Raw genomic sequence first — 72,089 nt, 5'->3', positions numbered from 1 at the left:
TGCGCCTGTCTGCGCCTGGACCGCGCCCAGCGCCAGACCCCCTGGCCCCCGCGCCCGCCAGCCCCCCCGCAGGACCTACGACTTCGCTATGCTCATCGCACTCAAAACCGCCCGAGCCCCCGGATGCTACCGAGCGTCCCCGCGACGCACCCATGGACCCTTCGCCTGCCGATCCTGCAACTTCTCCTGCCTCCAAACAGGCACCACGCCCACCAAGACGGACAACAGCAACCACCTCAAGTGCATCCTGATCAACACCCGCTCCGTCCACAGACACGCCGTGGAACTCTGGAACCTCCTCGACACCGCATCTCCAGACGTCGCCTTCCTCACGGAAACCTGGATGAACGACTCCTCAGCCCCCGACATCGCCATAGCCATCCCGGACGGCTACAAGATCATCAGGAGGGATCGCAACAACCAGACCGGAGGGGGCATCGCCATCGCTCACAAAAGCACCATTCGCATCTCGACTGACTCCACCGACGCATTCAACACCGCCGAATACCTGCACTTCCAGATCCACACCGACCCCAAGACTACTCTCAGAGGTACCCTCATCTACAGACCCCCGGGACCACGCGCACAGTTCTGCTAAGACATCACGGACTTCATCAGCCCTCACGCCCTCCCCTCTGCCGACTACATCCTCCTCGGGGACCTCAACTTCCACCTGGAGAACAACAACGACCACAACACGACCACCCTGCTGGACAACCTCGCCAACCTCGGACTCCAGCAACTGGTCAACACCCCCACCCACTACGCCGGCCACACGCTCGACCCCCTCTTCTCATCCAGCAAGCACGTCACCTTCAGCCACTGCACCGGACTCCACTGGCCTGACCACAGCTGCGTCCACTTCAGCTTCAAGAAGAACACGGTCCACCACCACCCGAAGCAGGTTCCCCACAGAAACTGGAGCAAGATCACCGTCGACCAGCTCACCACCTCCCTCAGCCAGAACCCACCGGTCAGGACAACGGACCCTAACACAGCAGCCTCGACCTCACGCAATGGCTGACCTCCTGTGCCAACGACCTCGCCCCACTGAAGAACCCACTCACCAGACCCAGAAGCAAGAAGGCCCCCTGGTTCACCGACGAACTCAAGGACTCCAAGAAGACCTGCCGCACCCTCAAGAAGGCCTGGCTCCTCGACAAGACCACCGACAACATGACCGCCCTCAAACTCGCCACCCGCAGACATCACCAGCTCATCCGCACCACCAAGAAGGAATCTTTGAAGGAACGACTGGACAAGAACACCCATGACAGCAAGGAGCTCTTCAACATCGTCAAGGAGTTCTCCAACCCCAGCACCGGCAACAATGACATTACTCCCTCGCAGGACCTCTGCGACTCCCTCGCCTCGTACTTCCACCGCAAGATCGCCGACATCCACAACAGTTTCGGCGCTCCACCCCCGCACCCATCGACCGAACCTACGCACCCCGCCGCTATCCTCCAGACATGGACCAAAGTGACGCCCGAAGACACGTCATGCATGATGAACACCATCCACTCCAGATCTCCGACCGACCCATGCCCCCACCATGTCTTCAACAAGGCCGCCTCTACCATCGCACCCCACCTCCGAGACATCATCAACGCCTCCTTCGACACAGCCACCTTCCCGGAGAGCTGGAAGCACGCCGAGCTCAGCGCAATAATGAAGAAACCAACAGCGGACCCGACCGACCTCAAGAACTTCCGCCCCATCTCGCTCCTTCCCTTCCCTGCCAAAGTCATCGAGAAGGTCGTCAACAAGCAGCTGGCTGCATTCCTCGAGACGAACGGATCCCTCGACCCATCGCAATCCGGATTCAGAGCCAACCACAGCACCGAGACCGCCCTCATCGCAGCCACCAACGACATCCGAGCCCTGCTCGACAAAGGTGAAACAGCGGCACTCATCCTCCTTGACCTCTCCGCAGCATTTGACACTGTCTGCCACCGCACCCTAGTCCAACGCCTCAACGACACCGGCATCCAGGGGAATGCTCTGGAATGGATCATCTCATACCTCTCCGGCAGAACACAGAGAGTACACCTCCCTCCGTTCTGCTCTGAGGCCACCGAAGTCATCTGCGGCGTCCCGCAAGGATCGTCGCTCAGCCCTACTCTCTTCAACATCTACATGAAACCCCTCGCTGCCGTCGCACGCCAACACAACCTCAACATCATTTCCTACGCCGATGACACCCAGCTGATTCTCTCCCTCACCAGAGACCCCGACACCGCCAAAGCCGACCTACACGAAGGGATGAAAGATGTCGCCGAATGGATGAACATCAGCCGCCTGAAGTTGAACACGGACAAGACAGAAGTCCTCATCCTGGGACCGTCGCCCTCCGCATGGGACGACTCCTGGTGGCCCCCGGCCCTGGGCACCGCACCCAAGCCAACGGACCACGCACGCAACTTGGGCGTCATCCTGGACTCCTCCCTATCGATGACCAGACAAGTCAACGCCGTCTCCTCATCTTGCTTCCACAACCTCCGCATGCTCCGCAAGATCTTCCGATGGATCCCGACCGAGACAGACCAGGAAGACTGTCACCCAGGCCCTCGTCACCAGCAGACTAGACTACGGAAACACCCTCTACGCCGGTACAACAGCCAAGCTTCAGAAAAGACTTCAGCGCATCCATAACGCCTCCGCCCGTCTCATCCTGGACGCCCCTCGACGCAGCCACATCTCGAGCCACCTGAGAGACCTGCACTGGCTCCCTGTCAACAAGAAGATCACGTTCAGACTCCTCACCCACGCACACAAATCCCTCCACGACCTGGGCCCAAGGTACCTCAACGACCGCCTGACCTTCTACATGCCCACCCGACAGCTACGATCCGCGAACCTCGCCCTCGCCATCGTCCCTCGCATACAGAGAGCCACCGCCGGAGGAAGATCCTTCTCCTACCTGGCGGCTAAGACATGGAACTCCCTGCCCGTCCACCTGCGGCTGACCCAGGACCACCTCGCCTTCAGGAAACAGCTCAAGACCTGGCTGTTCGAGCAGTAGCAGACCCCTTCCCCCAAGCGCCTTGAGACCCTTCCGGGTGAGTAGTGCGCAATATAAATTCCATGATTGATTGATTGATAAGAGGGCAATTGAAAATCTTGAACTAGCTAAAGAAAAATATAAAAGTTATGCAGACAGAAAGAGACGAGTAGGCCCCTCATTGGAAATAGGAAACAGAGTTTGGTTAAGTACTAAGAATTTGAGATTGAAAGGTAATCGGAAGTTTCAACCGAGATTTATTGGTCCATATCTGGTAGAGGAGAAAATAAATCCGGTGACTTACCGAGTTCAATTGCCACCCAGGTTGAAAATACATCCAGTTTTCCACATATCCCTGTTGAAGAAGGCTCCAGAAAATCTACGAAAAAACCTGCCTCCAAGGCCTCTTCAGCTAGAGACTGGTACTGAATTTGAAGTCAAGGAAATTCTAGACTCCAAAATGCAAAAAGGGAAGTTATACTATTTGGTGGACTGGAAGGGTTATGGGCCCGAGGAAAGATCTTGGGAACGAGAGGAAGATGTCCATGCTCCAAGATTAGTTAAGGCCTTTCACCTACGATCACCAACTAAACCCCAGAGGAGAGAACCTACCTTGTTGGAGGGTACTGTCAGGACCCCAAGATTACAGATAGGTTTAATTGCGCATCAAAGACTCAAAGTTTGTACACCCCGAGCAATGGAAGGTACATGGGTGGAGCTGACTCAGAAATGGCGCCAGAAAAGGCCACCAGAACCGAGTAGCTGTTAGCGTTCTAGTGTTTGGCAGAGAATGCGCTGGAATCCTGGGTGAGGCTCGCGCTGCTTAGGAACTGCGCACTTCACCAAGAATTCTAGAGAGTGAGGTGCGCACCTCAGAGCGCGCTGACAAAAAGTGTTTCAGTTTTGTTTGAAGGATTTTCAGAATTATTTCTGAAGGGCTTTGGAAGTCCTTAGATACAATTAGAAATCCGAGTTCAATGAAGTAGCGTGACGTGTGGGGAGAACAGCAAGTCTCAGTTTGTGAAGATTTCGCACCGAGTCATCAGGGAGAGAAAGCAGCGTCTACAGGAGCATCTGAAGAAAAAGAAAAAACGAAGCTAAGTTAACGAGTGTATATTTGTCACGTCAGAGAACTGAAGTAAATTACTGATATCAATAGAGTTATAGAACTTACTGTGAGGACAGTGGCTTTACTGTAATTCTCCACAGAGGTAAAGAGTTGTAACGGCAAGTCCTGAAAAAATGAAGAGAGAATTACAATACATGTTAGAACGCTTGAGCAACTACAAATAATTAGAATAAGATAAAACAATACTTACCACAGAAATAAGTCGTCAGACAGTAGATAAGAACAGAGAGTAAAATACCACCACGAAAAGAATAAGAAGAGAAAACATAAAATACACAGATGAATAATTACAAATAGGAAAAGACCTCAAACCCAGTAAGTAGAATAACAAATTAAAATAGATAGTACCAAGTTAAAAAAGAGCAGAAGTTCTTAACAGATAAATGTAAATATATTGCAGGTGTGCAAAAAAAAGAAAAGAAAACTGTGAACTAAAGCAGATACCAAGGAAGATAAAACATAGGAGAGTGAAAAGAAAAATAGTAAAGTAAGTAAGAAGCACAGGGAGAAAGATTCACATGAGGCAGATAAACTTTGGGTACTAGCTATTTCCTTTTTAATTGCAGACGAAGAATATAGTTAAGGAATAAAAGGCACACACAGAAAAGAAATAAAAGAAATAGAAGAGAAGCAGAGTTCTGGAATTGGCATGGTAAGGAAACAAGGCAATAGGGGTTAAGAGATAAGAGAGGTTAAGGACTAAAGGTTTATGATAACAATAACTCTTGTCTACAGGTTACCACTTTAGCAATCGAAGTCTGCTGGACGGACTCCGGAAGGAAGCCACAGAACAGTCTCTTCTCTCTTTTGTTATTTTATCCAATTTCCCCCTTCCCCCAAGATAGCCACTCTAGAGACTTGTCACACTAAGCTCTGGATTGCTGTCGGGGTGGATTTGGGAACTAGCATCTCTGTTCCTGTGTAGTTGAGTACCGTAACTAGAGTCTGACACCCCCCCAGTGTGTCTCGTGTGCACTCACTAGATTTGTCTATCGTCAGATTAAGGGGTTCACGATTTTATGCAAGAACTTGCAAGAACTAAATGTAGCAGATAATAGATTGGGGGGGAGTAATCTCGAGATATTTTATGTTTTAGAGAGGATTCTCTCATCAATTTTATCCTTGTTGGAGAAAACCACTTTGAACTCTGATCATATACTGGATGTCCTCTCATCAATTTTAAAAGGGGTTCAGAAGCTCAATCTTGTTAATCCCAGTATAAGTAAGCTTGAAAAGGGCATAGAAGTAAAATCTCAGGCATGCCAGACGCATGTAGGGGTGTCTAGTTTGGGAATTCAGGCTGAGGTTTAGGAAGATAGGGGGGTCCCCTCTGTTCCCCGACTTATATGTAGTCCCTCGGTAAGCTCTGCCCCTGACAAAAATGCATAGGGGATACTTTGTGCACCAGTCCTTGGGGTAACATAAATGTAATCGCACCTATGAACCCATTACAGGTGTACCCTATTTTTTTAAAAAAAGGAAAATGAACATATCTTGTACCACTGAATCATTATGCAACCCTCTCCACATTAATCAGCCCACTGACAGTTCCGATGCTGTTCTCCCTGGAGAGGTTGCCCCTCCAAAAGAAAGTAATGGACTAAAAGGTCAGAAGGGGAAGAAGAACAGGATTCACCGTATTCCAAAATGGAAGCTCATAAATTGCGGTTTCCTATGGCACTTCTATTAGCCAAACATCCCTAACCCGCCTCAAAGTATGAAAGACTCTAGGTTCCTAGTCTTTGATGACAGTCAAACTCCCCCATAGCAGTTGACCCCTCTTTGAAGGAATTAGGAGTACGGGAAGGGCAGGAATAGAGAGGGGTCCCAAAATCTATTGTGGGGGGAGCAGAAAACATATGGGAGAATTTTAAAATATATATCGACACAGATGTAGTGCACTGAGGAATCAGGAAAGATCATAACCCAGGGAACTTAATAGCACAAACCTATGCCGTTGTGTCCAAGGATAATGCCCCTTCCATCCTTCCGGGCAGGGGTACTCTCCCAGTACGGTTTAATCCCGGCCAAGGGAGGTTTCTGGAGGGCAGTTCCAACCATGCTCATTGTATTGGGCTGGTGTCCGCATTAAGTGATAAGTCATACGTTAGACACAGTTCTGGGCAAACAGCCACAATTTTGATTTTCGCTTCCCTGTTTGATACCGAGTCAGTTCTATTTAACAGAAGTTCTCTGCTGCAGTTGTTAGCATAAATAGATGATTTAAGATTAGTCATGAGCAAAGACATCAAGCTGATCTATCTAGGTTTTAGTAGCGGTACCCCAAATACCAGAGTCACATTCAGTTCAGGGATTATTGCAGTGCTAGTGTTGGCTAATGTTGATCATTTTAGAAAAAGACGGATAAATGTGTTTCCATTTGTGGAGCCCTTGGTGCCCCCGCTTGGACCCAATAGGATTGATTGTCAAGAGCTAGGAAGCAGGTTTCCCAACACAATGGGTGCCATAATCCAAAAGACATCACAATTTTGGTGAACAGCTCTTTAGGAAAAAAAGAGGTTAACATTATAGGACCCGAGGTTAAAAGTTCCATCAAATCCATAGGGGATGAAGATATGGCACAGTGGAGTTGGGTAGCCAGCTTGCTGAACGGCTCAAAAGATAATTCAAAACTGCTGATATTGTGGAGGTAACCACTGGGAAAAATCTTGTCTTGGAACCTAGCAGGTGTTGGAAATTCTAATCTCAAGTTAAACTCCTTATTAGAACACCATATCAAAATAATTTGCCTCCAGGAAACATGGTGCTGCGTGGATTTAAATTTTGGGATCTTTTTTTGTGTACTGTGGTGCAGCAAACCCTTCAACTAAAGGTCACACTTGTGGTGGCATAGCCATCTTACTCAGCTGCACTATAAATTGGAATCCTGTTGTTTTTCTCCATCCTTCCAAGCTCTGCATGGGTATGAAACTTAGGTTAAGTAAAGGTACACAAGTATCTCCGAAGAGTGCGCCTCAATATTGATATTGGGTGATTTTAATGCTAAAATCTCAAACTTTTCCTCTATGGATTTTTCCAACCCTGAGTTGGAGGATGCATGGTCCATCTCTGAATCCTTATTGCCTAGAGATATTAGATCAGATAGGCGGGGTTTGTCTTTCTTGCATAATCTGAGAATGTGTGATTTTGTGCTGCTGAATGGCAGATTCGCAGATGACTCTCCTGCCTCTTTCATCTTTCAGGGCCTACGCGGACACTCACTCATCGATTACATGGCGGTCTCCTATCAATTCATTGGGGCATGCATGCAATTTAAGATACTGCCTACAGACTTGAGCGATCATGGAGTTCTATTAGTAGATGTTAACATGGAATTCGAGTTGCTGGACCCCTGGAATCGAAAGAATGAAAGCATTCTATACAACTGAACTAACAGGCGTACTTTTTCGCCTAGTAAAAACCTCCCATTTTTTAGGAGAATTTTTTAAAGTGTGTATCCTATCCCTGGTTAGGAAGGTCCCATTTCCAGATTTGAGAGGATATTGGTCCCAATTAGATTGTGTGCAAACAAAAGCAATCCAGCAGCACTAATCCTTTAGTGGCTAAACAATGGGAGATAAAAAAAACTGAATCCTGAGACTAACGCCCTGATAAGGGAGCAATTTAAGCAGTCGTCTATGTCTACACAAAGGAAAACTAATAGATTAAAACAGTCAAGAAAAAGAAAATTGATATCCAGACATAGAGGGGTAGAAGATGCAAATTGGATAAAATTAATAGAGGTTGCACAGTCCGGTGATACTTGTAAATATTGGGCTTTAATAGCCAAATTTTGTAATGGCAGAGCTCATGCAAAACCCGTTTTGATTTTTGATGAAGAACGGACCATGTATATCTCCCAGTTATACGCTAAAAATCCCTCATCTGAGTGGAGTTTAAACTTAGTCATTGACTCCTCGGTGGGGAGCGAATATGGCACCCCCACATGCAATGAATTAGAGGGTTACATTAATGGGGCATGGTATTCAGGAACGATGGGCCCTGACGATGTACCAATAGCTATAGTCAAACAGGACAGCGAAGCATGGGCACAACTTTTGGGTCCTTTTTTTTCTTAATGCTAAACAAATGGGACCATCCTGTCATCCTAGAAGGGTAGTACTATGGTCCCATTCTATAAAAAGGGACCGAAAAATTCCCCCGCAAGTTTTAAACAGATCACACTACTGGATACGACTGGAACACTGTTCGCCGAGAGCATACTTACCCAACTTCAAGACTGAGCTTTTGGAAACAGCTTTGTCTCCGTAGAGCAAGCCGGGATCTGTAAACATAGCTGTACCCTCAATAGCATTACTGCCCTGCAAACTTTAATTGAAAAATACCTAATGAGCGGGGGTATGCCTTTATATGGGTCCTTCATAGATTTCTCCACGGACTTTGACCGGGTTGACAGGGGGACACTGTGAAGGAAATTGACCGCTATGGGAATACCCATGAATCTCCTTAGATAAATCATTGCATTGCATTCCTCCACTTGGACTCAAGTCCTACTGGGTGGAACCCAGGGACTGTCAAGAAAAATGGAGACCAATAATGGACTAGAGCAAGGGCGCCTTCTGGCCCCTCTTCTCTTTCCTCTTTACATTAATGATTTGCCGAATAGGGTAGGGCTGTGTAAAGGGCATTCCCCAAAATTAGGAATTATGAAGTTGAGTTGCCTGCTATATGCAGATGGCGCTATTTTATTAGCTCTAACTCCAATTGGACTCCAAAGACGACTCACCGAGTTAGTAGGTTATTCAGAAGATTAATTTTTTTAAAGAAATATTTCAAAAAGTAAAATTATGGTTTTCAGATATCGGGGATGCCGAGTCAGGAAAAATATGCACTGGTTCTTGGGTGAGGATAACATTGCCGCGGTGAAGTTATATCCATACTTAGGGAGAATTTTCACAAGTACATGCTCCAGTGGCGATCATATTGACCAATGCCAAGGCAAGGCAATCTCACAGGCCTCAGCAATCTGCAAACTCTATAAGCATTGCGGGAAAAGACACTTTGCACAAGTTTTATCGGTTTACAAAATTAAAATACCTCCAGCGTTGAGTTATGCATGCGAAACAGTAGCCGAACAGCACTGGGAGAATTAGAAGTAGAGGGGTGTATCTGTCGCCAAATGTGTCATCTAAATCGTGCAGCATCCATAGCGGCGATTCGGCTTGCATTTGGAATACTTTCAATTTATGTGTTCTCCACGGCTGCATGCTTAAAATGGGGCAATGCACTATTGAACAGTTTTGAGAACCCTTTACGGGGAGCATTGTGTGAGAAAAGTTTTGACACCGTGAAGGGAAAAAGTGTTCTTTTTAGGAATTTCCAGCAAGCAGTGAAGTTGTTTGATCTTGAAATCGTCTGTTCGGGTGCTTTTCCCAAACAAGTTTTGAAAACCAGAATTAAAAAAACTATAACATATCTCGTAAAAGAGATACAGTACTGTGCGCAGAGCATTGCAATAAAGACCTTATAGTGGGGAGTAGTATTTATAAAAATCTACAACCTTACGCTCTATGGAATCTCCAACACAGAGGGTGTAGAGTAATTCTCTTACTCCGGCTGAACTTACTTCCATTAAGAATTGTAACCGGCGCTTGGGAGGGTCTTCCAAGGCAGGAAAGACTTTGTCACTTATGTGGCACATGTGTACAGGACTTAAATCACATCCTATTTGTTTGTCCTATATTACAACCTCTATGCCGTAGATATTTGAGACCCTTCTTTCTAAAGTACAATATTGTCACAGCTGAAGAGGCCCGCAACTGACTTCTGGACCCCCCCAAATCGGTCTGTTTTAAAATTTACAGCTTTTTAAAACAATTTCTAGATATATTCTAGAGAAGTAACCGGTTGCCCCGTTTAGTCATAATAAGCCGGATAGGCACCACTTAGAGCTAAACGTATTGAGTAATACTTTTGGGTAGCTCTTATTAGCAGTTTGTAATTGGTAAAGTGTTATTGCACTGTGTCAGTTACTATCTACATTATGGTTGCATTTTAAAAAGGTCCATTGATAGTGATGCTATAGTGCTGTACCTGTAACTTTATCTCCTTACATGCTGCTACAAATGCTGTTATGCACAATTGAATACTTATTATTCCAAGATTTTGATACATGAGCAGTTGCACTTTTTTCATCTCCCTTGATGCTGCCAGTTACTGTCTCTATGACATTGAATTTTAGAATTTTAAATCAATCGTTTTATTACAAAATATTTTTTAGCAATCCTTGTAAAAGCACAGCTGAACTTGTCTAAGGATCTAAGGGTTTAACTTGTTTTGTCCAACCCCTGCAAGCTTTGTATTTGAAAGGACCTTGAAATTAATTTTGTGCTCATATTGCTCTACTCTGTGTACTTAATATGTAGTTATGAATGTTTTCCTTTTATGTAAATAGAATTTCTTCTTTTTAATGTGTTGGTTAAACTGATAAATTGGATATATGTTTTTATGTGGAACACTTCGGAGTTACAAATCATAATAATAAATTGAATTGAATTGGACAAGTTTCTCCTGTGCAGACTATTCAGATAAGCTGGGTTGTTATCGTGTACAGCATTCATTACCTGAGGAGGCACACTATCTCCTGGTTCAAATGAGGTGGAAGCCCCTGAAGAGATGTCTAGCTCCGCTGCTCGAGCTAACTTTGCCTGAGCAAGCCTTTGTGGATGCATAGCCCTGATGTACCTCCACATGCCTATAGTACTCATGATTTACTGTTTGTTTCTACTCCTCTTGATGAACTCCTTTTTGCAAAGTTTGCACATGACATAATTTAGAGAGACTTTCTTCCCATTTGGAGTTGTATGTCAAACAATTGCCATACCTAAGACTCTTCGGCAGGCTGAGGTGCCTGTGGCGCTTGCGAAACATCCATTACCACGCGGGCATTGTATCGCAATGCCTTTACATCGCGGGTATTACAACGCAAGTGGTTACAACGACTTGCGCTGGATGGCGCTCTAACCTAAGGAATAGTATGATTTACTATTCCAACACCTTCCCTACTGTACATAGACTGGTGTTGGAATAGTAAATCATACTATTCCTAAGTCTAGGGCCCTCCAGCGCAAGTTGTTGTGACGGCTTGCGTTATAAAAACTGCGATGTAACGTACCGCGATCATTTTGATCATGTTGTAACGTCACATATTTGTAATGCTTCAACACCCCAAATCATCTATTCCAAAATAAAAAGGCAAACAGCAGGACAAGAAGGTCTACCCACAGCAAACTCCAATAGGCAAATAAACCAAAATAATGGAATCTACCTGTTGGAAATAAAGACATGTATATTAACCAGCCAGAACTCTTATTTGGGTGTGTTATCTACCCGGGACATCTCTCGAGATTCCTGCGGGCGTCTTGTAAGATTGTACAAATATTATTGATTTACATATCTATTGGAACTATTCATAATCAATATTTTAAAGCTTATCAGCATCTCTAATGTCTTAATTTGTTCAGAATTACAAGAAAACACTGTTACCTAATCCTAAATGCAGGATCTTGCGGGTAAATCACAAGAATAGGAAGTACAGCCCACTCAGAGTCCACGCAGGGCATTGTGTGTTCGATTCCCACCAGTTTCTCATGTGATCGTAAAAAGATGATAGCCTTATATATTCAATGGAACAAATCAAACAATTTTTCTAATCTAATGAATTTTTCGAATCTGTTACTTTGGGCCAGATGTACGACTGTGGGTCCCTTGCTCACTTTGCCACCAGATTCAAGCTAGCCTGGCTGATGAAGGCTGTTACCCAGAAACCGGACCAGGATGCTTGTTTCCAGTTCAGGGAAGACCTGGCTTGGCAGTACGGACTGGACTGTTCCCATGATCTGACAAACGGAAGGAAACACGAGTACGGCCCTGTTACTCCGTTGAGGCGGAAGCAAACCGTGGCAACAAGCGAGAGGAGGCTCGTAATATTTAGTCCCTCAAGCTGCCTGAAGGGAGTAACTGTGATCTGTGACACACTATGAATCTCTGTAATTTTTAATTACAGGCCAAGTGAAATATAAAGGGTCTACAACGCTTTTAAGTCATATGGAACAGCAAGTAAACCACGTGAGGGAGCCGTGAGCTTTGATTTCCTATAGAGGTCAATTGAACTAAAGGTAAATATTGCAGGCAAAATAAGGGTGGATACACGGGCCAAACTGGTGCCAAACAACAGTAGGGGCTCGGTACCTACAATGATCTGGATGCTTACAGCGATTGTATAATGAGACTTGAATTATTTATGGTCTGGAATTATTAACAAGAAACCATCGAAACGCGTCGACGCAATTGGCAGCATAATCTACGGGAATTCTTGGTCTTGTTAATGGTGTAAAATTAAGTACATCAAGGCCTAGTTATTAATTCTCCCAATCGATATGCTCAATGAATGACAAATTGTACTGTCAAATTTCCCCTTTTTTCTCTCCGTTTATGACATTTTGTTTCGTATGATGTTTTATTTGTATTGTATTTTATATAACACTGTGGTTTTACCTAAAAAAAAGATTGTGTCACATACATTTTGGGACTTTTTAATGTTATTATTTGTATACAAATGTTTTAAATAAAGTAACTTTTGTGATAAAATTGGGAGTTGTATTATAGACATCCTTCAAGAAGAAGGTGGTGGTGGTGTCACATAGGAGATACAATAATTGTATGATTAAATAAGATGATTGGATTATTGTATTTGTCCTAAATATACTCCAAGGGATAGTCTACTTCTAATCTGTTCCCATGAGGCACAGGGTCAAGACTGATTTGCATATAGCTGGGTCTGAACAGAGGTGGCGAAGTGAGCTAAAGAATGATGATGGATTCAACCCAGAACGGTGACTGGGGGTGAGTGTCTGAAAAGTTTCAGTGCTCCGTCCATCATCTCCTTGTGGTTCCTTTTTCAAAAAAGCAGTTTTTTTTAAAAAGCAGCCCGTTTTCCTTCCATAGTTTTTTAGAAACATTTAGCAAAATGTGTACTCTTTCTTGTTAAGTTACAATATGAAATCAATTCCCTTTCAAAATAATGTCCGCACACAGGAGAAATTATTCAGTTATTGTACCAAACAAACACTTACAAAAAAATACTTTAAAAAAACTAAGAAAAGAATTCACAAAAATAAATGTTAATGTAACTCGGTGAAATGAAAAGATCTGTTTTTGATATGCTTTTAAAAACTTAGAAAGTCAGTGAAAAAACCCAAAGTTTAGTGTAAGATTATAGTTAGGTGTGATAAAAAGATGTTTCTTTTTTCTTAAAAAAAAACCTTTAAAACTGACTGAAAAACAAAAGGTTGCCTGCAACATTATAGTTAGGTATGATAAACCGATCTGTTTTTGCTTTTAAAAAATCCTTAGAATTTAACTGAAAATATCAAAGTTTAACCCCTTGCCTGCTCATGACGGAACCACTCCGTCATGAGCCATGGGCGCCGTGTGCTCATGACGGAGTGGTTCCGTCATGCTGCGGCCGTTGCGGCCGCTCCGCCCACGCGGCGCTGATTCCCCGCCTGTGCGGGCGAACAATGCAAGTGGGCGGAGTCGTGACGGAACCACTCCGTCATGAGCACAGCGCGCCCCTGGCTCATGACGGAGTGGTTCCGTCACGAGCATGGCGGCGCCGCGCTCACCCCGAACCCCCCCAGCACCACAGCAAAATTCGTGCCGCGGCGAAGGGGTTAAAGTAACATTATATTTAGGTGTGATGAAAACATCTGTTTTTGTTTTGTTTGTTTTTGTTTGAGCAGCAGAGTTCAGGGATTTATCATCACAGGAACAGCTTCAGCCTGCTGCATAAAACCATGATGTAGCCAACACCTGAGCTGTTCATTGAACTACGTAAAAAGCCAAAACAACAAATATACATATAGATACAACAGCACGTAGAGTGATGTCATTTTTGAGACTGTAATAATTCAACCTGTGGAAGCTAAAAATGAACACAAGATTGAATGGACCAAGACACTCTCTGTCATGATAGTCTACTTTTAGTATTTACCAAATGAAAAAAGCCCTAAAAATAATAGTCTCAATGCGCTAGTGATCACAAACTAATGTGAACTTCAGTGCATGTAAAGTGCACTGTGTATTTACAAGGAAAAAGGAATCAATTGGCTCAATGAAGTGGGACCATATACATTAATTAAATGTTTGCAAATAGTGTAACAATGAAAATGTAGCGGATAGCCTCTAGTGCTGACGGCATTTTGATTCCATGGTGTGTAATAGAATAACCATTAGGACATGGATAATTTGCGAGTTAACGCACTGCAGCTGACTCAGATGTGGCGGTAACAGAATCAAGCCCAATGCTTGAATATCTAGGGGCTTATTTACAAGACCCGTGCGCGACTCATACGTCACTTTTCACATGTTAAAAATTACGCAAAAGTGGCGCAAGAGGCTTGTAAATAAGCCCACTAGATGGCAACTATGGACACAAACATTCCTTACGACAAAGAATAAGTCAGGGAATTAACCCAGAAGATGCCTAATTCTGGAGCAACTATGGACATTCAAAAACACCTCTGCCTTAAGGATTGGCTGAGCTGCAGGAACATTGATAAATAAGTGTGCAACGAAGTGTGACAATTCATCCTCATACACTGAATTAATCAGCCTATGGCTCGACAATTGGAGATGTGAAGGCTGAGAACTGCATGAACTCAGGTCTATCGAAGGCTGAAGGCTTTGTGTCGAGTGAAAAGAATATATCATTGGCAGTATTGTCTGGTAATGCCTAAAACCCCCTCCCATTAATAAGACAAAATACCATTAGGAAATGGGGACCCTCCCCGCTCCCCCTTTACCCCAAGGCAATCAATACAAACACAACAACTGCTTGGATTAGGGGTCATAGTAACCCCGGCCGTATTTTTACTACATAAAAATAATCTAAACATTTATTATTTACATTATGTACAATACACAGAATGTCCAATACATTGATAGGTACAAGATGTCATTGGCTAACATTAACAAGTTTCTAATACACAGCCATTCCTATCATAATCTAAGAAATGAAGATATTTTCTTTCTGCGTATCCCTGTTAGAGCCTATGGCAAGGTCAATGAATGGCGGCCCCAGTTCCCAATCAAGCTAGGTCCCAACCTCCTACAGGAGAGACCATGCGTAGGTGGCCCAGCTTACCGTATGGATACCTCCCGGCCCCCCTATGCCCTCAATGTTAAAAACTCCATTAAGGGGGAGCTGCAGTTATGCATACTAGCGCCCTTGAGCGCATGCGCGCGCGGGGATTGGCCAACCAGACTACTGGAAGCGAGACTTCCCTTCCCCCTGCAATCCTCTAGCCTAATGGCTGTAACTGCCCCTGGAGTTCCATGACAGACCCTCTGTCTTCCCCTTGGGCGTCTCCATTTGACAATGGTGATGCCCGCTAAGGACTGAAAACTATGCTCACCAATCATGACCTTACCGCCACAGGCCAGCATAGTTGCCTGACTATCTGACCTCCCCCCTCTGCCCACTAGAAGGTCATGCCCTGCGCCTAGCGCCCTTTAACCATGCCAGTATATTCTTCATGAATACCTGATTACCACGACTTGAGAGGTGAACACCACCATGCAGACAAACTGCTCCCTCGTACGCACCCATGACTTATTGATGTAAGCTTTAGGGTCCTGAATAACTTCTCCATTTTGTTGTTAATTCTTTTAACTGAATGATTCAAGGCCCATACGGACTCACCCCTCTCCATTTGAATCTAGGAATCATGTGCGACCACACTGTATCAGGGCATCTCTTTGCCAACTAGCCTACCTCAGTGAGCAGAGTCTCTACCAAGCCTTTTCACCCCAGGTGCACCAGGTGGTTGCCCCCTAATTCCCTAATACAAACCGACGGGGGACCCTGACTTTTACCCAGTGCGGGTGTCACAAGGTCCCTGAATTGACTGCGTTTCAGACATCCTTGCCCATAAAAGGAGACTATTGCACCTGCCTGCTGTGCCCTGAGCTCATAGGTACCTGTAGAAAAGAAGTTTTTTAACCTTTGAACATACGAGTGGCCGATTATCCACACCTCTTGTTCCGCGTGTTCCCAGGCGTGAACCTGATCCATAACATGTGCTGTGCATTGCTGAATTGTTGACAGCTGTTCTCCTGCCTGACAGGACGTTGCAGCCTTTGGTGGACGGTCGACCGATGCAGGCTTCCCCCCTGCATGACAGGACGAAGAAACTGCAAATAAACCATGAAAGAAAACCAACCGTGAGTGCATTATCTTTGACACTTATAAAGAATGTGTAGGTGCACATAGCGTTTATGACAATTTGAGGACCACCTGCCAATCCTTTGCACCTCACTCCCAGAAAATCCCCTAGCCACTGCTTCGGTGGCGGCCCCTATCCTAAAGGAGTGGGTCCCAAAACTACCTGGATCCAAACCGGCTTTTTGCATGGCTAGGCCCATGACCCTTTTAAACTGAAAGATAGTGAGGGGGTCCCACCTGCATGCACGAGTAATGGCCCCCCACGCCCCTTGGATGTTGCGCCAGAAATGTTTCTAACCTGGTGATGGGGCAGCAAGCGCTTCCTTTGGCCCTTTGTAGGGCCACTCCTTCCCCCCTGCCTTACTGATCAGTTTTGGACCTGGGTATTGATATCAATAAGGAGTCCCCCTGAATCTGCACGTGTGCTAACTGTAGCCCACCCTGCCAATCCCTTTTGTTTTTTGCTACCAGCTCTCCTATCCTGAAGGTGCAATAGAACACCAAACAAAATGCTGCTTGGAACAACAGTGCTTACCAAGCTGAAGTGCACACTTGGTGTAGACCATTCATCAGTGTAGCTAGTGTCCGTATTCCTATGGGTCTCCTTACATCCGGCTGCCCCCCCTGTAAGCGTTGCCACCCTCTCAAGGCTTTTCTTACTGCAAAAGTGCCAGTGGAATTCCCTAGCTTTCGCGAAGAAAGAAACGGCCACGATATGGTGCCGGGCTGATGCTACTGAGTGCCCCTCATCCCACATGGTTTTCAAATAGGAAATGAAGGACCCAGTCTCGTGACATTTTGCCTCCCAACTGTCCCCCAAGAAATATCAGTAAGCCCCAAAAGCCCCTTTGTATGCCCTCCTGGTCCTGGGTGCTAGGCTAGCTGTGATGAGGTCCGATATTTGGGGGCACCAAGTTGCCAAAGCTGTTCTGGGAATGGCGTTGGGTTCTCTGACGCCTCTGGGTGATGAGGCCTGAATACCTGCATTTTAAAGCGAGTGAGCGCATCAGCAGCATGGTTTAAAACTCCTGGCACATGCTTGGCTCTAAACAGCAAATTCATTCTCATGCACAACAGTATTATCTCCTTCAGTAGGCGCAAGATCATTATACACTTAAGGCCCGATTCACAGAGCTAACTTAAGACGAAATCCTAAACTTACTACCATTTTGGTATTCACAGAAGACACTTACTCATTTTGGTATTCACAGAAGGCACTTACTCATTTCGGTATTCACAGAAGTTAGGAGTCCTAACTTTAGGACTCCTAAATGCCTTCTGTGAATACCGAACGTCTTAAAATTAGGATTTTTCTCAATTTAGTAGTAGTAAAGTTAGGACTCCTAACTTTAGGACTCCTAAATGCCTTCTGTGAATATTAAAAGCCTTAAAATTTGGATTTTTCTCAATTTAGTAGTAGTAAAGTTAGGACTCCTAACTTTAGGACTCCTAAACTGAGAAACCTCCTAATTTTAAGACTTTCGGTATTCACAGAAGGCATTTAGGAGTCCTAAAGTTAGGACTCCTAACTTCTGTGAATACCGAAGTGAGTAAGTGTCTTCTGTGAATACCAAAATGAGTAAGTGCCTTCTGTGAATACGAAAATGGTAGTAAGTTTAGGATTTTGTCTTAAGTTAGTTCTGTAAATCGGGCCCTTAGCATTTTGTTCAGTGCTTGGCCCCACAGTCTTACCCTGCGCCGAAGGCACGCCGAAGTCCCACATTAGTGCACAAAACCTCTGCAATGCCCACCCACAATCCTGTGAGTTCGGTGCCCCCAAGAAAAGGAAGTCATCAAGGTAATGTAGTACTGACCGGTGCCCTGTGCTTCGCCTAAAAACCCATTCCAAATAGGAGCTGAATTTCTCAAAATAGGCGCAGGATACTGAACACCCCATAGGCATACATTTGTCAACATAATACTTTGCCTTGAATTGAAAACACAACAGGTGAAAATCAAGTGGGTGTACTGGGAGCAGTGGAAAGCTGACTCAATATCTGATTTTGCCAACAATGCGCACCGCCCCAAACCCCTCAGCATCTCCACTGCTTGATCAAAGGAAGCGTACTTGACACTACATAGGTCCCCATTAATGGAATTGTTGAGTGACACACCTCTGGGGGCCAAGAGATTATGAATCAGTGGGAATTCCCCTTCCTCATTTATGGGAACCACTCCCAACAGGGAGCAGACAAAATCTTGCATTGGGGGTGCATCAAAGGGGCCAGCTACTCTGCCCAGCCGAACTTCCTTCTCAATTTTTTCTGCCGCCACCCTTTCATTAGCCCTGACTGATAGCTGGTTCTGGCAATGCAACACCCCCACATTACCAGGCGAGGGGATCCTGAAACTGTCCCTGAAACCCTCCAGCAACATTTTAGCAAACTTGGGGCAATTGTAACTGTTCAACCATGAAATCAAAGCTTCTGTTAAAATGGGAGATCTGGCCTTAACAAGCTTCTTGCCTCCCTTTTCCTTTGCTTTCTTAAAGCACTTGGACTCTGGGTTCGAGGAGTTGCCACAGAAAGAACATGCATGTTTGAATTTACATGCGCCGGCTGCTCTAGTACAGGCACTCCTGTTAAAATCGCAACACGCCCCTATATTCTTTCCACCGACCGCGAGCTACTTGGGGGGGCCTGACCGAAAGGACTGACCCCGAAAGGTATCTTGAGACTGACCCTGGGCGGGGTCCTGTGACCCACCTCTGAAATGTGCTAGATATTTGCTCATGTACGCGTGTCACTGCACGCGTGTCACTGCTTTTGCCAGCTTTTTAAATTGATTCCTAATTTTATTTCGCCATAGCTTGGCTCTCGCTCCTGTTCGCGCTCGTGCTGTAACCTGCGCAGTTGCGCCTGCATTTTGGGGGGGTGTGAATAGTGAGTCTTACCTGCACTATAATAATTGGAAACTCACCCGCATTTGTGGGATTTTAGTGAGTAGGGCTACCTGGGAGGCTTACATCGCGGCGTTGGCCGCCATCTTGGGTGAGTGGTTGGGAAAACAGGCCGGTGACTAGGCGCCATCTTGGTTGGCGGGCTAGACGATCGCATAGGCGGTCTCCCGCGCTCTACAGTGATAAATAGTAATGGAGGGCCCAGCGCGCAGCGTTGTGTCGTACTTTAGAATTTGGGACCGCGTAGGAGGCAGGGCCCTACCCCTGTCTATCCCGGTATTAGTGAACCGCGAATGGTTAATGCGGTATGTACAAGTGCTTTTTGTAACGTTTTAGCTGTGAATGCACTGTGTACACGCTATTTCACATCACTACATGGGTTCCATTTTGTATCGGTGGCCATCTTATGGTTGCCCTCACATAGGCTATATAGCATGAAGCGAAAACGGGCCTTTTTGAGCACATGTGCCTTTCTTTGACTTTTCTGTGACCTGGGCAGCTTGGCTCCCCCACCCCAGGTCAAACTGGTCTCACGAGTTCCCCGTCCTCTGGCCACCTGTGATTAGCATCAGGGCTTGACACACCATAAAGTCTTTTCATCCTACACAAGCCTCCAGCTAATCTCTTTCACACCTGACTGTTCCTGCTTTATGGCTTGTTTCCCAAAACAGGAGATGCTCATGTTTATTGGGGCCTATCGATATCTGATGTGGGATCTGAGCTTTGCTGTGTAAATAATTGCGGGCTGGCTTAACTGGAATGTGGGATGGTCATCATGACTCTGCCTTTTCGTTTTGTAATGTATACTTTAAATGACCATGCCATAAACCTAGGAATGTATGCCTGAGGCAGGAAATTCTGTATTTAAGGAGAAGCCCGTTTCTGTGATTTTCAGCAGTCTCCTGAGAACATACACGCTGTTGTACTTCTAGGATACCTGTAATTGGTCTGCAGCCAATAAACTGATCTTTAACTTCACCCAGAAGACTCTGTGTTTCTGTAGGTCTGAAACAGGAAGAACCCCGAAGTCATAGGGTGTGTTCCCCTGCACCGCTGGGCTTAAAATACCCAGTACTTCAGTTGGCGCCCAACTCGGGACGATTTCAGCGGTACCGGTCCAAGCCAGAGGTTCGTGAGGAGCTTCGTGTGGAAATTCTGGAGGAAGGCCGCCACTTCATCGACCCCTGCATGTCGACGTGGTCCGAAGGTCTTTTCTGCGAGGTTCTCCGCATCCCGACGGCTACGAAGGACTGCTGCCCTGATTAATCGCCCTGTTTTGGACCCTTGACGATTTTGGTAGAGCGAAACAATCTAGAGAGTCTTCTGGTGACGCCATTGATCATCGATATTCAGTTAAGTATAAGTGGAGCGTCTCCCAATTTGTTTGGTATCCTTCGGGATAATTTTGGTTTATTTGGAGTTTGCAAACCCCAAAGCCAGAGGACTCGTGTATTCACGAGACTATCGTAATCGATAATCCTTTGAAGTTGGGAACTAGACTAGTGAGCAAAGATGCCTGGTGCTAGTGTATTTGGAAGATTATTTTGTTTGGGTTGTGGAAGGGATTTCCAGTTAGAGGATTCATGTCCGGTTCCTCCAATTGGAACTCCAATTTATGAGCTTTATGTAAAACATGGCGTGGGCCCCATTGCATATAATGAAATATGGATCCGATACACCAGAAAGGACGGTGTTTTAAAATGGCCCCAAAATGGTAGTTTCGATACAGATATCTTAGATAATTTGGAAGTAAAATTGTTTAAAAAGAAAGCCCGGCCGGCGATGTTTGATTCTTTCCGCCTATGGCGAAAGGAAGCCAAACAGAAGGAAATTAAGCTAGCGAAAAGAAATAAGAGAGAGAGAGGTATGTCAGTGATGCAAGCAGCTGTGCAATTTAAAGATAATGAGGAGGAACAAATGAGGGAACAGTTGCATAGACAGCGCAAACTAGGGATTGATAAATGTTACCCTGTTTTGTCACCCCTTGTGCAAGATGAGACAAAAGAAAAAGAGAAAGATTCCCTAATGTCCCATTTGTTAAGTTCGCCACCCCATATGCGCAAAATGCCACAGCACCTCCACAGCTTGTAAATGTACAGCCTCCAGTAAATATGCCGCAAGCCTTCCCGCAGCCGCCAGCTCCTCTTCAGCTGGCTCCTATCCCTGCAGTGCAGCCCTCTCAAGGGCCGCCGGTTTTGTTACCTGTTACCCCCGCGCTTCCTGCGACTTTGTCTAACACGCCAGCGGTTTCCCCTGGCGCTCTTTCCTATACTACCCAGGTACCTGTATCTGAATCTGTTTTTCTTCCCTCTGTTTATCCCCCCGTTTTCGCCTCAACTTCTCCTTCAGCACGACAACGACTAGCTAATGTAGTTACTAGTCTAATGTCGCCTTTCTTTGGGTCATCTAGTGCGACTCCTGGTTTACAGCGTAAGCAATTGCGCAGTCAGCTACCTGGTGCCGAAGAGAAAGAGGTGTTAGATCATCTGGCGCGTAGGTGGATTGGTTTCCCTTCACTCTATGATGTGGAATCGGTTGTTAACGTTTTCCACCAATGGGATGCCCCAAAACAGAGGTATGTCTTTGATAAAATGTGTGAATTCCTCTGTGAGGAATTGGAGGATAATGGTGCAAGCCCAAACCCACAGGAATTGTGTTGAGTGCGATTTGATTTCGAAACAGGTGTAATTGTGGGCCCCAAGGTAGATAAAGCAGTTGCGACTTTACTGTCCCTCAGATATGGCGATTGTCAGCAATCATTGTTCGACCAGGAACTCCCTGTGGGGAAGAAGGTAAAAGCGCGCCACTATCCGATGCGTGAGGTTCCTCCAGTTTGGAGACCTGGTGATTTAGCTGCTAACCCACCTGTTCAGCCATATTTTCAGCGTGTTTGGGTGCATGTCCCATGGAAACGATCTGAGGTGTTAGCGCTCAAGCAGACATTGCCTGATCCCCGTAAAAACCCTGCAGGATATTATAAGGAGCTATCACAAACTGCAGAATCGTGTGTCATGAATTTGGCTGACATAGATATGTTATTCGGGAATGTTGTTCCACAGCCTTTATGGGGATCCATTCGTAATGTACATCACGCTGCAGAATTGGGTGATACATGGGCCAATATTGTTGCTGCAGACGCTAGACAAGTTGGTGGTGCGAAACCTGAGCCTTTGGTAGCAGAGCTTCCTGGTCGAATTATTACCTACATGAAAACTATAATGCCTGCGATGCACGTAAATTGGGATAAACTATCCGCATGTAAGCAGAAGAAAGATGAGACAGTGTCTGATTTCTTTACCAGGTTTGAAGAAACGTTTATCAACCACAGTGGTCAAGACATGAGCACTGAAGGTGGCCAACGGTTATTTGTTGATAAATTTGTGCAGAATTTACTTCCTGAGTTGTGTAAGAAATTAAAAGACTCAGAAAGTTCTTGGGCTGTTTCCTCTTCAGCGCAAATACTGGCTACTGCACAGTATTATGAGAATAGAGACAAAGATGAGAAGGATAGAACAGATAGGAAAACGAAAGAACTAAAGACAAAGGTCCTTTTGCAGCAGGCCTATCCACCACGTGGAGGACAGAATAATTATAGGCAAACACAAGGTATCTATCAGCAGCCCCAAAAGTTTCAGGTTAATCAGCCAATGAACAGGTATTATCAACCACGAATCCCTGTAGGTCCCAACCAATGTTCATATTGCAAAGAGGAAGGTCATTTTAAATATTGTTGCCCTAAATTAATGCAGCGTAACAGTAATGCGTATGGCGCAAGAGGTAGAGGTGGTCAGCAAGCTCCTAGAGGCAGAGGGCATGGAAATGCTCCCCAGAACGCGCGTCCTCTTCCACCACAAAATACCATAAATAGCTTTGATCAGCAAGCCAATGCGTCTGGTAATACAGCTCAGTACTACAATAATGATTATTGTGCAGAAGATGACAATGTAGAAGATGATGATTACTAGGACCGCCGTAGACAGAGAGAGGGAGTTGTTTCAGTGCCAGTGGATCAGAGTGGACCCTATGTTAAAGTAACTACAGCGAATGTAACGGAGCCCTTTCTGCTGGATACTGGTGCTGCAAAGAGTTCAATTATGCATTCAAAACTCCCTGGCGCGCCTTTGTCTGGCGAAATGAATGTCTCAGTAGGTTTTTCTGGCGCCCTAGTTAGGAACCCGATTTCTAGTCCTATGTCACTTTCTGTTGGACCTTGTGAGCTAAAAGCACCCCTCATTCTAACAACAGGTTGTGGTGAAAATTTGCTAGGCTTGGATTTGCTAAAAAGATTGCATGCAACACTATATTGTTCTCCCTCAGGAGTACAACTTACATTAGGTAAGAAAGTAATTTCCCCAATGTATTTGTCTAAAAACGCAATGCCACCTGAATTGTCATCCCTTCCGGATGTCCTTTGGGCTACTGGTCCCAATGATGTGGGTCTTTTGGAAATACCGCCATATGTGGTCACTTTAAAAGCCAATGTCAGATTGCCACGTATTCCCCAGTACAAGATCTCCAATGAAGGTCAGAAAACATTGTTAGCAATTGTCAGTGATTTGATTAAAAAGGGTGTAATTGAAGAGACAAGAGGCAACGTTTGCAATAGTCCTGTTTTACCTGTCTTAAAACGAACGGACCCTTCACAGCCACCTGTTTACAGATTTGTGATTGATCTTAGAGAGGTTAATAAGATTGTTGTGCCACAGTTTCCAGTTGTCCCTGATATAACTGCCTTGTTAACCATGATTCCAGCCTCCGCTGCATGGTTCTCAGTGATCGATTTAAAGAATGCCTTCTTTAGCATCCCAATTGCAGAGGAGAGCAGAGACATTTTTGGCTTCAGTTTAGGAGGTCGCAGATTCCGCTTTAAACGCGCTCCCCAGGGCTACTGTGAAAGTCCATCAATATACAGTCAGGCTTTAAAAGCGCAGCTTGATGCACTGGTTTTACCCAGTGGCGCTATCCTCATTCAGTACGTTGACGATTTACTAATCGCCGCGGATACTGAAAAGATTTGCAAAGATGCTACCTTGTCATTGTTGCGTCATTTGTCTGCCTTCCATCACAAAGTGTCTCTCTCAAAGCTGCAATATTGTCGACAAGAGGTGACCTACTTAGGTCATCTCTTATCGAAGGAGGGAAGGAAACTGACCCCAGAAAGAATTCAAGCCATTGCACAGTTGAGTGTGCCAAGAACACAGAGAGAAGTGCGTGCTTTCTTGGGCATTACTTCATACTGTAGGCATTGGATTCCTAATTTTTCCTTGTTGGCAAAACCTTTGTTAGCATTGACATGCAAAGACACACCGAATCCCATCCCATGGTCTGAAGAGTGTCAGAAAAGTTTTTGGGAATTGCGTAATGCATTGTGTTCAGCTCCTGTGTTGGGTACCCCTGACTACAGCAAGCCTTTTACATTGTATGTTCACGAGAAAGATGGTTGCGCATTATCAGTGTTAACACAGCCTTTTGGCGACAGACCGCGTCCATGCGCATACTTTTCGTCAACCTTGGACCCGGTAGCGAGGGCATTGCCAAGTTGTCTGAGAGCCACAGCCGCTGCAGCTATGTCTATTCGACAGTCTGCTGGACTAGTAATGGCTAATACATTGATTGTTATGGTTCCACATGCTGTGGACACATTGTTAAACAGGACCAAGACACAACACTTAACTAGTGCGCGATTATCTGGTTATGAGCTGACACTGTTAGCAAACCATATACACATAAAGAGATGCAACACGTTGAATCCAGCTACACTATTACCAATCCCAGCAGACCTAGATGAGATTGAGCAACATGATTGTCTGTTCAGAACAGAAGAAGAGACGAAAGGGAGAGTAGATCTTAAAGATACTCCCCTGACTGAGTGTGATGGTACTTTATGGGTGGATGGTTCGTGTTTCAAGCTTCCGAATGGTGATACGACTGCTGCATATGCTATCACGACTTTGCACACGATTGTGGAAACTGCGCGTGTGCCACAAAATTCGGCTCAAGCAGCAGAATTGATTGCCCTTACGAGAGCATGTGTGTTGTCTGAAGGAATGAAAGTGAACATATACACTGATAGCCAGTACGCCTTTGGCGTGGCTCATAGTTTTGGGCGATTGTGGAAGGAACGTGGGTTCCTGACTTCGCATGGAGCTAAGATTCAGAATGGCAAGTTGGTGAATGATCTCCTTGAATCGCTGACCCTACCATTGCAAGTTGCGATTATGACATGCAGTGCGCACAAGAAAATCACTGACGATGTTGGTCGTGGTAACGCGTTTGCTAATGAAGTCGCGAAAGAAACATCAAAAGATGTAAAGACTCGAATGTATGTTGCAGGCCCTGCCAGATGGGTTGGTGATGTTGGAATGTGTGAAAACACAATAGAGAGTGTAAAGTCCCTTCAAGCTGAAGCCACAGAGAAAGAGTTAAGCAAGTGGAGAGAAAGTATGAGTAAGTTAGATGAGAATGGTTGTTGGATTGATTTGTCAGAACATAGGCGATGGTTGTTACCTGATGCATATGTGCTTCCAGTGGTTACTATGGCACATGGAAGGGCACATATCAGTACGAAAGGAATCTGTAAGTTGTTGGATCCAGTATGGCAGAATGCTGGAATTCCTAAGTGTGCAGAGAACGTGGTCAAGAATTGTATGGTATGCTTGAAATACAACCCTGGTAGGGGAACCCCAACTCCAGCTGGTCATTTTGCGCCTCCATCATACCCATTTGAAGTTTTGCAGCTAGATTTTATCCACATGGAAAGGTGCAACAACCTGAAATATGTGTTGGTGGTTGTTTGCGCTTTCTCAAAATGGATAGAGGCCTATCCTCTAAAAGATAACACTGCTCTGTCCACAGCCAAAGCCCTTGTGAAGGAATTTTTCCCTAGGTTTGGAATGCCAAGAATGGTGTGGAGTGATAATGGAAGTGAGTTTGTGGGTAAAGTGATGAAGAATGTGTGTGAGGGACTAGGTATAAAGCAAAAGTTTCACGCTGCAAATCACCCCCAATCAGCTGGATTAGTAGAGCGCTATAATGGTGCTCTAAAACTCAAACTGGCCAAAATCCAAGCAAGCTCAGGTCTTAAATGGCCTGACGCTCTGCCTCTAGCACTCCTGTCCACCAGAATGACCGTGCATTCACGAGTAGGACTTAGTCCCTACGAGGTCGTTTTTGGCCGCCCGGCCAATGTATGGGGTGTGCCAAGACCGACGAAATTCAGTGAAATCGAACATCCAGTACTGCTTGATTACTTGTATGATTTGACGGTTAAACTGCGTGTTTTACACCAACAGGTGCACGATACTCTCCCTCCGGCCTCTGAGGCTCCAAGACACCCCATTGATCCTGGCACATGGGTGCTCATCAAAAATTTTCAGCGGAAAACCAACGATGAGCCCCGCTGGATTGGCCCTCACCTCGTACTACTGTCTACAAGATCAGCTGTTCGAGTAAAGGGGAAGAAAAACTGGATCCACGGCGCCCACATCAAAAGGATCCCTTTGCCTCTGCCGTATGACCAGTGGGTCCAGGAGGGTATCGCAGACTCTGAAACACACGCTGTACCTCGTTTTGTGCCGTTTAGTGATGCACGCATAAAAGGCACAACTTCGGCGCAGGAAAGTGACGATATTTTGCAAGAAGCTGTGCCACCGTCAATTCGATTGGACACCACAGAGCCTGAACTCTTGTTCCAAGATCAAACAGTACCTGGCCGTCTCCATTTCAATTTAAGACCAAGGCCTATGGACAAATAAATATTCTTTTTCTTTTACCCTTTTTTATTTTTTTGATAACCAGAGCTCTCCCATCTGAAGGACTTTCTTGATTTTTGTTTTTCGAACCACCATCCGGGTTCAGCCGCAAGGTCGCGGTGCCAAGACTTTGGGGTACAGGCCGATGACATTAGGTCGACGGTTCTGGTTGGTCTAGGGCGTTCCCTGGACTGACAGGCGTACTCCTTAGCAGAAGATACTCACCCGCCGCGAGCGGCACGATTAGAGGATGGAGTTTTGTAAGATGGGGAGACTCACTGAGGAAATGAACTTTAAAGCAAAAATGTGTAAAGTAATGAAGAGCAAACGTTTTGTTTTTTTATGCCTGTTTGTATTATGTAGTATGGTAGTGTTTACTGTAGGATTTGTATTCTTCTCCTCTCAAGAGCCCATTGCACCCACTGCACAGCCTACACCTCCTCCTACTGTCTCCTCACACTCTTTTCACCCTCTGCCTGAACATGAACAAGCTAGACGATCAGAGTTTGTGAATAACTCGTTTATCCAGCTCCTGCACCAGCACTAGGCCTGGGCCAAAATTCCATTCCGTTCGCGGAAATTGCGATATTTTGGCATTTTCGCGTTCCGCGGAAAGCGCGAAAATGTCAAAATTTCCGCATTCCGCAGCTTAGCGATAATTTCTTTCTTGCTCGCGCTGTAAAATAATACATTCTCACGCGCGCGCGATCGCCTTACCTGAATACCTGCGTTCTCCGACAAGTTTTCTTGACCCGGTCGCGTTCTCCACGAGATGTTGGATTTTGGTAGCCATTTTGCGCTGTCTCGCGAGAGTTCGCGGCCGCATTAACGTCATTTTTCACGCGATCACGTCATTTGTCGCGCGATCACGTCTTTCTTCTTGCGATCATGCACCGCGCGAGTATGAGAAGATTGAGATCTCGAACATGTCATTCTACATCGGGAGCCAGAGGATGAGGACGCGGGCACGTGAAATCGAACACGAACAGGAGAAAGAGACCGCGAACACGTCATATCCAACGCGACAGGGACAAAGAAGAGAACGCGATCATATCGTTTTTGACACGCCGGCGGAAGTAATGTGAAGCTCGAGAACTCAACAATGTAAAATTTACAATTTGGAGAGGAATATCGGCTCTAGCAGCATGAAACCATCTGCAAATACTGATTTTGGATGAAAAGAACTCCTTACATTGACATTTGGCTTTGCTTTTTTGTGCAAGGAGTCATTTTTTTACAAGGTGGAGAGAGGGAGGAAGTGACACAGAATCTCCAACTTCCTGTTCCTGTCCAGCAGGCTCCTCCCAGTGCTTTCTCCATCTCCTGCTCATTCTGCCTTTGGATTTGGAGCTGGAAAGATCACTCTTTTTGTCTGCTGCATCATTGCAATTAGATTTCAGGATTTTTGGAATAGGATATTTTACAAGTAAGTGGTTGTTGTGTTTGATTGTGGGCATTGCAGTTGTTGTGTAACTACAATTTATTTTTGATAATTAATTAATTATCATCATTCCTTTTTTTTATTTTTTATTTTGTGGGTTGTAGTAGTAGGCCCGAGCTAGCCATGGGCATGGCCTCATGGGTGTGTGTGTGCATGATGAAGCAACTGTTCCTTTTGTTTTTTGAATATATTTCATTTTCAAGCACATTTAGGGCATGGATGGCATTGGATTGAGTTGGGGAAGTGTGTTTTTTGGGGTGGCCTTGCTGATGTTGTTGGGCCTGGCCATGTGGCTGGTGGCCATTTTGAGGCCTAGGCCTGCAAGCTTGCCTGGCCTTGTCTGCCAACAGGCCTGCTTTCATCCACTAGGACCAGAGCAGGTAGCCACAGCTTTATTAATCTACTGTTTTCTGTGTGCTCTGTTGAATTTAGACATCATTTAGGGCATGGATGGCATTGGATTGAGTTGGGGAAGTGTGTTTTTTGGGGTGGCCTTGCTGATGTTGTTGGGCCTGGCCATGTGGCTGGTGGCCATTTTGAGGCCTAGGCCTGCAAGCTTGCCTGGCCTTGTCTGCCAACAGGCCTGCTTTCATCCACTAGGACCAGAGCAGGTAGCCACAGCTTTAGTAATCTACTGTTTGCTGTGTGCTCTGTTGAATTTAGACATCATTTAGGGCATGGATGGCATTGGATTGAGTTGGGGAAGTGTGTTTTTTGGGGTGGCCTTGCTGATGTTGTTGGGCCTGGCCATGTGGCTGGTGGCCATTTTGAGGCCTAGGCCTGCAAGCTTGCCTGGCCTTGTCTGCCAACAGGCCTGCTTTCATCCACTAGGACCAGAGCAGGTAGCCACAGCTTTAGTAATCTACTGTTTTCTGTGTGCTCTGTTGAATTTAGACATCATTTAGGGCATGGATGGCATTGGATTGAGTTGGGGAAGTATGTTTTTTGGGGTGGCCTTGCTGATGTTGTTGGGCCTGGCCATGTGGCTGGTGGCCATTTTGAGGCCTAGGCCTGCAAGTTTGCCTGGCCTTGTCTGCCAACAGGCCTGCTTTCATCCACTAGGACCCGAGCAGGTAGCCACAGCTTTAGTAATCTACTGTTTGCTGTGTGCTCTGTTGAATTTAGACATCATTTAGGGCATGGATGGCATTGGATTGAGTTGGGGAAGTGTATTTTTTGGGGTGGCCTTGCTGATGTTGGGCCTGGCCATGTGGCTGGTGGCCATTTTGAGGCCTAGGCCTGCAAGCTTGCCTGGCCTTGTCTGCCAACAGGCCTGCTTTCATCCACTAGGACCAGAGCAGGTAGCCACAGCTTTAGTAATCTACTGTTTTCTGTGTGCTCTGTTGAATTTAGACATCATTTAGGGCATGGATGGCATTGGATTGAGTTGGGAAGTGTGTTTTTTGGGGTGGCCTTGCTGATGTTGTTGGGCCTGGCCATGTGGCTGGTGGCCATTTTGAGGCCTAGGCCTGCAAGCATGCCTGGCCTTGTCTGCCAACAGGCCTGCTTTCATCCACTAGGACCAGAGCAGGTAGCCACAGCTTTAGTAATCTACTGTTTTCTGTGTGCTCTGTTGAATTTAGACATCATTTAGGGCATGGATGGCATTGGATTGAGTTGGGGAAGTGTGTTTTTTGGGGGGGCCTTGCTGATGTTGTTGGGCCTGGCCATGTGGCTGGTGGCCATTTTGAGGCCTAGGCCTGCAAGCTTGCCTGGCCTTGTCTGCCAACAGGCCTGCTTTCATCCACTAGGACCAGAGCAGGTAGCCACAGCTTTAGTAATCTACTGTTTTCTGTGTGCTCTGTTGAATTTAGACATCATTTAGGGCATGGATGGCATTGGATTGAGTTGGGGAAGTGTGTTTTTTGGGGTGGCCTTGCTGATGTTGGTTGTCTTAAAGACATGCTTTTGTTGTGTGTGTCTGGTGAGTGTTGGTGTGCGATGCATGCTCCCTGCAGACCTTTTTGGGGCCTGTGAATGTTCGTATTTGCATTTTGTTGCATTAAAAAGGCAGAGCAGTGTGCTTCAGCATGCATCCTTTACCTGACTTTCATAGGCCTTTTGTCAGCTCCTGGTGTTTCCCAGGCCCCCTGCTTGTTAGTGATTTGTGAGTGTCCATGTGGCTAGTGGCCTTTTTTTGTGTTGGGAGTTATTAGTTTCCTGCTTTTGCCATATAGGCCTGCATGGTTTTCCTATTGGCTTACTGCTTCCATCCATCCACCCCCTTTGCCAGCAGCAGCTCCATGGATGCTGAGATGCTCAAATAATGCAATGGTCCACCCCACTTCCATTAGTTTTTTATTTTGTTGTTTATTATTAACTTTCCTATCCTTCCTGAGAGTGTAGTGTGTGGCTGTACACAGTACTAGTAGTATAACATAGCTCTAGTTAAAAAAAATAGTCATAAATGGCTAGACTATCTTTTGTTTGCACTAGTACAGTACTAAGTAACTGAACCACAAAAACAAATGCAACATTTCACTGATGTTCTTCTCCTGTCTTCTTTGCTTTTAGGTGCACAAAAGACAGAGTAGGAGGTGTCATCGGCATCACCTGGCTACCCGTTGTACTGCCAGCCAGACAGAAGTCCTGCTGCGCATCACGCCCACCTGTGACCAGAACTTGTTGTGCATCTGCCTCCTGCCTGACTTCTGAAGAAGATGGCCCCAAAGAAAGGTACCAGGTCCAGTACCAAGAAAGTTGCCGGTGAGAAGAAGGAACAGAAAAAGGAAGTGCCATTAACCACGACTGGTGGTGTGCCGGCCAATGTTTTTTTTGGCACCAAAGCGTTGTCCGGGAACCAAGCTGGGAGCAGCACAGCGGTCCAACCCCACCAACCTAGGCCCAAGGGCTTTAGTCTCGCAGAGGTAGCCAGTCTACTAACGAGCAGCGATGTTGAAGAAATGTCATTACCGCAAAGTAGTACACAATCAAGTTCAACGCAGGCGCAAACTCAGCAGATCAGTGTCAAGCCGCTGCAACCAGAACAGCAGCAGCCGCCGCAACCAGAACAGCAGCAGCTGCCGCAACAGCCCACCATAGTAGTTGTTGCTCCTGACGTAGGGGCATTTCAGGAAATCGAGCTTCCTGCAGACAAAGTGGAGCGAAGTCAAACCACTGTTTCAGAAGATCAATTGTCTTCCAGACCACCAGCAAGGAAAAGGAGGCTTAGTCCATCATCTTCTTCTTCAAGCCCCGCTTCTGATGATCGTGATGACACTTGGGTCCCACCAGCTCGGTCTGAGAGTGAAGTACGCCACAAGACATTGCTTCTGAAAAGGAAGGTCCCAGAAAAACTTAGAGGTATGGAGGTAGTTGTAGATGAGGGGGGTGATGATGTTGATGAAGACGAGCCAGTCATCACGCACATTACTCCCCCCCCAAAGGGATTGGAGACCGACATTCTCACCCTATCCAGAAAGGCTGCTACTGAGCGGGATGTAGCACGGATCTCACCAACACAGGTTACACCACCACTACCTCCAGCTGCCATATTTTCCAAGGCCCGGCAGGGACCTACATCCAGCTCAACCATCTCAGTAGGAAGTGGTAGTAAAAGTCACAGTGTAGGTGGACAGGGTCACATATTTTCAAGCACCCCCTCAAGTTCATCTGGTGTTGAAAGTGGCACATCCAGCAGTGCCAGAAAGTTCTCCTCCCCAGTTTGGGACTTCTTTTCTGTTAGCGCCAAGGAGGAGAACGTTGCTATATGCGCAATTTGTCGGCAAGGTGTTCGGCGTGGTAAGCTTGGTACAAACTATGGTACCGGCGGACAAGCAAGTCATCTAAAAATACACCACAATATCGTGTGGGAGGATCACCTACGTAAGTTAAAAGAAAGTAGAAAAACTAAACACTTTGAAGTTGGTCAGGAATCAGGGAGCGATATTATTGTGGTGGCAGGTGAAGAACAGGGAGGCATTTCTAGCCCTGTCTCCAGTAGTGCAGTCACTGCAGTGGTAACGCCCACATCCTCCTCAGTAACATCAGAGTGGCACCGCAGTAAGAGCCATACTCAGAGTGTGGGTGAGACACCAAGGCGACCGGCGAGTACCTCAATGAGACAATCTGTGTCGTTGAGCCTTAGTGGGTTAATGAAAACAGCCCCACTAAGGAAAGTAAGCCAGCCTACCATTGACAGCATGTTTAGGTTGGAGGGGCAGTTCCAACGCAACCACCCAACGGCACGATTGTACAATGCGAAGCTGGCTAAAATGTTAGCGCTGGACCTTCTTCCTTTTTCATTTGTGGAAGGGGTGGGTTTCCTTGAATTTGTGTCTGCCATCAGCCCGAAATGGAAAGTTCCCAGCCAGTCCTATTTCGCAAGAATTGCTGTTCCGGCACTACATCATGATGTGCTGGAATTGGTTGGTGATGGTTTGCGGCAGAGTGCTGTGCACAATATCCACCTGACAACAGACATGTGGAGCAGTTGCCAAGCCACAGATTACATGTGCATCACTGCACACTGGATCTCTTTTGTGGGGGTTAGAGATCAACTATCTGCACGAGGTGTTGTTGACACAGCTGCGATTTTTGAAGGTACTCGGAAACATGCAACTGTAGCCATGTTCGCCATGGAGAAATCTCATACGGCTGAAAACATTTTGGAAGAGTTTCGCACCAAGGTTTTGGAATGGCTGCGGCCCAGAGGGCTTGGTATTGGCTTTGTTGCCACAGACAATGGCAGTAATGTACTGAAGGCCATGGAACTTGGTTCCTATTTCAGGGTTCCGTGTTTGGCACACTGCATAAACATTATAGTGCAAGACTTTCTGAAAAAAGAACCCATAGTAAGCAATTTACTGGCCATCTGCCGAAGAATATGCACTCATTTCAGCCATTCTTTTAAAGCTCGGAAGGAGCTGAGGATCATCCAACGTGAACTTAGGATGCCAGTCAAGGCACTCATCCAGGAGGTGGCAACACATTGGAACTCAACGTATTACATGCTTGATCGTCTGTACGAACAGCACAGGTCACTCAATGAATATGTCTGGTACAGAAGCAGTGATGCTAGTGTTAAAGGCATGACCCTTCAGAGGGAGCAATGGACCCTAATTCAATGCCTGACTGAGATGCTGTCTCCTTTTGAGGTCTTCACACGTGAAGTCAGCAAGGAGGACTGTACAATGGGCCAAGCTATCCCATTGTTGCAAATGCTAGAGCATGAGCTGAATAATGTGTCTGAATCCTACAAAGGTGTAGAGGACAGAAGGCAAGCCCATGACTTGGTGGAGAGCTTATCCAGGCGCTTATCAGAAAATGTAAGGATACAAAATAAAATTTTGTCACAAGAACATTACATTTGTGCCACAATTCTGGATCCACGTGCAAAATTAGGACTATTCCTTTCTTTTTCCGACAATGATGTTGCCCGCTACAAAAGTTGTATAGCTGAAGCAGCCATCAAGTTTGAAAATGAAGGGCTGCTAATTAAAAGCCCGCCACATCAACCCACAACAAGTACTGATACTGAAGCAGGCCATGCAGAATCAAGTGCAACTTTGTCGGCTGAGGGCAGTGCGGTTGGCTCACAATCGCAACACTCACCATCACCATCGACTACAAAAACAATAACTGGATCATTCGGCCGAGTACAATCATTATCAGATTGGTATGTAAAGATGGGCCTTAAGCACAGTGCTGATGCACAGAAAAAACAGCACAAAAGCTTACCAGCAGCAACCCTGAACATTGAGCGGATGGTCCAGGCCTATCTGGACGACCCAACAGAGGTGTACGTTGATCAAAACCCAGTGCAGTATTGGTATAGGAAAAGGTCTGATTGGCCACAGCTCAGCAGGCTGGCGATAAGCTATCTGGCTTGCCCTGTCGCAAGTGTCTCTTCCGAACGTGTTTTCAGTGCTGCTGGTTCCATTGTAACCTTGAGAAGGACCAGTCTATCTCCCAAAAACGTGGAGAGGTTAACAATGATCAAAATGAATCAGCACTTCATACCACCGAATTACACAATGCATGAATCAACAGAGGAAGATGAGGACAGCGGCTCAGGTGACGGAAGTATTGTGTCAGATGATTACCTACTACTGGAAGATCCCCTAGAGTTTGAGGACGAGCTATACTTCCCTGACAATTAGGCTCGCACTTACTGTCTTCCTCCCTTTTTTCCCCCTTTGTTTGTGTCTGTCGTTCCGGTTATAAACTTGTGAATCGCAACAAATGCATTATCACCGTCTTCTACTCTTCTAATTTAAGATACAAGTTTCAGGTGTCTGCCATTTGACACTACAGTCCTCAGAATCCAGCTCCTCCGCTCGATCATACTGCATCTCCTGGTCAATTCCATTTCCCTCATGAATGATGATTGGATGATGGTAACAACAAATTCAAACTTTCCTCGTCCTTCCAAAACAAGTGGACCATGAATCTGATGACTTCTATAGCTATCCTCCTTCAGAGCCGAGAGAGACTGGCCATTAACTGAAAATAAGATGCAACAGGTAATGATTGATGCCATGCATTGGCCGCAGAATGGCAGACTGAATGATGTAGATTTTGTTGTGTGTGTTGCGCATGAATTGATGTAATTGTGCACTGCCACTAATCAACTTTCTACAGAACACACTAATTTTCCCCTTCTTGCAAACAAGAAATGTGTACTTCTCCTGCATCTTGGTGATACATTGCTTTTAATTCAATACAGGAAGGGGACTCACTCAATCTGCGCAATGCAAATGACTGTGACTTAACAGCACCGTCCATCATGATGATGGCGAAAGAGACGGCCTGCAGCATTAACGAGATGAGATGCAACAGGTAATGATTGATGCCATGCATTGGCCGCAGAATGGCAGACTGAATGATGTAGATTTTGTTGTGTGTGTTGCGCATGAATTGATGTAATTGTGTACTGCCACTAATCAACTTTCTACAGAACACACTAATTTTCCCCTTCTTGCAAACAAGAAATGTGTACTTCTCCTGCATCTTGGTGATACATTGCTTTTAATTCAATACAGGAAGGGGACTCACTCAATCTGCGCAATGCAAATGACTGTGACTTAACAGCACCGTCCATCATGATGATGGCGAAAGAGACGGCCTGCAGCGGTAACGAGATGAGATGCAACAGGTAATGATTGATGCCATGCATTGGCCGCAGAATGGCAGACTGAATGACGTAGATTTTGTTGTGTGTGTTGCGCATGAATTGATGTAATTGTGCACTGCCACTAATCAACTTTCTACAGAACACACTAATTTTCCCCTTCTTGCAAACAAGAAATGTGTACTTCTCCTGCATCTTGGTGATACATTGCTTTTAATTCAATACAGGAAGGGGACTCACTCAATCTACGCAATGCAAATGACTGTGACTTAACAGCACCGTCCATCATGATGATGGCGAAAGAGACGGCCCGTTAACTTAAGATGAGAAGGAACAGGTAATGAATGATGACAATTAATGGCATGCATTGGACACCTGACTCTGAGCTATTGGTCTTTGTGTTTGCGTTGTTTCTTGTGCACAAAGTGATGTCAAAGTGTACTAGTAGTAATCTATCTTTCTGTACACAATAAAGAATGACTCAAGTCAGTAATATTTATATTTCGACTCTGGGTGATTCATAAAAATTATACTTGTACTGCAGGCCGATCTTCAGTCAGTAAAAGTATCAGAGATGATGATGAAGTCAGGAGGAGGATGTTTCAGGAGTGGCATAAAACGGAAAAGCCTAAAGGTAAACACGTCAACAACATCCACAGCAGACCCAAATGTCTGTGTAGAAGTTGAATAGAGTGTAGCGGTGGGATGACTGCAGTGCATTGATTTTACTAACTTTAACTGTAAAATGCTATGTTTGGAATGGATAATGTGCTTTGCGTTTGTCCAACTCTTTGAGAGAAAAAAAAAGGACTCTAAAGTGTTAACGTAGGATGTGCTAAATTGGTAAGCACTGTGGGCCTGATCTCTCCTGTTACTGTTGAAGGTCAATGCTGGAAACAGACTAGAGTAGAGATGATGCATATGCATACATGCCACCTCGGAAAGTGTTCTTGTTGCACTACACCATCACTTGTGCATTTGTTTTCACTTTCTTTCTCAATATCCCCTTTGGTTTTCAATTTAAAATTACAGGCCGGGCCTTGGCCAAAACTTTGTAAAACATTACAATGCATATTAATTACCTTACCAATCAATCACCTTTTTTTTCCAGCCGGGCAGTGGCGAGGCGACACACCCAAGATTGATGGACGAGAGGAGCAAGAGGAATGCCGAGATGCAAAAAACCAGTCCACATTTTTGACCAGGATAAGACAGTAACAGTATCCACTTTTAACTTCTTTTAAATAATTTGATTAATATCTTGTATAGAATCTTTACAACAGTGTGTTCTTGGAGTTGTTATTATCAATCATCATTACGTTTGCTCTGTGTTTACGATTCTTCACTACCAATATTTAAAATTTCTATTTGCTATCTGTTAAAGTATTAAGGCCGGAACACAACAAGAAATAGAAGTGTATGTAATCCGGGTCTCATCATCATGCATGCATTGCCTTTTTCTCCCTTAACATATGGAATGGATATGGTATGGTAGTCTTCAATGATTGTCGTTTGTTTGTCTATGTATGCATACTGTTTTTCTATGTCAAACCTTTCCCAAAATCCCCCTTCCCATCCATTCAACAAACCCTAACCCTCTTCCCCCGGGCTGTTTGACTTATTGTCGAGGTGTAACTAAACTAAATGTACACCAATACTTAATCACACACTTGCTGGGGCGGATGTGGTGAAAGCAACACTACTTCAATTTCAATGCAGAGCGATGATATTCTTCTGCTTGCCCACCCATGAGCAGGATATTTCAGAGGTTATTTTATTTAACAAAGGAACATATACCTCAGCATGAATTGCCGGCATTGATTGGATTTGTTTGTTGTCATTCCTCATATACAGCACTAACTGTTAGACTGTAGGCATAGTCAAGTGACTCGAGTCGACAAAACTATAGTTTGTAACTCTGTCTAGTAGGCTATCCTCATAATAACCACCATTCAGTTTTTTTTTCAAATATTTGAGCATATAATTGTTGCTCGGTAAATTCTGTGATGTACTTCATTCAACTACTCCTCTAACAGTCTCTCAAAGGCAATTGACTATCTCCTTTTCTTTTTTTAGAAATGCTGCCACCCTGCCAGTGTATACTACTACTACTATACTACCACCACCCCAATCATGGCATGTATGAAAAAGGAAACCATCTTCACCATGCAGCCAGTGCTGTGCCACAGTTGGACATAAACATCAAGCACCGGTAAGAGAGAAGTTTGGGGGAGGCAGAATTAATAATGGACATGTTGTCAATGATTTCATTTTCAAACACCACTCCAAAGAATGCATAGACTAGAGGACAGACTGAAAGTACTAGAAGGACCAGTCAATGAGTGAGGTGTGTCGCATCTATCTGTTTGTGTCTTATACAGTCAGCAAATTATTGAAATCAAACACAGGCTATGGGCGGCCATGCACCAGCAAGGAAACAGTGTGATGTAAAACAGTTACCCCACCTACAAAACATTAACAACATTGCATGTAACATAGAAAAATATATTTAATTTACCCTAACAAATAAACTAAACCCACAAAAGCTGACCCACCCACCTCCCTAACCCCAACCACTGTCCACAGTAGAAAAAAGTCAAACACCAAACGAGTAAAGAACAGGAATTAAAAAAGGGGCAGTGACAGGGACTAACTGGTGGGGCGGGACTGGAGGAGGACACTCATCTGGCGCATCTCGTCCTCTAAATGGGCGACGCGGCGTCTAAGGCCGCGGCAGTTGCAGCCACAGTGGGGGGGGGGCACCGGAGATGACACGGTGGCAGCGGGCAGCCGCCAGGCGGTGGCGCCGTAACGCTGGAGGGCGGTGGCTGGGGCCCGGGGCACTGGAGGAGGCTTCAATAGCTGCTGCAGTCTCCTCCTCCTCCTCGGCTAGGACCACCAGCCGCCGGTATTCATGCTGGATTGCCTCCAGCTTCCGGCGCCGTGCCTTGGTGGCCAACTCCTTCCGGTTGAGTTTCGGAGTTGCTGTGTATCAAAAAGAAAAAAACAAGACAATTGTAAAATATAGTCTTAATAAAACAGTAGGACAAGGTAATTATTTATACACATAGTTGTAATGATCGCGGATGTTCTGCAGGAGCGTCCGGAACTTTGGAGAAAAGTCCACAGTCGTCCCCCACGTTCCTCCGACTCTATCAAACTCTAGAGTACGAAGGACCCGCTGGGGAAAACAGGGAAACAAAACAAGGATAGGTGGGGAAAACAGGCAGGTCTTGACAGATGATTCTGGCAGGCGAAATAGCAGGAAGGTGATGGTTCTTGACAGGAAGGAATGATAGGGCCCCTCAGCTGTAACACAAAGGTAGTTATATGAATATTAATGCATCACTATCCTGGAACTTTCTTCACTTCATTCCCCCAGACACCTACCAGGGTTAACGCCAGTCTCCTGGATTATGGCCTACAGGACTTAGTAGGAATAACTCTGCACGACACACCTATGATCGATTCCCAGAGTAGAACTCAGTTTCACTATGTGTAAGTCGCTTTACAGGCTGTGGACAACAGAGACAGGGTTCATGAATGATGGAGGGATACGATTCCCCATATGCCTATATGATGTGTAGGAAGAACAAGTACCGTGCTGCTTATGTAGGAAGGTGGCAAACCTAACCCACTGCTCAATGGTCTTCGCAGTAATCACCCTTGGATGCCTGATATGTGTTCAAGAGAATATAGGGTAGGGACAAGTAGTGGATGTGCTATTCGTGGTATAAGTACGAAGAGGCCACTGATACTTGATCTGGGGTAAGAACACAAAGTATGACTCCAACCAAATAACCAGACTCGGAGTCGCCTTAACAGCAGGCGTAAACACAACACAACACAAGCCTGAATCTGGAATTAGCAGGCTTACATACAACACAACACGACTCAAGCCTGATGAGCTGGATCTGGAATTAGCAGGCTTACATACAACACAACACAACGCTAGCCAGAGAAGCTGATTCTGGAGTTAGCAAGAGGAGCAGTGCTGGCGATGGGGACCCACGAACCGCCTGCCAACCTCTATCTCCGAGGTAAGGAGAGACGAGTGACGGGCGACCCCCGCACTACTAACTAACACTTAGAAATTACTTGGGAAGACACAACACTCTCGGCCGCTTGTAGGGAAAGAGCGCCTCTACTCTTCACCAGGAGGAACAGCGGTAACAACCCCGGAGCCGGGACTCGTCAGCTTCGACTCGTCCGCGACTTCGAACTGGAAAACAGGAAATACGTTAACCGGAAGTCAGGCAACAACACGCAAGACGGAACTGGGGCTCAGTGCTAGAACGCGAAGCGGCGTTTGCACGCCCTTCGCCGTTTAAATACACACTGCACGCAGGGGCCAGACCGTAGGCCTGGGCGGTAAATTCCGTTCCGTTCGCGGAATTTGCGGAATTTGGGTAATTTCGCGTTCCGCGGAGAACGCGAAATTGCCCAAAAATCTGTGTTCCGCGACTTCGCGAAATTTTTTGCTTGTTCACGTTCTCAATATGCGTGTTCGCGAGATATTTCACCCCGAGCACGCAAACAGCGATCGCGAACAGGAAAAAAGTATCGCGAACAAGCAATTCCGCGTGTTCGCGGAATTTCTGCGTGTTCGCGGAGATTTTTTACCGTTTCGCGGAGATTTGCGTAACGCGATTTCGCGAATTCCGCCCACCCCTACCGGACCGCGGGGCATGACAATAGTGGCATGGTAGAGTAGCACTATAAAATAAAGCACAGTAGTACATAACATTTTAAATGGCGCCCGTCCTTCTTCCTTCCACCTGTCTTACACTTTTTAGTTGAACAGTGCACCAGGTGCTCTTCTCCATAAAACTTTCAAAGCGGAGTTCAAATCAGATAGATGAGGTCATTGGTTACTCAATACTCCGACTCCTAGTCCTATACCAATTAAAGGGAATTCTAGTCTTCTAGTTCACTCTTCAAACGTCCCCAAGAACTCATACTTACTTACGACATCGGATAGCGGGCGGACTTTGTCCGCCCGCCATCCGACTGCTAAAAAGGGTGGGGGTCCCGTGGGGACAATTAATTAGGATGATGCGCCCGGCACAGTGGCGGGCGCACCCTGTTTTTTTTAATTTAAATTCTGGTTGGCTTTCCTGAAAGCAATGCTAAAATGTTGTGCTGCTTTTCCAAGCACAACATGATGGGCCCCGCACGGAGCCTGTCACGTTTTGCTTTGAAAGTCGGGGGGGTACCATAGCATCGGTAGGTACCCTCCATGGGGGCCCCCAAGCATACTCTGCAATGTGTGCATGCCTTTCCGTGGCGGACGGCAATGCCGCCACGCAAAGGCATTCCAAAATGCAGATTATATGGCTGGCGGTGTGGTGAGAGAGACACCACCGCCATATTGAACCCTTTTCCGCCTGGACATGTCTGAATATTTTCTACAGGGATGGCGGGAGGTTTGCCCCTGCGGTGACGGCAGTGAATTCCAGCCGGCCCGGCGGGGGCAATATGCCCACCATCCTAATGGGGGCCCTAAGTCACAACTGTACAGTATACATATACATACAGTACACCCTTGCAGTGAGTGTGCTGTCAAGTTCAACAATAGTTAAAGATTATGAATCTAACTTACCACCGCCTGCCACTGGTGCTGCCACTCCCCCTACCGCTCCGTTGCTACCTGCAACTGCCGCATCCTCGCCCTCGGCGTCGCCTTCGCTGGCCCCAGCAATGGTGGTCGGTAGTGCGCCTAGAAAACATTACACATTTATTAGGCGTCATATACACCTCCCCCCTATTGATCAGTAGCAAGGTTGAAAAATGAGTTAATACTAACATACATCACTAGTACAAATCAGGTAGTAGTAGAGTAGACACTAATAGTTATTTGATCATTGTAGCCTTTGCTTGATTAGCCCTAGCCATGCACATGTGACGTTACCTTTACCTTGCAGCTTCTTAAGACACCTTTGAGCCCACATGACCTGCCTCACACTGCTACTGTTTAGTCTACACGCTGCGTACAAGCGGTCAACAAACATTAACAAGCCACTTTTTTAGGAAGAACTGGTGTACTACTGTTTTTTTTTTGTAAAACAGTTTTATTGGCATTTATAAACAATAGTACTACACGCAGGCACAGGCGGTATCGCCAGCATCACAGAGACTTACATATCAGAAGCGCCCGGTCACAGCCCTTTCGGTCTCGCAGTCTCATGGGCCCTCAGGCCATTCGCCTCTTCCCTGAGTGGGGCTGCCGGTGTGTGTTCGGGACCAGTCTCTGGGTATGCCCCCCCCAGAGCTCGCAGTGATCGCCTCGCCGCAGGGATGCCATGCAGTGTGATTGAATCCCTGTGAGGGATGTCGAAGAGGCTATATGAGTGCAGCCAGTGAGTAACCGCGAACTAACTGGGGACAGAGAACTAGGGAATGGGGGTGCACTATGTCGCCTATCCGAAATACTTGTATCTATGCGCTAGAGAGCTGGACCATCGTGCGGGGGAAGGCCGGGGTGGTCGTGGACGCGGAGGCGGGGAGGGGACAGGGGGGGTGGGGGCATCGATCACAGCCTATGAGGAATCTGGCGGTGGGACCTGTGGTGTCTGCCTCTGCGAGGCACCAGGTGTTTGGACTGCCTGCGCGTTTCCCAGGGTGGGTTCCGGAGTCGCGGGCGCTCCCGAGGGGTCAATCGGCCTTGAACTCGCCACAGCCGCTGTTTCCTGCGCGAAAGCGTGCATTAACATGGCCCAGGGCATGGAGATCGGGTGTTTGCGCATCCCCCGGGCCTCCTCAGTTCTAAGTGTGGTTTCCTCCGCCTTGCCCCACTTCTTAACTGCTTCCACCCATGCCGCCAGAGGGGGCCCCCCTGGCGCCTTCCAATGCATAGCAATGCATCGTTTAGCGAGGAGCAACACCAGGAAAGCAAATTTCCTTTCCACTTTCTGCGGCTTATGTCGCCCATGAATACCCAACGCACACGCCTCCCATGTGTCCAGGTCCTGAAACCCTGTAATCGTTTTGAGGGCATTGTGAATTGTATGCCAGTAACTGTGGAGCGTCGGACAATCCCAAAACATGTGCTTAAACGAGGCAGCAGGCTCCGGGCATCTGGGGCAGCCAAACACGCCGTTAGGGAAATATTTCTGCAACTTTTCGGGGGTGAGATACGCCCTGTGCAATATATGCAACTGTATGTTCTTAAACCGATAGTTGCGGGACACTTTTTTCGTGTATTCCAGAGCCCTGGTCCACTCCCTGTCATGTAGAGGACGCTGGAAGTCATCCTCCCAGTGTTCTCTAAGGATCATTAACGTAGGACTCCGCAGGGTCCTCACCGCTTTGTAAATCCAAGTGACAAGATGGCGACCCGGCCCCATCTGCAGTATCGCATGGAGAACAGGGTGCGTGGGGGGCTCCGTATCGATCCCCCCCCACTGCCTGCGGCAGTCCGTGAGAAGCTGCCTGTGCCGAAGGAATTGCCCCCCGGGAAGCTCGAAGTCCCCGATCAATGCATCGAAGGTCTGCAAGCTCTCCCCGGAGAACAACATCCCCACCTCCGTCACCGCACGATCCGTCCACACCCGCATCATTTGCTCTGTGTAATACGCCCGACCCCTAGGGAGCCCCACCAGTGGCAGCAGCGGAGAGTACAAGGGAGTACCCCGGCTGAGTCGGTGAACACACGCCAAGCAGGCGCGCGCCGTCATGACCTGGAGGGGCCGGGATAACGGCGGTGCCGCACCCGGCAGCAGCATGCGATGGACAGCGGGGATTGGAATCCGCCCCGTCTCCGTGAGCAGCTCCTCTTGTGCCCGGCCTGCCGTTCAACGCGACACCCACTGTAATTGGGCGGCAAGGAAATACGCCTCGAATGAGGGAGCCGCCAACCCACCCTGATCAAGGGGCAATTGCAGTTTTGCCAGAGCAATACGCCGGCGGCCGTTGCCCCAAACGAGGGTCCCGAGCAGGGTATCCAACTCCCGGAACAGGGATCGCGGGGGAACCACCGTAAGATTGGAGAAGAGGTAAAGCAGGCGCGGGACCAGGATCATCTTCGCGGCGGCTATCTTTCCCGGGACAGCCAAGTGGAGACCCTTCCAGAAATGTACCAGGGATCGGATGTTACCCATCAGTGCGCGGTAATTCCCCTCATAGATATCTTGCGGCGTATGATATAGTTTAACGCCAAGGTATCGAACCGCTTGGGGGCTCCACGAGATGTCAGCATCTCCTATTCGTATCGCACCCTGGGGCACGACTTGCGTTAAGGGATAGACAGTGGACTTTGCCCAATTCACCCTAAGGCCAGACACCTCCGCAAAATCATGCAGGATGCGTGATATAGGGGTCAAGTCGATCGTGATGTCACGGACATATATGAGTACGTCATCAGCGTACAATGATACTACGTGGGTAGAATTGCCTATCGGGATGCCCCATTCCTCGCCCGCCCCGCGCAACAGGGTCGCCAGCGGCTCCATCGCCAATGCGAATAGGAGGGGGGAGAGGGGGCACCCCTGCCTGGTACCACGCTGGATCGGGAAGGAGTCCGAGATGAGAGGGCCTATGCGCACTCTGGAACTGGGCGAGGAGTAACTGAGCCGAGTGTAACCCAGCAGTTTGGGTCCGAAGCCCATGCGTAGCAGGACCTGAAACAGGTAGGCCCAGGAGAGCGTGTCAAATGCTTTCTCGAGATCCAGCACCAGACACGCTGCCCGAGGGAACCGTTCTCGCACCTGGTCCTGCACGTGGAACAACCGCCGGATATTAGAAGAGGTGTGCCTACCCGGCACGAATCCATTCTGATCCGGGTGGACGAGTCGTGGGAGGATCGTGGAGTACCTGTCCGCCAGGGCCTTCCCATAGATTTTGTAATCCGCTGACAGTAGAGTTATGGGTCGGTAGGAGCCTAGCTGATGCGGGTCTCTATCGGGTTTAAGGAGGGATACTATAACGGATTCGCGCATGGAACGAGGTAGGGCTCCCGCGTCCAGAGCTGCCCGGAGCTGCAATTCTAGTTGAGGGACCAGCTGGGACGCAAAAGTCTGGTAAAATTCAAGGGGGAGGCCATCCAGGCCAGGGGCCTTATGACTGGCTAGCGCCTTCATGGCGTGCCGAATCTCGGCCGCCTTGAGAGGACGATCTAGGTCCAGACGCGTTTCGCGGTCTATGCGGGGAAGCTGAACACGGTCCAGGAACTCAGCCCGGGCATCATCCGACACCGGGGGATGGGGCCTAGTGTACAATCGCATATAATGCTCTTGAAAGGCCTTGAGTATCCGCCCCTGTGAATACACCAGGGTACCCTGGACATCACGAATGGCCGTAATGGTCGGAAGGCGGGAATCCTGATGTAGGAGCCACGCCAATAGGGCGCCCGCGCGATCTCCTTCTGTGTGGGCCCTAGCAGCGTACGCCGCGAAATTGAACCGACGCATGCTTGCCAAAGCTGCAGCGTACGCAGTCTCGGCACTGGCTAACGCTGCTGGTGTGGCTTTAGCGGAGTCTGTCTCCTTAGTGAGCGCGGCCAGTGCCCCTTCCGCCCGCTGAATGTCCCCCTCCAGAACCCGTCGGACCCCCGCAATATGACAAATGCAATTGCCGCGCGTGACCACCTTAAAAGCATCCCACTCCGACGCTCGCGTAATGGCCGTGCCGGCGTTCTCCCTAAAATAGTGACTGATGTGGTCCGCCAAGGTTTGTCGGAAGACCGGGTCTTCAAGACTGTCCCGTGGAAGGCGCCAAGTGGAGACGGGGGGATGTGGCGGGCGCCATTGCAATGTTATCGTGTGGGCGTCATGGTCTGATATCGTTCTACCAAGGTAGTCAGCGTCCAGAACGGTAGAGAGGATGGTGGGGGAACAAAGGAAACAGTCCAGGCGCACTCTAAGGTTATGCGGTCTGGAGTGGAACGAGTACAGTTTAGCGGTGGGGTTCCGAGTCCGCCAAGCATCCGCCAGAGACCAATGACGCATCCAGGCCGTGAACCGTTTGGCCTGCGTGACAATAGGGGAAGTGGGGAGGGGCGGGTGAGATCTGTCTAACATTATGTCTTGTACGCAATTGTAATCGCCCCCCAGGATCCACGGCACCTGCGCATATGCGCTCAAGGGATTGGACAGTGTGTCCCAGAATGTAGATTGATCAACGTTCGGCCCATAGACGCTGCCGTCTAACCGACCGAGTAATAGTACATAGCGACCCTCCGGATCTATTACTTGCGACAATTCCTGAAAGGGCACTCCCGGGCGCACCCATATGAGGGCACCGCGGGCGAATGCGGAGTAAGTTGTGGCATACAGGCCCCCCCGCCAGCGTCTGTGCAGCTTTGTCACCTCCCCCGCCGTTAGGTGTGTCTCCTGCAGGATTGCAATTTGTGCCTGGTGGCGCTTGATGTATGCGTAAATGGAGTATCGCTTGCGCGCTGTATGCATGCCCCGCACATTCAGTGTAAGGATTGTGGTTTTACCGGCTTGCGCCATCAGTACCCGTGTCTAGTGTACGTCGCGGGGCAGGTCAGTCGGGTCCCCCCAGGGGCCCCCGGCGCTAATCCCTGCGTCCCACCCCCGTGGGTCCAGTGCATCAACGCAGCAGCTCAGCGGCGCGTGGGTAGGGACATAGTGCAGTAGGTGTGCGTAGGAAGGGAAGGGGAAACTAGGGTGAGGCGAATGTAACTTGCCCCAACACGGGGGACATATTGCCAGGCGCGATACGTCCAAACTGACTCTCGAATTGCATGAGAGCATGAACCTATTAATGAAGGGGGGTCGACTGGCGGCTGCTGAAGGCTCTACAAGCGGGCTATGTGCAATATCTATGGCTAGCCACTTGGGCAATGTGAGCGCTGTAGGGGATGAAAGTGCCCGAGGCAACGGGGGAAACGCCATGAGCGCCGGGCCGGCAAATACACAGGGTGGGGAGTATCACCCTCCGCTGCGGATGTGTGGCCCTCTACACAGAGCTAGTCATATCAGATCGTCAGCTGTTCGCGGGGTGACTGAAGGCAGAGCCCCCGAGTCCACTCCGGACTGTGTCGCCTCACTGTCCTCTTCTTCCTCTGACGTGAAGACATGGGGGGCACGCTCCAAGTCTGTCGCCGGGGAGGCCGGGCAAAGGCCCGCTGCCGCCCTGAGGGCCTGGCGCCGTTCCTGGACGATCTGCTCTAAGTCCGGTGATCCCAAAGTGTGCGGCGGCCCCCCGGGGGTACCCGGGCGTCGTCGTCTCCGTGAGCGCTGCCTCCTCTGTCCCGCCACCTTCGCTCGTTGTTCTTGAGGGCGACCGGTCCGCCGGCCCCCCGTACAGTTCTGGTCCGCCCAGTCGTGCGCCTCCTCCGGCGCCGCGAAGAAGTGGGTGACACCGCCGTGGATGATCTTCAGACGGGCCGGGAATAGGAGAGAGTATTGTATGTTTTCTGCTCTAAGGCGCCGTTTCACCTCCAGGAAGGACGCCCGTTGGCGTTGGACCGCACGTGAGTAGTCGGGAAAGATCATGACAGTCTTATTCTCGACGCGTAGCGGGCCCACCTGCCGGGCCGCCCGCAGCACCGCGTCTCGGTCCCTGAAGTGGAGGAATTTGGCCAGCATCGGGTGAGGTGGGGCTCCTGGCTGCGGCCGACGAGCCGGCACACGGTGCGCCCGCTCGACAGAGAAGTAGGCCGTGCGGTCTGCGTCAGGTGTGAAAGATTTAGTCCAGGTTTCGACGTACTCCACCGCATCTGCCCGTTCAATTCCCTCCGGCAGCCCAATGACGCGAATGTTGCAGCGTCGAGACCGCCCCTCCAGGTCATCAACGCGCTCTTCCATGGTGGACATACGACTCATCAAAGCGTGCATCGATTACCGGTGTGCGTCCACCATAGGTTGGATGTCGGCGACCGCTTTGGCGTTGTCCGTGACTCTATCTGCCAGTTTACGGTGGTCATCCCGGAGGAGATTGACGTCCGTAGTTAGGGTGCCCAACTGCTGCTCCAAGGATAGCCGCGACTGTTCAATCGCCTCCAGGACCCGATCCAGCTTGGTCGACAAGGAGGGCTCCCCATTCGATCCTGCGGCCACCGGGGTCCCTCCGCGCGTGCTGGCCGGGACCCCTGATGCTGCCCCCGGCTTGGTCTTGCCCATGGTGTCCCCCAGGAGGGCTATCGCAGACGCGAAACGGGCACAGTGTCCGGGATAGGTGTGGTCGTGGCAGGCCCTGAGCCCTCTGGCGCTCCGCCGCTACCCGTTTTCACCTGGCGCCGCTGCCGGGCCGTATCGCTTGTGGAGTAGGAGGGCAAAGCAGTCACCAGTTCCCGCTTGCCTGCAGCCAGAGCCCTCCTCCGCGTGTCCCCGGGCCAGACTCCGCCGCCGGATCAGCAGTGCTCGGTCCGGGAGACTGAGTCGAGTGCAGCGCCTCGTGGATCTCCCGCCGTCTCTCCTGTACTCCAGACAGACCCCTGGGGGGTTCGCCGCAATTACTGCGGGCTCCAGGCAGCACCCCCGAGTCACAAAAACTGGCGTGCAACACTCTACAGTCTCGCCGCTCCACCTCCCAAGTCACTATGCCAGGATGTCTTCGGTCGCCATCTTAAAGTCAGGCAGACGCCTCTGTAGGCACCACCGGAGGCCTCCCCACGTGGGAGTCGCCCCCCCCGGCGTCACTTTCCGACCTGTGCACCACCGCGCGGGCTAACCTGCTTCACAGCCTCCAGTGTCGCACTGCACGTCCAGGTCTCCCTCCGGTCACCTCCCTGCCGCGTTGGTCGACAGTGGCGTCAGTCCCTGCTGGCCAGTACTTGCTGCCACAGCACCCCTCGTCGGGTCTCACCCCCTCTCAGCTTCAGTGGCGCCCCGACTCACCGCCAATGTCCGCCACACGGGGGGGGGGGTTTACAGGGGGGGCTCACCGGCGGCCCCCGGGGCACCGGAACCCGTGGTTCGTCACAGCAGCTCCCTCGCTCCGGGCAATCCGCTCCCGGGGCAGTCAGCTGGCCCCTGCGGGGAGCGGGATCTCCACCTCCAGCGCTCCGATCCCGGGCTCGCAGTTCATCAGTGGCTGCGGCGGAGCCGGGCGGGCGCCATTTTGCGGTCCACTCCTCCTCGTCCGATCAGCTCCCACCTCGGAATCTGGGTGCCCAGGTGCTGCTCCGCTATCGTGCCACCAGCACCAGACTCCCCGCACCTCAGGGCAGCCTCAGAGTGTTGTAGATCGCCCCCAGGCTCCGCGAGAACAGGCGAGGTGAAAGCCCGATCTCGGAGCCTCAGCAAGCCGCGTCCGTCTCGGCGGCCATCTTAGCCACGCCCCCTGGTGTACTACTGTTACTGTTAGTCCATATTGCTTATCCATAGATGCTACACTTTTTGGCACGGCTGAGAAATGCTTGCAAGTTGCAATATACTAACGCACACCATTTCTTTTTTCGCATTACAGACGCAAGATTCCCTTCTATGAACCAGAGCTTCTGAACGATGCACCAACTACCAGTACTAGGTTCTTCTGAGGTGAGGGGTCCATTCACTCACATCTTCATTTATAAATGTATATAAACTAAATTGCTATGGGATGGTGGTGCTGCCTTCCACCACTGTTCAGTTATCATGATTTAATTCCCAACTGTATAAGTGTAACAATGTATATTGTTTTAATGTTATTGATTTGCCGGTTGGTGCTGCTAAGAAAACAGTGTACAGACCTTCTCAAATTGAAATAAACATTTTAAACTTACATAGACTTCGTGGTATTTGGTGTGGAGTGGACTAAGTTACACGAGTGAGCAAATTAAAGTAAGGGTGTGCATGTGAATTGCTTCCACGACAGAGGTTGGGTGTGTTATGTTCTGGGTTGTCTACTTGTTGGGTATCTTGGGGGGAGGGTTCCGAGACCTAATAGGTATGACAAGACAGTACTATAGTCAAGCAGTGGAATTGTGGTGGGTGCGGAATTTCTGATTGACTTGTGCAAGGAAGGTCCAACCTACCATCACCAACATCCTATTTTCTGGTGCAAATGTATGTGCAAGATCCCTACAACAGTGGTATGTCCTATAGGGTATCATATCAAAATATTAAGAAATCTGGTAGGGCTGTTGCTGTGAATTTTCAAAGCTTTAACATCAATAAGAGTAAAAGTAGTACAAGACAACGACCCAACGGATTGTACGAGCTACTGGTGAATATGAGTTTTATATTACAACCTTTCACAAAGAGTGGCACTGGCCAACTGGGCAAGACTAGCTACTACAGTACAGACAGATTGATAGGATGTAGTAGTACTCAGAGTCATCATAGCGGAGGCAGGGATAAGATTTTTGAAACCGTACAGATCGAAGGATAATTGGTGGTAAAAAAATAGCATTTGGAAACACACTATAGTTCGGGAGAAATGGGGCAGTAAAAGTTATGGAATAAGAAATATTATTAAAAACAAGAAGACTTACTGGGGCCAACAGAGGAGCCCTCAGCGGTGTCCTCCTGGTGGTGTTCCTGTCCCGCCGACTGCCCAGTCCCTGTCGGTCTGCCCCTGGGTGCTGATGGACAGGAAAGATATAAGAAAGAGACAAACATTGATGGATGGTGTCAAACAAATACAATATTTTTCAATAACGGTCAAAAAACACTTATGTAAACAACAATTGCAATAACTACATTGACCGATCTCATCTGGTCAACATGTAATATCGGGGGATTCGCAGTTCGACTACTTAAGTTACTATTTATCAACAGTAATCCAGTCTTCCATTCTGATTAAAGAAAACTAAGTTACAACTAAGCCTAAGTAGTAGTACAACGTACCACCCAACCTAGCCCACCTATTCCAGGCATGCCAATTGTACATTAAGTATGCAATTCCACTGTATTCCTCAACAATGCGTATGGTCCAATCATGGAGGACACATGAACATGACTACATTTTTTGTATACACCAAATTTTGGTTTGATTGATGCTGATCTGCTACTGCTAAGTAACTGCTAAGCCTACCTCCACTCATTGAACAAACTAGAAAAGGTTCTAAAGACTGCCGTACTAGCAGCACGTCACGTAACTGAGTGAGGGGGGGCATCACGCATACCACTAACCAATTAGAAGGTCCTTACAAAGTACCTAAACCTAAGTATCAATCCACCCCTATCTATTAGTGACAGGACAAAGTAAGGAGTGGACGTGAGTCACTGTAGCATTACGTAACTTAATTTCTCTAAAATAAACTCGTAAAGAATCACGCTAAGCAAGCGCAAACGCAAAGCTGCAAACAAGTAAGATTAGTAGTAGCGCAGAAGAGCACCTGTGTCATAATCACAGAAGACTTTTAAACGTTTTTAACCTGGAATGTATTGTAAGCAGCAACATTCTAGCTGGTTGGAAGGAAAAAAAGATATTCGCAATATATAACATAGAGCAGAAGAACAGACACAAAGTTGTAATAATTAAATAGGTACTCACCAAGCCCCGGGACCTCCACTCCTAGCAGGTCCAGCAGGTCCTGCTCACGGTCCAGGATGTCGGACCACCGGTGCGTCAGCTGTGCCTGGGTGCGCCGGACCCCAGAGATGCGCGACACTGCCCGGCGCACCTTCCCCCACTGCTGCCGACGCTCCCGGAGGCCGTACCCGGACCCAGGCCTGCCACCTGCTGCCAGGGTTGAGGGGAGGTGGCGCTGCACAAAGAAAATGAGTGCAGCCAACTCCACCTCCCCAAATAAGGCCCGTGCCTGCACCCCTTGTGGGCGCCGCCTTCCACATGGAAGGCGGTCGCGGCTCTGGCGGCGGCGAGCCCTACCCTTTGACATGGTTCTGGGGATGAGAGATGGGGTGGGAAAGAAAAGGTAATAAAATTAAAAAAGTAAGTAAAGGAAATAAATAGGCAATAGAAAGAGTGAAAAAGTAGCTAAAAAACAAAAAAAAAGTAGACAAAAACCCAAAATATAGAAGCAGGAAAATAGTTAGAGAAATAATAAGTAATAAAGATCCAAAAAAAGTGGCTATAAACAAAGGATTGAAAAGATTTAGGGAGGATTGAAAATCAGGCCCCAGAACCATGCAATAGGGTGAAAAACAAGATGGCCGCGCCCATTGCGACCACGTGCGCAAGTTCGCGCGATATTTTCTCCCCAAGCAAGCAAAAAGCAACGCGATCAAGTAAAAGCGGTCGCGAACAGGAAATATCGACCGCGAACAGGCGCGAACATGCATTGCGCGACCCGGAACAGGAAGTGAGCATCGCGAGAGGGCGGGATAAGTGAAAACAAGATGGCCGCGCCCGTGAGCAACCGCATGGGTAAGTTGGCGACCCGCGATCACGCAAAAAATACCGCGAACAGGCGGCAAAAAACTTCCGCGTCTTCGCGATATTTCCGGCGTGTTTGCGGAGATTTTCTGCATTTTCGCGATAATTTGCGGAAGTTAATTTCGCAAATTCCGCCCACCCCTAACCAGCACCAACTAGTCATGAATACAACAAATTGTTGGGTGTGTGGTTTAATGCCACATACCATTAATAAGGGTATTCCCTATCTGGTGCTGCCGTATAGTTACAATGGATCGTCATGGGCATTCCAGACCATGTTTCTCTATGCACTAGATGCGTTCTCCCCGCGACAACCGCGTTCCATCAGACCTAGCACCAATAATAAACCTTTAGTGAAAGGAGTTGCCGATATGAGTAGAGATATCGACGCATACTCATCTATTCCCAAAGAAGAATTGAGAGCTTATGTAGGGTGGAACGCGACGGGGTATAGTATTAGTCTAGGTGAAAGACAGCGGAAAATCTCATCCCCAATCTGGGTCGTACCCCACATAGGTCGGTTCTGTTTGCAAGGTAATGGTCAGAATCCTAGGGCTCAACTGGGAAGAAGTGACTGTACTGAAACGTACACTTTTCCGTCACAGTTTTCCCCAGCGTTTTTGGCTGCCAAGGGTACATATTTTATCTGCAATGACCGAGCATATACATGGTTGCCCCCTGACTTCTCGGGCACATGTTATTTTGCAAATCTGCTACCGCCAACATTTACTGCCACCTCCGACTATCACAAGACCAGAGTTGTGAGAGGCGTGATTAGTAAGGAGGATACTGCCGGTCAGGAAGCGGGAGATTTCTTTTTGGGTTTTCTGCCATTTTGGGGACCTATGGTCAATAGTAGGAACCTGAGACAGCTGACTCGTGTGGTTGAATCCACTATTAATGTAACGGCTGGTGCCCTTGGTAATTTGACAGCTGAGCTCCAAGCGGATCGCCTCATGACTTTGCAGAACCGCATGGTTCTAGACGTCATACTTGCAGATCGTGGTGGGGTATGTAAGGTTATCCAATCCAGTTGTTGCATTTTCATACCAGACAACGCTCCAACAGTTTATCAAGCCATCTCCAAACTACATAAAATATCTGAGTCCATACACGTGGATAAAGGAGATTGGTCACTGGTGGGGTGTTTCTGGGAACTGATATCTGCCTGGGGTTGGAAAGTTCTGATGGTCATTGGAATGATCTTAGCCATCCTTTTCCTTTTCTGTCTGTGCATACAGTGTGCTCCTGCGATATGTGGCCTCTGTGCTACATTATGTGTAAGGAAACCTGTATCGAGGGACGAGCTAAGTAATAGGATGATGCTACAGCAACATCTCCATGACTTCATGAATATTGACCTAGACTCGGATTGAAATGAGTATAGTTATTGCCTATGTAAGGGCAAAAGGAGGGTCTGTCGTACTTTAGAGTTTGGGACCGCGTAGGAGGCATGGCCCTACCCCTGTCAATCCCGGTATTAGTGAACCGCGAATGGTTAATGCGGTATGTACAAGTGCTTTTTGTAACGTTTTAGCTGTGAATGCACTGTGTACACGCTATTTCACATCACTACGTGGGTTCCATTTTGTATCGGTGGCCATCTTATGGTTGCCCTCACATAGGCTATATAGCATGAAGCGAAAACGGGCCTTTTTGAGCACATGTGCCTTTCTTTGACTTTTCTGTGACCTGGGCAGCTTGGCTCCGCCGCCCCAGGTCAATCTGGTCTCACGAGTTCCTCGTCCTCTGGCCACCTGTGATTAGCATCAGGGCTTGACACACCATAAAGTCTTTTCATCCTACACAAGCCTCCAGCTAATCTCTTTCACACCTGACTGTTCCTGCTTTATGGCTTGTTTCCCAAAACAGGAGATGCTCATGTTTATTGGGGCCTATCGATATCTGATGTGGGATCTGAGCTTTGCTGTGTAAATAATTGTGGGCTGGCTTAACTGGAATGTGGGATGGTCATCATGACTCTGCCTTTTCGTTTTGTAATGTATACTTTAAATGACCATGCCATAAACCTAGGAATGTATGCCTGAGGCAGGAAATTCTGTATTTAAGGAGAAGCCCGTTTCTGTGATTTTCAGCAGTCTCCTGAGAACATACACGCTGTTGTGCTTCTAGGATACCTGTAATTGGTCTGCAGCCAATAAACTGATCTTTGACTTCACCCAGAAGACTCTGTGTTTCTGTAGGTCTGAAACAGGAAGAACCCCGAAGTCATAGGGTGTGTTCCCCTGCACCGCTGGGCTTAAAATACCCAGTACTTCAGTTGGCGCGCAGCGGGCGCGCCAGAGGTGCGCCAGAGGTAAGCCCGTTTGCGCCCGTTCGCGCACAGGACGCGCTGGCGGCAGGAACTGCTGCCCCCGTCTCCCTTATGCGCTTAACCTACACGAAAGAAGATCTTCTTGTCCTGAAACCTGATGTTTCGGTAGAACACCAGCCCTCTACTATTGTTAAAAGCCACAATTCCTTGGCCTGTGGTCTGCTAAATGTGAGATCCTTGTGCAGGCATCACACAGAGATAGCACTACTCATAGAACAACATGAGTTAGACGCCTTATTCATGACGGAAACATGGACAAGGACAGATAGTGGAGTAGAATTGGGGCAAGCCTGCCCCCCAGGATATAAGATTAGACATAATCCTCGTGTTGGGGCTAGAGGAGGAGGCGTAGGGTTGATTTATTGGGAATCGTTGGATTTTTCCCAGCTAGAAATTAAGAGAATCACGGAGTACGAACTGATGGGTTTTTCTCTGAAGGGACAGGGGTCGGTGCTATTCACTGGTCTCCTGTGTTATAGACCCCCGGCTGGCGTTACGTTTGCCGTGTCCGACCTTACTGACTTGATCTATGATCTATCAAACTCCCATGCCAGACTGATGGTACTGGGGGACTTCAATCTGTGGCCAGATGGGCCAACAGACTCAGCCTTCACATACCTTACCCAGGCATGTTGTAACATTAATCTGGAGCAGTTGGTTCTTTCTAAGACTCACCAGAGGGGACTACGTCGACCTCCTGAGGCGGAAGCCGGGAGAGGCGATCCTCGCTTTTTAAAAACTTGTATCTGGCAGTGATTTTAAACTGTTTTAAGATTTGAGTGTGTTTTTGTGTGATTTTACTACATAAACCCACCCCTCCCCTCTGGGCACCACCGCGCAGCTGCTGGCATCGCTGCGGCGGGATACTTCCTGGTATTGACGCTCCCCCCGGGACTCCCAGGACACGCCCACTAACTGCCAGGCCACGCCCCCTAACATACTGTTAAATAGCGCGCCACGAACAGCGCGAGTTGGACTACGTCGACCTCCTGAGGCGGAAGCCGGGAGAGGCGATCCTCGCTTTTTAAAAACTTGTATCTGGCAGTGATTTTAAACTGTTTTAAGATTTGAGTGTGTTTTTGTGTGATTTTACTACATAAACCCACCCCTCCCCTCTGGGCACCACCGCGCAGCTGCTGGCATCGCTGCGGCGGTATACTTCCTGGTATTGACGCTCCCCCCGGGACTCCCAGGACACGCCCACTAACCGCCAGGCCACGCCCCCTAACATACTGTTAAATAGCGCGCCACGAACAGCGCGAGTTGGACTACGTCAACCTCCTGAGGCGGAAGCCGGGAGAGGCGATCCTCGCTTTTTAAAAACTTGTATCTGGCAGTGATTTTAAACTGTTTTAAGATTTGAGTGTGTTTTTGTGTGATTTTACTACATAAACCCACCCCTCCCCTCTGGGCACCACCGCGCAGCTGCTGGCATCGCTGCGGCGGGATACTTCCTGGTATTGACGCTCCCCCCGGGACTCCCAGGACACGCCCACTAACCGCCAGGCCACGCCCCCTAACATACTGTTAAATAGCGCGCCACGAACAGCGCGAGTTGGACTACGTCGACCTCCTGAGGCGGAAGCCGGGAGAGGCGATCCTCGCTTTTTAAAAACTTGTATCTGGCAGTGATTTTAAACTGTTTTAAGATTTGAGTGTGTTTTTGTGTGATTTTACTACATAAACCCACCCCTCCCCTCTGGGCACCACCGCGCAGCTGCTGGCATCGCTGCGGCGGGATACTTCCTGGTATTGACGCTCCCCCCGGGACTCCCAGGACACGCCCACTAACCGCCAGGCCACGCCCTCTACCCATTCCCTATTTATCATGTGCTTCCCCCGGAGGCGCAGCGGACGAGCGCAGTGGGAGCGCCGTTTGCGCGCCGAAGGCGCGCCTAAGGCAAGCCCGTCTGCGCCCGTCCGCGACCAGACCGCGGCCAAGGCCAGTTATGCTGCCGGTCACAGAACTCAAGGTGAGAGGATAGTGTGGTCAGGTGAGGAACTAAGAGCATTTGCCCCCCCATCCAATCGGTGCTCTCACACTTTAGACCCTCTGACCTTCAACCCTCCGCAGACCTGTGGCAACTGTGAAATAGTTCCAGGTAGAAATGACTTTGTAGGGCCCCCTTACCGTAAACTACCAACCCGCACAAGCCTTAGAGCTGGCCTATTGAATTGTAGATCCTTAGCCAAACATGCAGATGATGTTTGGCTATTACTAGAAGAGCAGGAATGGGATATCCTATTTTTAACTGAAACCTGGATGAAGGAGGACAATATGACCTCGATTGCACTAGCTGTACCTCTGGGATTCAAAATATGTCTCGCCAACCGACCTGGGACAAAAAGAGGCGGTGGCGTAGCTATTATTTTCAGAGAACAACTAAGGCTAACATCCTCGGCCCCGACTACTATCCAGGGAATTGAAGGCCTCCACTTTTGCTTCCAGGTTAGCCCTCAGCTGTCACTCGCAGGACTGGTGATATATCGCCCCCCTGGCAGCACAGATGCCAACCTTTACAATTTACTGGATACGATTGTTCAGAGCTCCCTCCTCCACCCCCATTTCCTTGTGGTAGGAGACTTCAACATCCATATGGATAAGTCCGACTGTGCCATGGCAGAGATGCTCAGAGCAACACTAAATACTGCCAGTCTTAGACTGATAAATGAGGGCCCTACACATTCAGGGGGCCACACGATTGACCTCATTTTCTCTAATATGAAGAACGTGTTGCCTGAAGCACCACTCCCTCTGACATGGTCAGACCACTCTCTGGTCCCTTTTACACTAAACATGGTCTATGACACTTCTGCTTCAAGCAAATGTTACTTCTTGAAGAGACAATGGAAAAGGCTGACCCCTGACACTATGGGCCCTGTCCTAGCACAAACCACCCCTTCTTTGACCAATAATGCTAATACAGATGCCCAGCTTCTTAATGAGTGGATCGGAAAGATGTTCTCTGCCATTGCTCCGGCTACACGAGCATTATCAAAGAGAGAATCCCCCTCAGCGCCCTGGTTTTCGCAGGACCTAAGGAAAGAGAAAGCAGCTTGCAAAAAGCTGGAAAGGTTATGGAGAGCAAACTACAGCCAGGAAGAAAGAACGATATATAAGGAGGCCTCCAAAAAACTGCGGAAAGCCATTAGGAAAGGTAAAAAACAATACTATGCGGACTCTATTTCTCAGGCAGAGCAGTCAGGCAAACAGATTTTTAAAGTAGTACAATCGTTTTTTAAGCCTAAGTGCATTGAGAGGGAGGTCGCACCGACAGCTACTCTCTGCGAGCAAATTTCCGAGTTCTTTGATCAAAAGATCAAAAAGGTGTATGAATCCTTTGGACCTGAAATAAACACGCTAAAACAGGACCTCGTGTTTAAAGACGCACCTAACGTGACCCTCACCCAGTTTATGACTATCCCTCTGAGCGAGGCGAGAGAAGAACTCACTCGATGCAAATCCGGCTCCCCTGACGACCCCTGCCCAGCAAAACTATGGAGCTCCATTGCTGAGTTTGTAGCACCTACACTACAACACATCTGGAATTCATCCATCTCCTCGGGTACATTTCCAGATGTATGGAAACATGCCACTCTCCTCCCATTAAAAAAAAAACCCAATGGTGATCCAGAAGACCTTACTAATCTCCGCCCTATATCACTCTTAGCCGCCCCCGGGAAAATGCTAGAGAAAATCCTACAGCGCCAACTTAGCAAATTTGTAGAAACAAATAATGTACTACATGAGTCAGGCTTCCGTCCAGGCTTTAGTACGGAGACTGCGCTCATCGAGGTAGCTGAATCAATAAGGTGGTCGATGGATGCAGGCAACTCAGCAATGCTGGTACTCCTGGATCTGTCGGCCGCCTTCGACACGGTGGACCATGCCAGACTACTCAGCCGGCTGGCCGAGATAGGCATCCAGGACAAGGCGCTGGGATGGATTCACTCCTATCTGTCCGAGAGGACACAAAAGGTGGCACTAGGGACGATTTCCTCAGCCCCTAAGGCCCTTAGCTGTGGAGTCCCACAAGGGTCGGCCCTCAGCCCCCTTTTATTTATTATATACCTTGCGCCTCTCTTTACGTTGATTGCCAACTGGGGTGTCAAGGCAATTTCTTATGCCGATGACACCCAGTTGGTATTTCCATACTCAGAGATGACGCAGGAGTCCTTTTCGAACTTCAAAGGATGCCTCCAAGATATCTCCCACTGGATGAACACGAATAAATTAAAACTGAATGCCAATAAGACCGAAGTGATCTTCTTCGGCAGAGGCCCCACCCCCGCCTCAGATTTTTGGTGGCCAACGGAGATGGGCCCAGCCCCCTCGCCCAGCCGCTCGGCAAAAAACCTTGGAGTTAGATGGGACGATAGTATGGCCTTCACCGCCCACATCCAACAAGTTGCCGGGTGCTGCTTCAGCAAACTTAGAAATCTCCGGAAAATCTTGAGATTCCTCCCGGAGAGTTGCCGGAAAACGGTTATCCACGCCACTGTCACATCTCGGCTGGACTACGCCAATGGACTTTACCTTGGCCAACCTAAATACCTGACGCAAAAACTCCAGGTAGTCCAAAATGCGGCTGCAAGACTGTTACTGCGAATTCCTCTCAGACAGTCAGTCTCTCCGCATCTTCGCTCTCTGCACTGGCTGCCAGTGACCAGCAGAATAAAATTCAAAGCACTCACGCTAGCATTTAGATCTCTGCATGGATCCTGCCCAGAATATCTGAAAAAACGCCTTCCAAGGTATGCCCAAACACGTGCACTTCGGTCCAACTGCCGTGTTCAGCTGGTTGTTCCACGATCGAGAAAGGCTCGACTAGGCGGCCGGACCTTCTCGGCAAACGTCACCTCTCTTTGGAACACCCTACCTCAAGAAATTCAACAGGCACCTTCTGAGCCCTGCTTCAAGAAATTACTGAAAACGTGGCTCTTCATTCATCCCCGCTAGCCTCTTTCCTTCTGCCTCTAGGTCAATTGTACTCCTCTAGCGCCGGGACACCTCCATTGCGAGGTAGCTGTTCGCGCTTTATAAAATGCAGTATTATTATTATTATTATTATGTTTTGGACTTGATCTTTGCTGACTCTAGTCAGGTGAGGGTTGGAAACATCCTACCGCAATGCTGGACGGATCACCCCCTAGTTCTTTTCTCCGCAGCTCTCCCGGTAGGCTACTCTAAGAACAGTAGCAAGGGAACTGCTAAGACTGGGAGACAATGGTCAAGGCTCTTGAGAGGCGCAACCCTACCAAATCTGCTCTCTGAAGCTTTTCAGCTGGGAGACAATGCGGATGAAAGTTATAATTCCCTTATCCAGCGAATTACGGCCTCTCTGGACAATCTGGCCCCGCTAAGAAAAACGCGAGACAGAACAAAAACTGCCATGCCATGGTTTTCGAGGGAGCTCCTCCAACTTAAACATCAGTGTAAACGTGCAGAGCGGAGATGGAGGAAACACTATCTGGCATCGGATAAAGTCCTTTTTAAGCAGGAGCTGGCAGCTTATAAGTCACAGATTAAGTGTGCAAAAGCGAGGTTCCTAGAGGAGGCTTTATTGTCAGCCTCAAATAAAGCTCAGGCTTTGTTTAAAATCGTCAACGAGTTGTCACGACCGGCCTGTGCTACTACAGCTATCCCAGCCTCTCAGTTACTATGCGACTCGCTGGCCAAGGCCTTCGAAGATAAGATCGCGACTATCTTGAGTAACTTGAGTCCCATGACACTAGGGTCTGCTCTCTCATCTACGACAGAGATGGAGGCGGGTAAAGCAAGGTTGGATAGTTTTCCTCTTCCCTCCTTTACAGAATTTGGCGCTTTAGCGGATAGTGTGTCCTCAGGCTCCCCCCTTGATGTACTTCCGCACAAGCTCTGGAAAGTGTTTAGGGAAGAGCTGTTCCCTCCTCTCCACGCAATCTGCTGCCAGTCTCTTGGTTCCACCCAGGTCCCTGACAGCTGGAAGCTTGCGGTAGTTTCTCCGCTGCTGAAGAAAGAATCACTGGACCCCTTATGCCCCGCTAATTACAGACCCATTTCATTACTCCCTTTCCCGATTAAGATCTTGGAGAAACTGGTCACGCAACACCTGTCCAGTTTTTTGGAAGTCAATGACTGTCTGGATGCGGCGCAGTTTGGGTTCAGGCCAGCGCATGGAACCGAATCAGCTTTGGTGACTGTTTTGAGTGACCTTCGTTCGCGTGCCGACTATGGACGAGCAGCCTTTTTTGTGCTGCTTGACATGTCGGCAGCGTTCGATATGGTCAGTCATGCCATCTTGACCAGGAGATTGGAGGAGGCTGGTGTGTTGGGTCTGGCCCGGGATTGGCTTGTCTCATACCTGGCCAATAGACATCAGGTGGTTGCCCTGCCTCCCTTCAAGTCTACCATCAGAAGGGTTGGTCAGGGCGTACCCCAGGGATCGGCCATTAGCCCCATTCTTTTTAATCTCTACCTCCGCCCCCTGGTCAAGCTAATTAAATCTTTTGGCATTGCAGTCACCAACTATGCTGATGACACCCAACTCATCTTCTCTTTTGAGGGGGAGAATGCGGTGTCACAGGAGACCTTTCACCATTGTATGGTCACCACGGCAACATGGCTGAGTAACAACTCGCTGCAATTCAACAGCTCCAAGACGGAGGTGTTGCATTGCTCAGCGGACCGTGTCCCGCGCCCTCTACCGCAGGACTTCTGGCCCCCCTCCTTTCAGGGCACGGTAGCAGCAGCAGACTCGGTTCGAAACCTGGGTGTGACAATGGAACTTAATCTTCAACTGGATGGTTTCATTGGTAAAACAGTGTCTACCTGCATGGGGCTGATGCGTACCCTGTGGAAGATTCTCCCTTTGCTTCCCGCCCATGCCAGACCAGAAGTAGTGCGCAGTATCATCTTAAGCAGACTCGATTACTGCAATGCACTGCTTTTGGGGGCACCTGTCACTGCATTAGGCAAACTACAACGGGTACAGAACTTCGCTGCTAAATTAGCACTTTCCCGCCGACGTCTTGACTCGTCATCCTCAGCACTTAAAGACTTGCATTGGCTGCCCATTTCTCAGCGGGTTGAGTTTAAAGCTTTATGCTTGGTCTTCCGGGCCCTTCATGGCTTGGGACCGTTGCCCTTACAGGAGATGTTCTCTTGGTACATCCCTACTAGATCTCTCCGATCTGCTTCAGCCTACTTGGTAGTTGTTCCCAAGATCCGGAGAAAGCGGATGGGTGGCTGTTCCTTTGGCTTTACGGCATCCAAGTTGTGGAATGATCTGCCACTGCCGCTCAGATGCTTAGGAGACCTTCTCTCCTTTAAAAAAGAACTAAAAACTCACCTGTTCCCTAGGATAGTGTAGCTTGCTGATATAGTATTGACTGTGCTTCAGGATCTGTTAGATCACAGCGCCAGGATGCCCGTTGGGTGACAGGAGCGCTTTATAAGTGTGTTATACATACATACATACATACATGTCAATCTGATTCCAGCCCAGTGCCGGGTCAGATGCCTTAGCTCTTCTGAAATCATTGTCATAATCCTTCCATCCAGTGCCACCATAAGTGTTGTGCGCACACGTAATCCTATTCTGATAGCAAACCATCTCTAAGGCAAGACCTGGGAAACGCTCACCCATTATTGTCGTGAAAACAGTAAAACCTTTGATCCAGTTAACTACTGTCTCCTCAACCTTGAATTTCAACAACATATTAGCCCACTCTCTTGCGTGTGTCCATTCCTTATTCTTTTTAGTCTCCTCCCTTTCTCTCTCGGCTAGCAGCAGGGAAAGCATATTCACATAGGTGCCCTTCCAAATTTTTTCCTTAACTTCTTGGGATACATGTTGCCCTAGCTGCTCTCTAACGGAGAGACATTCACCTAAACCCAAAGGTGGCAAGGGCTGTAGCATACCTGTTTGCGCTGTCTCTGCCCGTTTCGCTGCTCCGGTGTCTGCTGCCGTGATGGCTGTCGGTGGGAATCCTCCACTCCCCTTTGGCCCTGCACTCGCCCCATCACTCTTCCTGCTGGCACGGACTTACCCCATCCAACTGTGCCACTATCTGTCTGGCCTGTTTCAATGTGTTCTCCCCGCTACCCGACATCCCTTCTGCTGGGGACCAGTTACCTACTTTCTCTAGCCAAAGGAGTACTGCTGCCAGATTGGATACCAAATCCAGCGTGCTCCCAAATGGGACCCCTGTCATAGGGACCAGTGGGGCCCGTGGAGTGCCCCCTGCCGCTCCCGGTTGCCTGTCGGTAGAGAGAGGCACAACCGTTGTGCCCAGCTGACCTCCCGCCGGACCCACTGCCATCTTGTTTGGTGGCTGATCTCCCCCACCTGTATTAGACTGATCACTGGTGGCATGTAAGAACGCTACAGGCTCCACCACCCTGGGCACTACCCCCTCAGTGCGGATGAGCTGGTGATGTCTGCGGGTGGCGAGTTTGAGGGCGGTCATGTTGTCGGCGGTCTTGTCGAGGAGCCAGGCTTTCTCGAGGGTGCGGCAGGCCTTCTTGGAGTCCTTGAGTTCGTCGGTGAACCAGGGGGCCTTCTTGCTTCTGGGCCTGGTGAGTGGGTTCTTCAGTGGGGCGAGGTCGTCGGCGCAGGAGGTCAGCCACTGCGTGAGGTTGCGGGCTGCTGTGTTGGGGTCCGTTGTCCTGACAGGTGGGCTCTGGCCGAGGGAGGTGGCGAGCTGGTCGGCGGTGATCTTGCTCCAGTTTCTGTGGGGAACCTGCTTAGGGTGGTGGTGGATCGTGTTATTTCTGAAGCTGAAGTGGACGCAGCTGTGGTCAGTCCAGTGAAGTCCGGTGGAGTGGCTGAAGGTGATGTGCTTGCTGGATGAGAAGACGGGATCGAGCGTGTGGCCGGCGTAGTGGGTGGGGGTGTTGACCAGTTGCTTGAGTCCGAGGTTGGCGAGGTTGTCCAGCAGGGCGGTGGTGTTGCGGTCGTTGTTGTTCTCCAGGTGAAAGTTGAGGTCCCCGAGGAGGATGTAGTCGGTGGAGGGGAGGGCGTGTGGGCTGATGAAGTCCGTGATGTCTTCGCAGAACTGTGTGCGCGGTCCCGGGGGTCTGTAGATGAGGGTGCCTCTGAGGGTAGTCTTGGGGCCGGTGTGGATCTGGAAGTGCAGGTACTCGGCGGCGTTGAATGCGTCGATGGAGTCAGTCGAGATGAGAATGGTGCTTTTGTGGACGATGGCGATGCCTCCTCCGGTCTGGTTGATGCGATCCCTCCTGATGATCTTGTAGCCGTCCGGGATGGCTATGGCGATGTCGGGGGCTGAGGAGGCGTTCATCCAGGTTTCCGTGAGGAATTCGACGTCTGGAGATGCGGTGTCGAGGAGGTTCCAGAGTTCCACGGCGTGTCTGTGGACGGAGCGGGTGTTGAGCAAGATGCACTTGAGGTGGTTGCTGTTGTCCGTCTTGGTGGGCGCGGTGCCGGGTTGGAGGCAGGAGAAGTTGCAGGATCGGCAGACGAAGGGTCCATGGGTGCGTCGCGGGGATGCTCGGTAGCATCCGGGGGTTCGGCCGGTGTTGAGTGCGTTGAGTGTGGCGGCATCGTAGGTCCTACGGGGGGGGTGGCGGACGCGGGGGCCAGGCGCTGGGCGTGGTCCAGGCACGGACGGGCGCAGACGGGCTTACCTTTGGCGCACCTTCGGCGCACATAAGGCGCTACCGCTGCGCGCGGTCGCTCAGGGGGCGTCATAAGTAAGGAGCCGGGAGGGAGGGTCAGCTGGGAGGCGGGAGGCGGGGTGGCCAATGGGCAGCGAGGGGAGGCGGGTCTGTGGGTCAGCGGCGGGAAACGAACTGACCAGGGGCAGCGGCGGTGGAAAAGGGCGAGAAGGAGGGGCAGCGGCACCTACCGGGAGCAGGAGACGACACCTACTGGGAGGCGAGGGCAACGGCGGTGAGGCGGTATGCGGTATGCGGCGTCAGGCAGGAAGCGGCAGGCAGCAGGAGGCGGCAGAGCAGGGGTGAGGAGCGACCAGCTGTGGGGGCACAGGGGGTCACTCACCAACCCGAGTGGCTCCAGGAAATGATGGGAGTGCAGGGCTGCCAGTACTGCCTTGATGCTAAACAAGTCCCTGTATCCTCAGCCCACCAAATGTTCTTGGAAACTGCAAGGAATCTTCTACTCCGATGCCTGATGCCTGTTCCAAATGCTCCCAGCGGTTGGTAGGCACAAGGCTCCTGCGCGTTCAGTGCGCCAAACTGTTCTCTGCAATGGGGAAAAAAGGAAAGCAAAATTGAGAGCAAAAATTACCTGATGCGCACCCAGTACTTGTACTATGACCCTGCCTCCTGCAATAGCTCAAGCCGCTCAGCGCACTGCCCCCCAACTACCCCCACAACAAAGGCTGGTCTAGCAAAATTGAACAGGCAATTGCTGGTTTAAGCGAAAAAGGATGCGTGGCACTCAACCACCTGCGTTAATAAGCGCTGCTCGCAAAAGCTCTAGCGCGTTCCTCTGTGGTCCGCCAAAGCAGCAGTGGAGCACTCCACCGTGCTCCGTTCGATGCGCGCTGTTCACCGCTGGCAAGTAAATCCTCCATGCACTCTCCCCGACGATATCTGCAGTGGAGAGAAAATTCAAAGAAAATTCTCGCTTGCCGCGTTATTTAGCTGCCCCCCACCGGCAATGAAGACCGTCTAAGGAAATGCCTGATCCCGCGAAATCAGCTGCTCATCGGCATGCAGCAGGAGGCGGCAGGCAGCAGGAGGCGGCAGAGCAGGGGTGAGGAGCGACCAGCTGTGGGGGCACAGGGGGTCACTCACCAACCCGAGTGGCTCCAGGAAATGATGGGAGTGCAGGGCTGCCAGTACTGCCTTGATGCTAAACAAGTCCCTGTATCCTCAGCCCACCAAATGTTCTTGGAAACTGCAAGGAATCTTCTACTCCGATGCCTGATGCCTGTTCCAAATGCTCCCAGCGGTTGGTAGGCACAAGGCTCCTGCGCGTTCAGTGCGCCAAACTGTTCTCTGCAATGGGGAAAAAAGGAAAGCAAAATTGAGAGCAAAAATTACCTGATGCGCACCCAGTACTTGTACTATGACCCTGCCTCCTGCAATAGCTCAAGCCGCTCAGCGCACTGCCCCCCAACTACCCCCACAACAAAGGCTGGTCTAGCAAAATTGAACAGGCAATTGCTGGTTTAAGCGAAAAAGGATGCGTGGCACTCAACCACCTGCGTTAATAAGCGCTGCTCGCAAAAGCTCTAGCGCGTTCCTCTGTGGTCCGCCAAAGCAGCAGTGGAGCACTCCACCGTGCTCCGTTCGATGCGCGCTGTTCACCGCTGGCAAGTAAATCCTCCATGCACTCTCCCCGACGATATCTGCAGTGGAGAGAAAATTCAAAGAAAATTCTCGCTTGCCGCGTTATTTAGCTGCTCCCCACCGGCAATGAAGACCGTCTAAGGAAATGCCTGATCCCGCGAAATCAGCTGCTCATCGGCAATGGGGCTCGTCGTGCTCTCTCAAAGAATGCCTGTTTCTCCAGAAATCAGCTGCTCCCCCACCGGCACTGAAACTCATCGCGCTCTCCCAAGAAAATCCCGGTTGACGCGTAATCAGCTGCTCCCCGCCGGCTGGAGATCTGTAGAAGAACGAGAAAACAAACACAAAACAAAAAAGAAAAAGAATATTGGGGCCTCTGACTGAGGCCCTTGCCCGACCACGTGACTTGCAAGACTGGGGAGCGGCGAAAAAGAGAGCATCCTCTCTGCCCCCCAGCCTTTTAAGTGTGTGCCGTGTCAGGCAAGCCAGTTCTGACCGGCCTGCCCGACGTCGTCCCAGCGCGTGAACCGGAAGCACTTGCAAGTGCTTCCGGTTCACACCTGGCCAGCCAATCAAGTTTGGAGCTTGGGGAGGCAGGGTGCAACGTCACCTTTGTGCGCGGCTCTCCGTGGCCCCCCCATGTGCGGGGGCCTGGCACGACTGCCATACTGGTGGCGTGCCCAAACTGTGCCCGCCTTCCAATTAGTGATCTTTGAAAGTAGTGGGGAGTATACAGAACGTGCCGGGGAGCATATAGAAAGTGCGTGGGGAGTTTGCAGAATGTGGCGGGAATATACAGAAAGTGGTTGGGAGTATGCAGAAAGTGGTGGGGAGTTTGCAGAATGTGGTGGGGAACATACAGAAAGTGATGGTGAGTTTGCAGAAAGTGGTCGGGAGTATAAGGACTCAGAATTTTAGCAAGCCAGTGAAGTGAGTAACCCCCATTTCCACCAGAAGGGTTCGAGGAGGTTTTCTCTCTGAGAAAATCTTGAAAAAAATTATTCAATCGTGCATTTTAAAGCACAATTCTCGTGCACATTTGCTATAAAGTCATATGACCTTTTCACAAAGGTAATCCGGGTAAAAGTGACGTTATATATCTGTCTTGAATCTACAATGCGATTCCTGGTGGGCGCAACTGTGCATTTTATGAAAGCTAGTTGCTTTGCTTTAGGTAGTGCATTGTGCAATTGCTACAATGGTATGAATAAGGGTTAAAACTTCGAGCATTTAAGTGAATGTTTCCATTTCTCGCTCTTGCTCTCTCTTTTACAGGCCCGCATAGAGAAAGCATTGCATCGATTGCTTAAATAAACTTGTTTAAAGAAACACCAAACAAACAATTCAAATAGAAATGTTTGGTATGAGGAACATGCTTTGTTTTAATACCGCAGTTTAGACCTCATACAATTAGCTTCTTTACACTGACCTGGCTGATTCAGAAACGTGGTATTTATAAATTATCTGAACTGTTGAAAATCTCAAGCAAAAGATTGTAATTTTGTGTGCTTTCAGCCAGGTGCTTATGTATAATCATCATTAGTTGGTATCCACTCCCAGGGATGTGAATTCTGTCAAACTATTTATGTTTAATAGCCATTTAATTTTATGTTCACATTATTTGCTGATGGATGGTTTTAAAATATTGATATAGTCTATGGAAAAAATTACCCTGTGGTGGAGCTTTTGCTTGTATGTGTTGTCAAGAAAGCCACAGAGACCATATTTTTGCAGTTTTTTTGCATATCTTTGGTATTTTCCATGGCTTCGATTATATTTATAGAAGTGGTTTGCAGATCCTGTCCATGGTAGCCACAAACCAGGCAGGTTTCGAGCTTGATCAGTGAACATGCACAACTGAAGAAGTGACATTTGGACCTACAATATGCACGTGCATCAAACATGTACATTTAGGATGCCTTGAAAACTTCACAAATTTGCATCCCATGGACACGATAAGTGACACTCTTGAAAAAGAATGAAGAACGCACTACCTCTTGTATATTGATTGACTTTGGATGGTGTGATACAGCTCCCATCTATGTCTTCAATGGTTATCTATGTTTCTCTATATTTCTGACCCGCTTGCATACAGAAATGTGAAAATTCTATTTCCAGATTTAGCAAAAGACAAACATTTTCAGGAATTGAAATGGTTTTAAAACCATTCTCCATCAAAACATTGTTTTCAGATTTTTTAAGCTTCAAAGTCCGTCAGAGTAAATTTTTTGGGGCACACCACAAACATACAAAAATAGGACCATATTCATCAAGGTTTTCCATTGCCCTTGCGCCACACGAAAAGAAGCAAAGGCCATGCAAAGCCTAAAATACATTTATCAAGCCTCGCAGGTCCACCTTAAGTGGCCCTGCATGGCTTGATAAATCTGGAGTAATGCAAGGCAGCGCAAATCGCTGACTTGCGTTACTCTGCCACATTAAGGTGACCCATGGGTGGAGTGTGGGTGGTCCCACGCATCCACTCATGGATTCTGACACATTCCTGGATTTACCAACATTGGTAGACCTGGGAATGCATCAGAATTGTATGCCTCCCCACCATAGGCCCAACAAGAAGAAATATGTTTATTTCTCCCCATTGCTTCCTCTTTCTAATTGTGCTGCATTCTACAGCACACTTAGAAAGAGGGAAATGCAGTACTATCAAATAAGAAGCCAAAACCACCTGAACACAATGAATACTCTGAACTTGCAATAGTTATATTATGAGCTGCGATCCATAAGCACCATCAAGTAAAAATAGGAGGTGGTTAAATGGTGCACACTACTTGCACAAGGACTAATTTACCATGGCAGTTCTTCATGGCAGTTCAAGTCTTTCATAGAGCCAGAGATCTGGCTTGGATGAGCTATAATGATCCTGATCGGCTTTACAGATTTTCAAAGACAACAACAGTATATGGTTAGGAATGATGTGTGAGAAGAGGATGGTGGTAGGAAAAGGATGAATGCTGGGATTTTGTTTGACCAAGTCACATTTTCAGAGATGAGGCTCACATGTAGTGTATGTGTGCACAATATACATGGATCTGCTTGTTGGAGGCTGTGCGAAACCCTGACCTATTTACAGTGCCCCCCGCCCCCAACTTTTGCCCCATTTGACTACTAGTTGCTGGTTGTCTGACCCTGATTTTTCCCTGGGCTATGCTAACCAGACCAAGGGCTTGTGCTCTGATTACAAGTACATGATAATTAGGTATAATTACAATTAGTACTGACAATCTGCCTGTAGGTCCCTAGCATATGGTAGGGCATTTAGGGTTAGTGCACTGCTGTGGTGCCTGCTGTCATTTTAAAAGCCAGCCCTGTCTTCCTGGCTACTTTTATTTTAGAATTATATGCAAATTTTACTTTGGAATTAAAGGTACTTCCAAAGTCTCAGACTTTCTTATTTTCACATATAAGTCACCCAGAAGGTTAGGGTACCTTGTAACTATAAGCACGGACATTATAAAATATGTTTTATAATCCTTGGTGAGGGATAAAACTTCCAATTTTGTTTTTCCCAATTGAAGCACTATGGGTTCATAGGCTAGCATGGAAATAATTTAATAAAGTGTAATTGTTGAAAGAAAGGAGCTAAAAATATACTTCAAAGTTTACCAAAATGATAGAACAAATTTAACAACTTGCCAATTTTAGATGTATTATAGCTATCACAGAAAAGTAGTTATAGAACTTTCTTTTCTGTAAGCGAACATCCAGACTTTCAGCAGCCCTGCTCTGATTGGTCAACCTCTGCCAGGCTGAGCCAAGCTGTCTTAATGAGGTGTGAAGGGACCTGACTAGAGACAAAGGATTTCCTGTGGAAGGAGAACTGCAAACTGCAGAGCAAAAGGCAGGATGGGGGTGGAGTAGCCAACTGGTCTTCAAAGAGGGAATGACAGTTTAGAGCAGCACAGACTCGCCCCCACACCCTACACCCTCAGCCAGAAAGAAGCCCCTGTAATTAAATTAGCAAAAGGTGCTGGAAGGGGAGTGTTAGGGAAACATAGCCACACCAGTGTGTTGGCTTAGCCAGATCTAAACCTCCAGGTGTCAGTCAATCAAGCAATCATTTGTAAAGCGCACAACATACCCGGGAGGGTCTCAAGGCACTGGGGGGGGGGTGCTACTGATCACAACAGGCAGGTCTTGAGCATCCTCCTGAAGGTCAGCGGGTCTTGGGTCTGTTGTAGGCTCAGTGGGAGGGTGTTCCATGTCTTGGTGGCGAGGTGGGAGAAGGATCTCCCGCCAGTGGTTGTTCTTCGGATGCGCGGGACGGTGGCTAGTGAGAGATCGGCAGAGCATAACTGGGGATGTAGAAGGAGAGCCGTCTGTTGAGGTAGGCTGAGCCAGTCTTGTGGAGTGCCTTGTGTGCGTGGATGAGGAGCTTGAAGGATATCCTCTTGCTGATGGGCAGCCAGTGCAGGTCCCTCAGGTGGAGGGTGATGTGGCTGTGGCATGGTACGTCGAGGATCAGTCGTGCCGAGGCGTTTTGGATGCATTGTAGTCATTTGATGAGCTTGGTCGGGGCTCCCGCGTAGAGAGCGTTTCCGTAGTCGAGTCTGCTGCTGACCGGGGCCTGGCTGACTATCTTTCTTGTGTCTGTCAGGATCCATCTGTAGACCTTGCGGAGCATGGGAGGGTGTTGAAGCAGGAGGAGGAGACGGCGTTGACCTGCTTGGTCATTGAGAGCGTTGAGTCGAGGATGATTCCCAGGTTGCGTGCGTGGTCGGTGGGTGTCGGGGCTGCTCCCAGTGCCGTCGGCCACCAGGAGTCGTCCCAGGCTGAAGGGTTGGTGCCGAGGATGAGGACCTCCGTCTTGTCCAAGATCAGCTTCAGACGGCTGGTCTTCATCCAGTCAGCGACAGCCTTCATTCCTTCGTGGAGGTTGGCTTTGGCTGTGATGGGGTCCTTGGTGAGGGAGAGGATCAGTTGAGTGTCGTTGGCGTAGGAGATTATGTTGAGGTCGTGCTGTCGGGCGATGTGTGCGAGCGGGGCCATGTAAATGTTGAACAGTGTCGGGCTGAGGGAGGATCCTTGGGGTACGCTGCAGATGATCTCGGAGGCTTTGGACCGGAATGGGGGGAGGCATTCCAGAGCCTTGTCTCGGATCCCTGCGGCGTGGAGGCATGCACGTAGTGTGCGGTGGCAGATGGTATCGAAGGCGGCGGAGAAGTCTAGGAGGATGAGTGCTGCGGTCTCGCCGTTGTCAAGCAGGGTCCTGATGTCATCGGTGGCGGCGCTGAGGGCAGTCTCGGTGCTGTGGTTGCTGCGGAACCCTGACTGGGAATGGTCTAGGATTCTGTTTTCTTCGAGGTATCGGGTTAGCTGTCTGTTGACAATTTTCTCGATGACCTCGAAGGGGAGCAGAGAGATGTGACGGACGTTCTTGAGGTCTCTTGAGTCTGCCTTCATTTTTTTTAGTAGGGCGTTGATCTCGGCATGTTTCCAGTTCTCTGGGAAGGTCGTGGTCTCGAGGGAGAGATTGATGATGTTGCGCAGGTGGGGTGCTAAGGAGCTGCTTGCTTTGTTGAAGACGTGGTGCGTGAAGGGATCTGATGGGGAATGGTGTGCAGAGGGTTTGTTGTGTTGCTGTCTGTTGGGACTGTCTGGGTGTTGAAGCTGTTGTGGATGTCTGCTATCTTGCGGTGGAAAAAGGTGGTGAGGGAGTCGCACAGGGCTTGCGACGGCGGGATGTCGTTGGTGTTGGAGCTGGGGTTGGAGAGTTCCTTCACGATGTTGAAGAGCTCCTTGCTATTGTGTGCGCTGTTGTCGAGGCGGTCTTTGAACGAGGTTCTCTTGGCAGCACTGAGGAGGTGGTGGTGGTTGCGGAGGGCGTGCTTGTGTGCTGCGCGGTTGTCCGGAGCTTGTTCGCTGTGCCATTTCTTCTCTAGTTTCCGGCAGGCTTGCTTGGAGGCTAGGAGTTCTGGGGTGAACCAGCTGGACCTCTTGCTGGTGTCTCTGTGGGGGGGTTTCTTCAGCGGGCGCTGGTGTTGGCGCAGTCCTCAATCCAATCAATCCAGCGTTTGAGGCTGTGGACAGCGTCGTCGGTGTTGGAGGGTTTGGTGGGTGGGCTGAGAGCGAGGTTTGCATGCAGTTGGTCTTCAGTGATTTTGCTCCAGCAGCGGCGGGGGATCTGTTGGGTGTGGTGGTGTGTGGTGGGTTTCTGGATGGTGAAATGGATGCAGCGGTGATTGGTCCGGAGGAGGTCAGGGCGTGCGTGCTGATGAAGTCAGCGATGGAGTCGCTGAATTCGGGGCAGGGTCCGGGGGGTCGGTAGACAAGGGTGCCTCTGAGGGTGGAGTTGGGGTCTGTGTGGATCTGGAAGTGCATGTGTTCGGCGGTGCTGAGTGCGTCGTTGGTGCTAGTCGCGTACCTGATGCTGTTCTTGTGGACGATGGTGATAACTCCTCCGACTCCATTGGTGCGGTCTCTGCGGGTGATCTTGTAGCCGTTTGGGATGGCCATGGCGATGTCGGGTGCGGAGGAGTCATTCAACCAGGTCTCTTTCAGGAGGGCGACATTCGGGGATGTTGTGTCGAGCAAGTCCCAGAGCTCGACAGCGTGTTTGCGTGCGGAGCAGGTGTTCAGTAATATGCATCGCAGGTGGGTGCGGTCTTTCTTGGCGGGTGGTTCATCGGCTCTGAGGCTGATGTAGCTGCAGTTCCGGCAGGTGAAGGGACCGTGTGTGCGTTTCTGGGCGGCCTTGAAGCAG

This window comes from Triturus cristatus, chromosome 7, assembly GCF_964204655.1.
Source record: "Triturus cristatus chromosome 7, aTriCri1.1, whole genome shotgun sequence".
Taxonomy (NCBI): Eukaryota; Metazoa; Chordata; class Amphibia; order Caudata; family Salamandridae; genus Triturus; species Triturus cristatus.
This window is presented reverse-complemented; position numbering follows the sequence as displayed.